This window comes from Nymphaea colorata, chromosome 1 (assembly GCF_008831285.2).
Source record: "Nymphaea colorata isolate Beijing-Zhang1983 chromosome 1, ASM883128v2, whole genome shotgun sequence".
Lineage (NCBI taxonomy): Eukaryota > Viridiplantae > Streptophyta > Magnoliopsida > Nymphaeales > Nymphaeaceae > Nymphaea > Nymphaea colorata.
In genome coordinates this window covers 33133740-33202198 of record NC_045138.2, presented here as the reverse complement: position 1 = coordinate 33202198, position 68459 = coordinate 33133740, and the positions used below count along the sequence as shown (strand labels likewise).

The window sequence follows — 68459 nt, the reverse complement described above, 5'->3', positions numbered from 1 at the left end:
ATCCAAATTGATTTGTGTGAATTTTTACCTAAATCTTGGCTGATTATTAGGTAGGCAAGGACTTGCGCAAAGATAGGCAAGTAGTGTCTTTGTTCATAATTATAGAACAAAGCATGTGACTAGCCCCTTCATCATGTGAGAGGGGATGAAGCCCATGTTTGACCTCTTAAATAATAAATACCTTTTGGTTGCAAGGACAACTGTTCTCAAGACACTTGTCCTTAGGACAAGATTGTCCAGCATTTGTTATAAGAACAAAATTTTCAACTTGCCCTGCCATTTAAGTCACACACACACACACACACACACACACACACACACACATATATATATATATATAGATATATATATATATATATACTTTTCTTCAATAAAAAAATTCACATATGACAAAGGAAACTCGTTAGTTGGAGGGCCATGGCCGTTAGGCACTAGAGGGGAAATCTGAGGGTCTGGGTGGCTCTAATATGATGATAAAAGGCTTTATAGATAGTGAAGAAAGTCGACCAGATATGGAGGATGGAGGGAAACCTGTTGGGTTAGACATAGGCATGGTGGATAAGATGCTTGACTTACCTCTCAGGGAACCCAATGTCATTGTGAAAGGTAAGAAGACAGAGTTCAACAAGGAGGCTTTGCGCCCCCAATCCATAGAGCTGCAGCTTGGAATGAGCATGAAGAGGGCTTTCACCAAAGTCAAAAAATTTGAACCAGTTTTGGGCCTGAGTGGTTGAAGACTTCAATAAAGATGAAGAAGCAGAACACCGAGGAACTTGAAGTGATCTCAATGGGAGATGGGCAACAGATAATGATTGTAGGGAAGTTCCATGTAGCCACACATTGGATGAATTCTCTCGGTAGAAATCTTCCTTGGAGCTCTCAATATGGACACAACTCTCAAGACTCTTCTTTGTTATGGAATCGCAAGATAGATCAATGCACTCATGAGTTTATTAGAGTTTCAATTTCTCAACCACAAATTGCATCTTTCCCTGATACCTGCCTCTAGTTGCTTGAGATTTTAATCCTCAGGCATCCAGTTTTGAACGACAGGTTTTGGACTTTTTTTTTTTTTTTGCTGACATGAAAATAAAATACACCTGATTCTAGCTTCAAAATAAGCGTTTTTTGAAATAGTTTTGATGCTAAAATTAAGGTCTGACTGACTGGAGCATTACATGCTTATGTTTTGAAACTTCACCTTAGTTTCAGGTGTAATTTTCACTTTCAGTATGATCGGAGTCGTAATTCAATAGGATCATATTTTGGTTTAGTTACACTTTTTTGAGTTTTGTCGAGTTGGACAATCGTTTGAGTTTTGTTGAGTTGGGCAATTGTTGGTTAGATTTTATAGTAGTTCATTCTTTTCTTTTCTTTTGTTCTGCTTTAGAGGTTTTCTAACATAGTGCTTGTCGTGTTTGGTTCTCACTTTCATTGTGGCATGGTTTGTTTAGAAGCCTTGTTGAATAGTTGATTGGTTTTCATTTTTCAATGTCTTTACTCGATTTTTTGATAAATAAAATCTGAAAAAGTTTGTGGGTCTGCTGGTTGTGTTGCGTGTTGATGTGGTCATTAGGAGAAATTGTTTTTGATGTGTTCTATTTTTGTTCTACTTTTCTATAGAAACTATGTCGAATTGAAAAAATCCTAAATAAATACCAAATTTTCAAAAAATTCTGATTTTTTTGTTTTTTGAAATCATCTATTTCCATATATCCAGAAAATACTTAGGCAGTGTTTGGCTACCCGCTCGGAAAATAGGTTTCAAGGCAAAACTTTCGAAAGATTGTTTTCAGGATGTTTGACTATGCACTAGTTTCATGAAAACCTGGTTTTTCTCCAGGTTTTGCACTGGCAAGGGTTTTGGCGGGGGAGGGGGGGGGGGCGCTGACTCCTAGGGATATGAATGGGTTAGACTTGGTATTTAAATCAGGCTTTGCCATGTCCAATCTACTTATTTCAGATTCAGTTGAGGACATAGTTCTTAATTTTGGTACTAGATTCTGGATCAACTAGGTTGAAGTTTGAAAGCTTACATGGGGATGAGATCCTTGTTGCCTCATGACAGTACACAACAAACTGGATTCTGAATACAAATCTTGTTGTCTTGGTTCTGTTTCTAAGCTAGCCAGGACTCAGATCAGTGAGTGAAAACAGACCATTGTCATCCCTGTTGGACTGGCTGCAGGTCCGACTTGTTGGTGGTTCTGGCTGTAGTCGATGCAGTTGAAATTCTAGCTGGTCTACGGTTAGATGGAACCTAAAAGTTCGTTCTATTTTTTAAGTTTTCATTGCAGTGTAAAATACTTTGCTGTCTCGTGGTTGCCAATTTATCTGCAAGACAGTATTCTTGTTGTTTCCTTTTAAGGTTTGCTTATTGAACTGTTTGATGAATGTTCTTGTGGATGTCCGGTTTTGGAACAGCCAATTTGAATGGCTGTCCTTTCCTTCCGCACAGTAGTTTGATATAGTTTTCTACTGCAAAATCAAGTTTTTGGTTAGGTGGGATAGAATCGATTAGTCTTCTTGTGTTTGATTTTTTAGTTTGATTGTTTAATTCGGCTTTTAGGTCTGAAGGCACAAGGATTTGTTGAGACATGACACAAGCCTGACAAGTGGGTATGGTGACTTCTCACACTGGGTCTCTTTTGTTGTCCAACTTTTATGAGATGCTTAATGAAGTGAACACTATATATATATATATATATATATACACACACGTGTGTGTGTGTGTGTCACTTGAACGGCAGGGTGTTTGTTTATCCACAAGATAGTATCCTGCATTGGGGAAAAATTATGATATTATTGAATATTTTCTTATTGATGCTATTTTCATTTAAGGCTGACTGTTCGACCTGCTCCTCGTCGATTGAGGCTATTGCTTTTAATCCAGTTCTTCCCCTTCCCATAACCGAGATGTAGAGGCCATAACCGAGATATTATGTTCTTATCGTGAAAGGGTCCTTATTGTATTTCAAAATTTACCTTAAGGACGAATTAATAAAATCCACTCCAAACCCATCGAACCTTGGCGCACGCCAACCCGCTAATCCCTTAATCATCTTATGAAATCTCCGTACTGTAGTTGTATTTTCATCTTGGACAGCTCTTATGCATCTTATGAAATCTCCGTACTGTAGTTGTATTTTCATCTTGGTTGCAAGCATAATGAAGTAGAACTGTTTTATGTTTTTGATCTTATTGCAAGTATAGTTTGATGTGATTTTTACAGATCTTCATGTCAATAGGAAAATCCGTCTTTTAGAACTTCTACTTTGTGTACTTTTTTTTTTTACAGAAACTGTTCTGAATTGTTAAAAAAAATTGTAAATTTTGGTTTCCTGAAATCCTCTATTTTTCTATAGAGCTAACAAGCGCTTAGTTTTGGTATCATATCTTTACAATATAATGTCTTTTTTACCCAGGTTTGTGAACCTATAAGAACTGGAAAAGTCTGCCCTTGTTTTAGAGCAAATCTGTTTTACTTTCGCTTTAGGGATTGAAATCTGGATTTGAGTTTGATTTTTGGTCTGAAGTTTCCCTAGTATCACTAATTCAGGATTCAGCCTTATCTTTAGGTGAGTAAAGTTCCTTCCTCCTGGTGAAATAGCATTTGATGTCAAGAACTTTGATAAAAGAGAAAATCTTCAATTCTGTTTAAAAACGTTTGAAAAGTGTTTTCTCACACAACGATAATGCCTTTGCTTACCTCCCCGAGTAGATGGAGAATTTCAAGTTTCTGTTGTCAATCAATAGAAGAGGAAAACTGAAAAATTTTTGGATATGAGCAGTAAGGAAAAATCCTATGAAACTGAGAAAATTAAGATTAGGAAATGCTATTGACTCTGATGATTAAGCATCTACAAGGATTTAGCATGAAAATATCCTAAGAGAGAAGCCATAATGCTCTGTAAGATCTTGGCAGGTAGCAAAATGAGAGTTGAGAGATGGGCTCGGGGCTTGTGTAGTCGTTCATATGAGTCAGTAATCAAGAGTACCGGGTAGGCATATAGGTGATTTATGTCTATTCCGCGAAGATGATGACTTATGAACCTTTGGCATGTCGAAAACCCGTAAGGTGAAGCGGGTTGGAGATGTGACAAAGCTACACATAACCACCAAAGCGGTGGAGCTTCGTAGTAGCCTTTGGGGTGGTGAGGTATTCCCTTAAAGGTGAAGGTCGGCCTATTCCCTTAAAGGTGAAGGTCGGCCTGAAAAAGAATCAAAGGCAAGAAAAAAAAATCAAAATGCAAAAAGCCAAATGCAAAAGAAAGAAAGAAAAAAAAGAAAAAAAAAGAAAAAAAAAAGCAAAAGGTGCCTGCCAAGAGGTGAAAGACATGAAGGCTGAACTCTTAAGGATTGAATGGGACAATCTTTCGTGGATGTGTGATTTTGGATTCAATATCTGCTCCTTTTTTTATTATCTAAGAGGTCGAGGATGATTCCTTTATCTTCATATTTCGGAAATTGAAAGGCATCCCTTCTAGAGCATCGGCAACATTGATGCGAAATGAAACTTGATACTTGATAGGTACTGTGTGTAAATGAAGGTCATATTATTTGCACAACACAAGCACTCAAGCTTATGAGTTAAATTGATTATTTTTTAAAGTATTTCACAGTAAAAACTTGACATCTCTTATCATGCTTCCAGGCTTCCTAGGGATAGGAGGAGTTAACTAATCCCCCTTTGGTCTTGAAAGATATTTGGTCATTTCATTACCAAACTGCTCGTCCATACATAGAATAGATGAAACCCCTCAAACCTAGTCCGTCATGTTGAATGTGACAAATTCTCCATTATTTCCTTTGTCTCAGGAGAGGTAGACCATGTGGGACAAGATATGAAACTTGACCTATTATTCCATCTTAATGAGTGTCTTCAATCTGCATAACCTAGACTTAGGGTATTTTTTTACCTAGACTTAGGGTAGTTTTTTTCAAAAGCACTGGTCGATTTGAATGTTGACGTTTTTTGCAAAATTGACTAGTCTTGTTTCTCAGTCATTTTGCAAAATTGACTAGTCTTGTTTCTCAGTCAGGTATTTTACATGTCCAGCATAGGTGAGGGTTATTTGTTTGATTTGTTTTCAATAGGATGTTTAGTTACACTTTTTTGAGTTTTGTTGAGTTGGGCAATTGTTGGTTAGATTTTATAGTGGTTCATTCTTTTCTTTCTTTTTTTTTTCTGCTTTAGTGGTTTTGTAACATAGTTCTTGTCGTGTTTAGTTCTCACTTTCATTGTGGCATGGGTTGTTTAGGAGCCTTGTCGAATAGTTGATTGGTTTCCATTTTTCAATGTATTTACTCAATTTTTTGATAAATAAAATCTGAAAAGGTTTGTGGGTCTGCTGGTTGTGTTGCGTGTTGATGTGGTTGTGTGTTGATGTGGTCATTAGGAGAAATTGTTTTTGTGGTGTGTTATTTTTGTTCTACTTTTCTATATAAACTATGTTGAATTGAAAAAATCCTAAATAAATACTAAAATTGTTCAAAAAATGGGGTGTTTGGCTACCCGCTCGAAAAATATGTTTCAAAGGCAAAACAACCTTCAAAACATTTTTCAAGATCTTTGACTGTGCACCAGTTTCATGAAAACCTGGTTTTTCTCCAGGTTTTGGCAAGGGTTTTTTGGAGGGGGGAGGCTGAATCCTGGTATAAGAAAGGGTTATACCTGGTATTTAAATCAGGCTTGGTATTTAAATCAGGTTTTACCATGTCCAATCTACTTATTTCAGATTCAGTTGAGGACATAGTTCTAAATTTTGGTACTAGATTCTGGTTCAACTAGGTTGCAGTTTGAAAATTTACATGGGGATGAGATCCTTGTTGCCTCCTGAACATGTATCCAGTACACAACAAACTTGTGTACAAACTGGATCTGTCTGAATACAAGTCCTGTCATCTTGGTTCTGTTTCTAAGCTAGCCAGTACTCAGATCAGTGAGTGAAAACAGACCATTGTCATCCCTACTGGGCTGGCTGCAGGTCCGACTTGTTGGTGGTCCTGGCTGGAGTCGATGCAGTTGAAAATCTAGCGGTTAGATGGAGCCTAAAAGTTCGTTATTGTTTAATTTTTCGGAGTAGTGTAAAATACTTTGCTGTCTCGTGGTTGCCAATTTATCTCAACTTGTTTTCTTATGAAGGCAAGACGGTATTCTTGTTATTTTCTTTTAAGGTTTGCTTAGGGAACTGTTTGATGAATGTTCTTGCGGCCCTTCCGCACAATAGTTTGATATTGTTTTCTACTGCAAAATCAAGTTTTTATTAGTGTTCGTAACAATGTTCTGGCATCCAAATTGATTTGTGTGAATTTATCTTGGCTGATTATTAGGTAGGCAATGACTTGCTCAAAGATAGGCAAGTAGTCTCTTTGTTTGTTTTTAGCTTCTGTTTATTAGCATTGGTAGGAAGAAACTACACGGAAATCTCCTGACCTGACCTGCAGGAACAAATTCCAATACTGTGGATTCTGTTAGCTCTGAAAATAAAAACACTATATATGCACATTTGAACAGTGGGCCCATAAGGCACAGTTCTATCCTTTTCTAGGCTGCACTAATACACCACTCAGCCATATCCACCTGCGTTGTGATATTTTAGAAATTCCATAAGAATTCAAGCACTAGCTGCACATCAACAAATACATGTTTTTCAGTACTTGTGCACGTGCACATGTGTCTTTCTATTTGGGTAAGACAAAGAGAGAGACACACACACATGTTCATGACATATCTATCTGTGTGTGTGCAAGAGAGACAGAGAGAGACCTGTGCATATGGAAGAGACCCCACTAAGTCTAGGTTATGCAGTGCTCCTCTTTGGCTAAAGTTGCATTTTGTAGGGGTACTGTAGATAGGAAAGAAAAAAACCTAACCCCCCATCATGCCCATGAACCATCCAACAAAAAGCAGATAATTCAAGCATTTCTAATCATCATTCTTGTGGGTTTTTCCATTGCAGAGAATCCTCGACAGACAGCTGGGTCAAGGATAATTTCAACATCTGCAATGGTCACTTGTGAAAGTGACAAAGAAGAAAAGTCTAGTCATGTGACTTTAAAAACATGTGAACAAAATAAAGCAATTGAAAGCATTTATACAATGTCAAACTCAAAGAGCACATATAGAAACAACCATATTTAATGAAGACAATGGCCTGCTATGGTAGATTCTCTTCCTAATATTTCCATATACAATGTTGTGTTTTCATGAATAACGAATAGTAACAGATTAAAATAAAACTAATAAGGCCATTCGTAATTCTCCAGACAATTGAACAACCATGAGCAAGTGGAGAAAGTTTAGAAACCAACAAAAGGTTATACACCCGGTTTCACCACAGAAGGATTTTAGAACTCAAAAACCAAAACTGCTTTATTTCTTGTTTTCAGTAACGATTTTTCCTTTTCATATGCTTTCTTTTGTAGGCATATCTCAATTGTCAGTTCATAGTAGCTACTACTGTTTGCCTTCTCAGATGTGCATTTCACTTCTCTTATTGACACAAAACACACAAAATAATTGGAGATCATAAATCATTCAAATAATAGACATCTCTTTTTCCAAAACCATCCTCGATCAACATCTATGTCTGGTGATCATATGCCCAACATTTATATTTGACGAGAAAACAATATTATCTTTAGGCTTTTATTGCAATTGGTATCTCAAGGCTTGAGTAAATACATATCAAAACCATGTAAATTGCATCTATATAATATAAATTTTACTCATGGCACAATCATACAAAAATTAAGAATTCAAATTTTCAAATAATTGAGAAAAGCATCATATCACTTTCAGAATATCACAACTGATCAAATGTCTTCACCTTAACACTAAAAGACTTTGAAATGGAAGGCAATAAGACGGGTGTAGTCTATATCATGCAGATTTACTTAAAGCAATCACTATATATATTTGATAAGCACTAATTTTTGTGCACGTATATATATATATATATATATATATATATATATATATATAGTGACCTAGGGTAATAATTAACTTGGCGCTGTAAGCAATAGCCCAGAATCGGGTGATCCTGAACCAGTTAGCCCATCCATTACCAAGTCCTCTAGGGTTAAGTTACATTTGGGTCAATACCTCACTCGGGAGAGCTTACATCATAGACCATACCGAATTAACATTCCATTAGTTCAAGTCTGTAGCCTTGTTCTCCAACTTTGATAATCCCAAGGGGAGCTTTCAACGTAGACCATACCGAAGCAATCTATCACCTGATTGCTCATTACGCAGCTTAGTTTCCACCGACTTAGGCTGAAAAAAAATATACAAAATAGGAAAAGCCACAAAATCCTCCAACAAGTTGTGCGCTCAAAAGCTCATGCCCAGTTGTATAAGGTTCGTATAGCACCAAATAAATGTAAGGAACTTGAATGAAAATAAAGTAGTTACATTTTACAATACCCCAACATGACCAAAAAACTTCAGCATCCTAGCATTAGTGGTTGATTTGTAATCGTCATCATCAATAGTTGAATAGATAAATCCTTCGCTTGCCAAAAAATCAATCATTTCACTGCAAAAATGAAAAATACTAGTGATGAACACGAGAAAGAGAGAGACAGAGAGAGAAAGCCTTACAGAACACGCTTCTTGGGCAACCCTGGCCGCCTGACTTCATCCACATGCAATCCTTGTTCTATAGCTCTATGAAACCAAAAACAGTAATTAGATCAAGGTAGCTACAAACTTTTCTAAGAACAAACTCGTTGCATATCAACTCACAGGCTAGCAGCTCCAAAACTGTCCAATGAGAAAACTGCCACACATGTTTCTAGATCGGAATTAACATAGAATGATAGAAACATGGGACAAGCAAGATTTAGCCTTCCTTGTGCCCTTAGATATACTTTGGACAAAATCCTTGCTTATTGAGGAAATCTTAAATGAATCTTTAATGATGAAATCGTTATCCAAAATCTCTATCATTTGACGATACTGCTCCATCGTTAGCAAAACAACATATCTTCAAGAAAAGGGAGAGGAGGACCTAATTGACCTAACTTAACCAAACTTTCTGCATCACTAGGCTACACTACCTATGTCAACCTTATACCTGGTGGTTGTGACAGTTTAATGGTCCTAATAATCGTATTCTATTGATAAAATACTGAACTTGACCATTTAAAAATTCAAAAAGGTATCAATGATGTCAGCATAGCAAAATCTTAACAGATATTGCACAAGTGAAAAACAATAATAAGATAGCAACAATTACCACTATTGAATGGAAGGGATAGCCCATTGGTCTGCAATCAAAAACTAATAGCCATGGGTTTAGATTGTCGACCAAGTCCATTGGATAGACCCAGTTGACACTTACAATGGGGTCGTTAGGTCAACATTTAGGTGATCGAATGTTAATGAAGGGTTTTCCCCGCATGAGAGATTGCTCTAATCGGGGATTAGGAATTGAGTGTGCGGGTTGTTGCTAGGTTTTCTTGTAAGAAGTGAGTAGAGGTAGCTGAAGGCCCAAAAACACAACTCTTATCTGAAAACACCTTTTATTCCTACATGCCACCAAGTTCTCAGGTATTGTTATGAACTATGTCCACAAGACCGAAAAAAGAAAATAGAAGCAAAGGACAAAAATTAGAAGACGATCATGTTCCTGCCCTCTAACAGCTTCTAAGCAGTGCCAAGAAGAAAAAGCTTTTAAAATCCATGGGAGGATTCTAAGAGCCTTTTTCAAGCTTAGGAGTAAAAAAGTTGAGCAGTGAATTCTTGCAATATGTAATATTTAACATAGATACATCTGACGCTCAAGATTCAGACACAAAGACAAAACATACCAACATGCTTATGACACAAATAAACAAAAACATTCTAATGAAATATTATTTTCACAAAAGATGCTTATGTAAACATGGAAAAAATGCATCAGTTCATGTCATCTGATGGCTGTGCTCTAAGGAGTGATAAACGTGAGTTAGAAGTACTCAACCAACACAATTACCTGATGGATATATTCTCAACTGCTTGTATTCTGTACTTGCCGGTTTGTTCATGAACTATATATTAAAACATGACCTACGAAATGATTCTATTGTACAAAAGAAGCACTTACACCTTCATGCAAAAGTTGTTTGGGGGATGCGGCATGTGACATTCACTGTTAAATTCTTGAATATCTGAACAAATAATCTGCAAAAAAATAGTAAAAGTGAGATGAAAACCCTAGTGGAAAGTTTTGATGGTGCAAACTTTTCATTTTTATAATAAGTTGGAGCATATAAAACGAGTAATTAAAGTGTCAAGATAGCAGCCATAAGGAGAAAGAATTAGGTGTGGAAAACAAAACAACATTACCCCTTCTGCTTTTAAAAGTGAGTTTTTTTCGCTAGAGTTGGTGTTGTATGTGTATAATATGACAACTGATGGACTGACCCAATGCTAAAGCAAGCATGATGAACAGTATAATAACATCTTTCACTCAATTCACAGTAAACCATATATCCTTTTTTAAGGTTATGAATTCTGCCTTTAGGCTTTTATTGCATGTTGATTTTGGCATCTCAGGGCTTGAGTAAATACATATCAAACCATGTAAATTGCATCGATATAATACAAATTTTACTCATGGCACAATCATACAAAAATTAATAATTCAAAATTGCAAATAATTGAGAAAAACATCATATCATTTTCAAAATATCACAACAGAATGTAGACTGGTGTAGTCATACATCAAATGTGTTGACCTTAACACCAAAAGACTTTGAAATGGAAGGAAATGAGACTGGTATAGTCTTACATCAAATGTGTTGACCTTAACACCAAAAGACTTTGAAATGGAAGGAAATAAGACTGGTGTAGTCTTACATCAAATGTGTTGACCTTAACACCAAAAAACTTTGAAATGGAAGGAAATAAGATTGATGTAGTCTATATCATGCAGATTTACTTAAAGAAATCACTATTTATATATATATATATATATATATGCACACACACATGCACAAAATTAGTGCTTTTCAAATAAACAACTATTAGTTTATTTCTTAGTGACCTTGGGTAATAATTAACTTGGCGCTGTAAGCAATAGTCCAGGATCAGGTGATCCTAAACCAGTTAGCCGATCCATTACCAAGTCCTCTAGGATTAAGTTACATTTGGGTCAATACTTCACTTGGGAGAGCTTACATCATAGTCATAGACCATACCAAATTAACGTTCCATTAGTTCAAATCTGTAGCCTTGTTCTCCAACCTCGATAATCCCAAAGAGAGCTTTCATCGTAGACCATACCGAAGCAATCTATCATCTGGAGTCATCTCAAGCTATTAAACAGATTCTTTACATTCAAAAATAGATTACTATAGATAAGCCTCTTCTCATCCTCAACATTGTGTATTGTGATAAAAAAAACAGGAACAAGCATGACAGCCTGCATTCAGGTGTTTTAAGCCTCTGCTTCTTCCCTTGTCTTCTAGCAAAACCATGATATCGTAACTATAGATAAGATGCAGTCACCAAAAATAGGTTAGGCACCCTTTTCTTGCTGAACATGTTCATTAGGTGCATACACTCAGTAGCAAAAGGTGCTACATTGGCCGAGGCTGCTGACCAAGTAAAAAGTCTAGAAAAAATCATATAAAAATAGTGAACTGCAGAAATATTGAGATTAAAATGGAAAAATCTCATGATCAGCATCTATTCAGCTCCGCCAGGCAGTGCAACCTAAATGTGATGCCTAGTCAATCAGCCTGGTAACAAGTACTTAGGTGGGCACCTAGCTGCACCTTTGACTACTAAGATTAGGTGGTACTAAGCACTGACAATCCCAACCAACTGGAGAACCTACTTAAGAACATTAAGGGTGATGATACCTGTTCATAGATATCCTGAACTCATTTCTAACCAGGCTCATTAGGTGCCAAGTTTTAAGGCAACTATAACCAACCGCATTCTCATAACACTGCACATATATATAAAACCATGTATCATAAGTATGCATGTGTCTGCTTGTATGTTTGATGCAAGGTCTTGCAGAAATTGAAAAATACATAAAAACCATGGAGAGAATATTAAATTATGAACTTCCAACTAATTTTCTTAGAAAAAACATTAGTAAAGATTCAATTAATGATTAAAATGTTTTGAAAATATTTAAAATTAATTTTGAGAAAAAAGGCCTTGCAATTCTTTGTTGTTTATTCTTTTTTGTGATTCTTCATGATAGTTTGAAAATATTGCCAATATATGTGCTTATGGTTTAGCGCTTGCCTCCTAAGCGTATACAACGAAGGACCGAACATGGTCTAAAGCTATTCCAGATGAATATAAATAAGCTTTTCAGGGTTCTGGGCCTGGCCAAGCCACAACGACATTACTTTTAAGTTTTAATACATAAAATCCAAACTCCAAAGCATGAATGAGGAAATGCAAACCACTACCAAGATACTTTTACCAGCTAGAAACCCTGTCTCCAACCCTTTGCAGCAAAGGCACAAACACTACCACTTCAAAGCATATACCATGTTTTAGTTTATTTGATATTCCAGTGCTTTGACAAAACAGCTAGAAAATTGGCTGCCATTTGCCACAAGTTGCAGTTTCCAGAAATTGTCTTAGCTACATTGAGCAACACAATCACAAAAATGAAGTGGACAAAATAATCAAGGTGCACAATCAAGGCTTAGAGAAGCATGTTATTTAAAGAAAATTTACATAATTTTTTTTTTTTGTGCATACCTTACACAGAAAGAGTTTAAAAGCCTTTTTCCTTGGAACATCTTCAAAGGACCATGAACACAAACATAACAGCCATTCCTGCAAAGGAAATATTGCCTTAATAAATAAGATCGGGAGACCACGTGACAAACTAGAAAATGGCTCCCAAAATTTGCATATGGTAGAGAAAGAGAAATTTTACATAGCAGTCGGTGCTTTTCACGTACGCAACATCTGGACCAAGGCTGCTAGAGTTCAACTTATGACAAACAGCACTTCATGCGGTTTTCTGTGGATTATGAAAGCACTAGTTAAATTAGATAGCCAAGGAAGAAGCTTACTCAACCAAAGAAATTTCATTTGATTCCTACACATCATTTACCCTGAGAAATATGATCGACGCTTACCAAGTTTACTATAAAAAATGTTGAAGGCACAATGTTTCAAATCAGAAGGTAATTACAGGACTAACGTACCGGCAGACATTTGAATAACCTACCATCAGGTAACATCAATTCTTCCCATTCCATCATCTAGGACGAATTGTGAACATCAGTAACCTTTTCAAGTTTGTACAACACCATTCCCACCAATGCCACCTTCCAAGCAATGTAATTTAAGTAAGTAGTGCAACAAATAGATGAGAACCAGAAAGGATACGTCATAAAACTTCAAGACAGATGGGCCTTCCCGCACCCAACCTCATGCAGTAAAAGTAAATTCAGACAGAAAAGCCAGAGCAAGTGGTAGCATTTGATTGACGTTCATAGAATGCCCAACCCCGGGGTGAAAGGTTCATAACTTAATTCAATGAAATATATAGCTGAACATCTGACTAGCTTCTTGCAAGATGAACAGACCCTTGATTGCCGACGATGAATGGTCACGGTGGGTAGTCACTTGACCAAATTTTAGTTATTAACCTTGATTTATGAGCCGGATCAAATCGTAGTTAGGTTTCCTGACCAGATTTAGAAGCATGTGAACCGTAAGCCGGAAATAGATTAACTTCAAAACTACATCTCTTGACCAAATTCCAAAAAGGAAATTTAAAGCACCAAGCGGATAGGGTTTTAGTGAGAACAACAGAGGGCGTAAAAGTTTCAAGTTAATAACTCAGCCAAAAAATGTATAGGTACTATCAACATGCCAACATACTCTGCGACTGCATGCAACAATTAGTATAATAAATAAAATTTTAAAAAAGAAACTGCGATCTACAGATTTTTAGATTCATGAAAGGTGTTTTTCTTTCATAATAAACTATGTTCTTCCAGAATAAGAGAGCGAATGCTATTTCAAATTATGACCTAATAAATGAAAAAAAGACAACCTAGAAAACGAAACAGGGAAAAGAACAACTAAAGCAGAAGTCCCAAGAAAAGTGAATCGATGAAAACGATCTTACAGAAAGAGGAGGAAAATCTGAAGAAACCTCGTACAGTTTCATAGTGAACAGAATGACCTTGCCATTTCCTCGCTTCTGCGATACAACGTGCAAGAAACGATTCAGATCAATTCCCGACTCAAAAGACAGTGATGACCGTGAGATCGGAGGACTGGACCAGTTTTGGGTGACAAGGATTCCACGATCACCTTGAACGTAGACAAGCCGGAATAATATTTTTCGCTCCTCTTCCGCTGCTTTTTCTCTTTCCCGAGCTGTAGAAACCAAACCCTAAGCCTCAAATTGATTGCTATTGGTGGATGCCGTGGTGAACACATTTTATATGAATACGGTGGAACCCAAACTGCCTTTCCTGCTTTGAATTATCATCAGACAGGTTATGCACAGGGTTTATCTGTTTCACCGTCAATGGAATGACCCCGCCGTTTCGTCACTTCTGCGAAAACAACGTGCAAGGAAAAAATTCGGATGACCGTGAGATCCGAGGAAAAAGAAAAAAGAATATGAAGAAAAAATTCGGATGACCGTGAGATTCGAGGCTGGCGGAGAAGAGTGGGTTGCTGTCATACTTGATCGAGTACATCACTCCTACAGAAGACGGACCGCCCAAGATCGAACGAAGCGCAGAAGAATTTTTCTCGCTTCTTTGGCTGTTTTTCTTTTACTCTTTCGCGCGCTGCAGAAACGAAAGGTCCAACGCCCTCGGTTGGGTGGTGAACCCCTTTTATATGCACGTTGGAACCCAACGGATTTTCCCGCCAAATAAGTTAAACGGATTGGATACAGTTCTGATATGGTTCAGATCCACATACGATCTGTTTTCCGACGGGAAGCCGACGGTAAACACGAGTCGCGTTGTGGTAGAGACCAGCGTGTAAGGAAGTTGGATAATTATTTTAGTTTCACATTCGACCTGGATCAGATCAATGCAGGGGAACTGACCATCCATGAGCAGGCAAGTATGACACGGTGTAATCTGTGTATTGATGTTGTGTTCTATACTTTTTTTTTTTCTTAAGCATTTGCGCCTTTATACTATTTTTAGTCTTTCTCTTGTTTTGGTATTTTTAATTTTTTATTTATTTATTGTTTTAAAATTATTTTTTCATCAAATTCGATTCACAAAAGATTCCAATGCCAATTGGATTTACCGAATATCTTAACCATTTGGCTTTAAGATTCGATTCAGAAATAAAATTGCTACAGAGATAATGAATTACTAGGAGTCAGAAACCATTTATTCATAACCTTAAATGCATACTCAAACGTTTACAAAGTAAAATAAACGAAGAGTTCCAACGAAATTGTTGTTACGACTAGCAAACTAGGCACATCCTGTCCATGATCAACCCGTTCGGCTTGATAATTTAGGCATTATTAGACTCATGAAATAAGTAAGCTTGTCCAACTATCAAACAATGTGCCAGTCAGAATAATAAATTTTTCATGCCTGCACGGAGCAACAATGCAATTGCAAAAGAAATTTCAAGAAAACTAAACATCTGTTAAATTTACAGCCATATGAACATCATGGATGTACAGAAACATATAATAGAAGTCACAATTAACGTGCCCATAATGGACTAGTTGTCTTGAACCGGAGAACGATGTCTCCTCCTCGACCTGTCACCAATAGCGAACATTTCAGGTATAATGCAGATGAAGATAGTAGCAGAAGGCAGGTCATAGAGTTGGAGCAACAAATCTACTTCCATGTTTGACAACCAAGCTGGACAATAAATGAACACCATGCAAGCAAATTCTGTGTTTGGGTGAAAATAAAATTTACATTAATATGGATCCTTGGCACATCACAATTTTTTGGAATCATGAGCAAGTCTACCTGCACAAGCTTCATGTTTACAGAGAGAGTACCCTTCTTTTGGCTTTTAAAAAAGAGATACCTTCAACAAAATTGCCAGCCTGAAGACCATTTAGTTCTTTGTATATTCTCTAAAGAAAAAAGGTTGAATAACGTGCTTTATCACAAAAACAAAAACAAAGAGGAGACAAAATTTAGATGTTTAATAGGAGACAATTACAGACACCTCAACAAAAAAATATTAAACCAAAGGACCCAGTTTGGCCAGATCGTCCTGGCTTGGCAGAAAAACGAGGCCTAACAAAACCACTGGTATCTTCAGGTGGACCTGATGCATCTTCCCATTGTTGACCACGTGACCTCATTCCCCTTGATCTTGACCTTCGTTTGTTCCTTTCCTTGAAACTGAACACCGGATCAAACACTTGATGAACAAAGCAAGATGTCTATCGATTGCCTTCATATCCATGATAATCATCAGCAGTCAGCATACTCAATCACGTAATCCCCATTAGGAACTTCCAAATGAATTGTATTCAGATGATCTTTGAAAGTTCTCCCACTCCAACTTTCGGGCAGGATCCACTTCTGATGGGCGAGCAAGAGGATGACAAGAAACCATGCTCCATAGTTCCCACAAATCCCTTGTTGCTTCAGACATCCCATATGCACGGTGAGTCCCTCCGTTTCGACCGTAACTTTTTAAAAGGGCAGTTTATGAAATTTTTTAAACTAAAGTGTGTGTTTTAAATACTACATAATATTTGGGTCTATTTTGAAAGTTTGTTGAGAGGGAAGGTTTATCGTGCCCTACCCGCCCTCTTTCCTTCTTCAGCGCGACATAATTTCTTTTTTTTGCCCTTGCCCGTGGAGAAGGCTCGTCTTCCTCTCACAGAAGATCTCCCGCATGCGGCTGCTCATTCTCGTGCCGCACGTCTGCATCAGCTCCTCTTCCTCATCTCTGTCGAGGTACGGCGCAGGCTTGCCTCTTTCTATCGCATTTTATTTCCAAACTGCCTGTGTTTCCTGCCTGTGTTTCCCCAAATCGCAGGTCTTCTTCGCCCTTTTAACATAGGGACGGTCGTTTTAGATATGCTTTATCTTTGAAAAAGTTGATATTTGTTCTAAGTCCAACTGATTGAGTCATTGAATATCTTACAGTGGCCAAAATTCATTGGATCTTTGTTGCCTTTTCTGTATTTGAGGAACATATGATCACTGTACTCATTAGCTTGCTCGCGCACGACGGTAAGGGTTGTCCTTGAGGTTCAGACAAATGGCCGATTTGCAGAGACAGACCCAGCTATGCATCCGGCTGCCCTCCTCTTTCCAAACCCTCTCCTCTTTTAAGTCTGGCCACTTCCATCTCCTCCGTATAGAAACATGTCATATTATATCATAAAGCTCTTGGCTCCCTTCACTTTGAGCCCCACATAGGATTTGCCAAGTTGGACAAGTTTCATATACTAATAGGTAATTGAATTTACAGAATTGTTAATTTTGTCGGAGAACGTGTGCTGCAAGCTTCACTGGTTGTGACCCTTCATTCAAAAAATTCTTCACCATGCACCTCTTTATTTTGCACCCATGCAAGAGCCAGAGCGGTTTCAATAGTTGAAAATTTTTTGAGGATTAGTCCCTGCTCATCTTCAATGTTTAGCACATGTGTTCGTGTTCATTGAAGCAGGAATTATTTTATTAGAGACCTCATTGAAGCTGGAAGTATGGTTAAACTGATGATAAAAAGATGATTCCTTGTAGTCTTCTTTCTGCTCCTCTTCCCTTTTGTGATTATTAAATCGTCTCTTAAATTCTTAATTTTTAAATACTGAAATGGTTCTCACAGCGTTTCTCGCCTGTGACTCCGTTGTTAGGTACTGGCCATGCTCAGTCACTAGCATTTGCTCCAGTAGCAGATGTGGCTCCGTCACTGATTGCATTCCATTTCAATCAGTATGGATGACTTTTCAGTCTTTGCTCCTGATCTCATTCTAATGCATTTGTTTTGGGTTGTTACGATCTGTTGGATGCTTTTTCGAAAAATTTTGAAATTTTTTATTAGAAAGCCGTTTTCATATTTAAATGTTAACATAAATTCAGTAAAATACTATTGGGTTGTATGATATCAAAGTAAAAAAGACTGCATATTGTTAAAATCAGTGCATTATTGCATATGTGATCATCTCACTATAGGCTAAGATTGGAATGCAACCAAAATTGTTGCTGTCAGCCTGTGGCCTATTGGTCACAGCAACACCTTCCAGCCATTAACTAGCGTGCTTTGGAGAGGGGTCTGCTTACAACATGGATGTCATATGAATATCGGACTTTCATGCGTTGTCGTTTTTCTTTGTTTGTTGCTAAATACTTTTATCTGTTTAGTTATATTTGGGCCTGTCCATTGTACTTCCTAGCATTAATGACATTATTGGTTTTTGTTTTGTGTGGTTTCTTCTCCTATCCTTGCCTAGTTCTAAATATTGCTTAGATCTTTCTTATAATTCTGCTTTTCTTGTATTTGCAGTTATGACTTGTGACCTAATTTTGCTGATGGCGGGTCAAATTTGTCATGAGCAAGGGAAGGCTCAATGAGGCAGCGCATTGTTGTAGACAGGCTTCAACAGTCGTTGTCTGGTATGTTTTTTTTTCCTCTTTTTCTTCCTTTTCTTCTTAATTGGTGGACCGCACTTGTCTAAGACAGTCTTATTGTCAAAAAATGTTTCCTCTTTATGCAGCCCAAATTAATTGTCGTAGAAACATTTGGGAATATGATGAAGGTCCATGGTCCATTACAAGAAGTGAGTTGCTTTGTTGCCCTGTGTGCTTGGGTATTGTATGTTCACTTTGGGTGCAAGCATTTTGTGTTTTCATCTTCTTGCATGTGATTATAGTTTTTTGAATTTTCTGTGATTTTTATTGACCTTTAATAGTTTAATTAGGAAAAATTGTTTTTGAGAACTTTTATTATGTTCTACTTTGTACAGAAATTCAGAAAAAAAAATACAAAAAATACCAAAATTGTTCAAAAAATTCAGAATTTTGGTTTTCTAAAATCCCCTTCTTCTGTAGATAAAAAATCCTTAGTTTTCATATCGTCTCTTTACAATATAATGTCTTTTTAACCCAGATTTGTGAACCAGTCAGAAATCGAAAAGTCTGCCTTTGTTCTATATCCGAACACATTTTTACTTTTGCTTTCTGCAGACAACCTTACATTCAGAGTCTAATAGTGTCCAATCCCATAGTTGTCATCATCATTTCCCTAATGATTTTAAGGAAAGAGAAGAAATTAACCTAAACCTCTTGCAAAACTTTCAATCAGTTGCTGACCTAACATTTATGAGAACTTGTCATCCTTAAGTCAACCTAAAGTTGGTGAAGTTTGTTCTTCTACTCAGCCTACCCATCTTGTTTCGCATTCACCCCTCTCTTTAGAGAACATAGTTCATGCCTCCTGGTGATATACCATTTGATGTCAAGAACGTTTGTAAAAGGAAAAAATTTTAATTTTGTTTAAAAACATTTTTAAAATGTCTTCTCTCACAATGATATGTCTTTGCTTTACTCTTAGTATCTTCCCGAGTAGGAGAAAATTTCAAGTTTTTGTTGTCAATCAATGGAAGAGGAAAGTTGAAAAAATCCTGGATCTGAACATTAAGGAAAAATCCTATGAAGCTGAGAAAGTGAAGATTAGGAAATGATATTGACTCTGGTGTTCAAACATTTTCAAGGATTTGGCATGAAAATATACTGAGAGAGAAGCCACAATGCTTTGTAAGATCTTGGCAGGTTGCAAAATGAGTGTTGAGAGATAGGCTCGGGGCTTGTGTAGTTGTTCTTCTGAGTCAGTAATCAAGAGTACCGGGTAGGCATAAAGTTGATTTATGTCTATTTCGCGAAGATAAAGATTTACGAACCTTTGGCTCGTCGAAAACCCGTAAGGTGAAGCGGGTTGGACGCGTGACAAAGCTACACATAACCACCAAAGCAGTGGAGCTTCGTAGTAGCCTTTGAGGTGGTGAGGTATTCCCTCAAAGGTGAAGGTCGGCCTAAAAAAAAAATCAAAAGAAAAAAAAGTCAAAAGGCAAAAAGCTGAATGCAAAAGAAAAAAAAAAAAGAAAAAAAAACAAAAGGTGTCTGCCAAGAGATGAAAGACATGAAGGCTGAACTCGCAGGAATTAAATGTGACAGTCTTTCGTGGATGTGTGTTTTTGGGGTCAATATCTGCTCCTTTTCTTGATTACCTAAGATGTCGAGGATGATTCCTTTATGTTCACATTTTGGAAATTGAAAGTTATCCCTTCTAGAGATTCAACAACATTGATGTGAAATGGATCCTAATCCTTGTACGGTACTATGGGTAAAAAAATGACATATTTATTTGCACAACACGAGCACTCAAGCTTATGAGTTAAATTGATAATTTTGAACTATTTCAAAGTAAAAACTTGACATGTTTTGTTATGTTTCGAGGTTTTTTAGGCATAAGAGGAATTAACCAATACCCTTTGGTCTTGAAAGGTGTTTGCCATTCATTAACGAACTACTAGTCCGTTAATGGAATTGGTGAAACTCTTCAAACCTAGTTCACTTATGCAATGTGACCATTTGTCCATCTTTTCCTCTGTCTTAGGAGAGGCAGATCATTTGGGAACCTGACCCATTATTCCATCTTAACCGAGTGTCTTCAGCCCGTTGAAATGCCTTCAACCTGTTTTTCAACATAACCTAGACTTAGGGTTGAGGCTGTCATGGAAGATCTCTTATATGTTTTCAAAAGAATTGGTCGATTTTGAACTGTGACATTTTTGAAAAGTTCTATCCTTTGAACTTGCATGAGTTTTGTTCCTGGGTTCATCTAATATATGTATGGTTTTGCAAAATGGGGTGGAGTTATTCTTCATCATCACCAACTAGCAACCCATGCCTTTGCTTCGACAGATGGGTTCCTCATAGTTTTGAACCAGGTTAGTATTCAGTTTCTTCTTGTGTCATGTTAGTTGAATGTTATGGATATTTTGACTAGTATGTGTTTGTTTATCCACAAATCAAGATAGTAGCCTGCATTGGGGGAAAATCATGATATTATTGAGTCTTTTCTCATTGATGCTATTTTCATTTAAGGCTGGCTCTTCGACCTCCTCCTTGTCGATTGAGGCTATTGCTTTTAATCCAGTTCTTCCCCTTCCCATAACAGACATGTGGAAAAGAAGGTGGGCTGAGGTTAGTCCAAAATATATTAGAATGCAAGTTCTTTAGGCATGAAAATAGCTAACACTTATTTCAGAATGTCATGGAAAGCTTGTTTTAAGATCTGTTATTGGTTTTTGATGTTATCCAGATGTTGCTGTTGTAAGTAAGGCCCAGGATGATGAACTAGAAGGTGAACAGTGATATATATATATATTTTCCAAGAACAATATATGCCTTTTCTTTTTATGTTCGTTCTGGTTTAATGCATAATGTTTGTTGTGGTTTAAAGCATATGGAAGATATGACTCAGGTTAGGTTTCTGTCATGAACATGTGTCTCTCTCTCTACTCATACCCAAGTATAAAGACACGTGCACAAGTATTGAAAAACATGTATTTGTTGATGTGAAGCTAGTGCTTCAATTCTTGTGGCACCCAACTGATTGAGTCATTGAATCAACCAATTCACCAAATGAGCACCCTAACCAATTTGTTTTACAATGAGATTTTGATGAAACTGATTAAGACTGTTGTTGGGAGGAAAGGTGGTCATTGGTGATTCTTACCAAAACTGGTTTGGGGAGCACAAGGAGCAAGTCATTGATGCTGTTACACTGACGACAACATCTATGTGTTCCACTTACCTTAGTTTTTAATAAGCTGTGTGGATTGGACGACAAGGCTGTAGATTCAATTTAAGATGATAAGGTGCTAGAAGTTGTAGACCCTAGGTGAGGATGGGAATCCCCTTGTAAGTTTTAAGTACTTTCTTTACAACCATGTAATTTATCTGTAGTTGTTTTTCTGCTAACTAGATGTGCACATGTATAGATCTTGTTCATGCTAGTGGTATTCAAAATTCATGGACTACACAATTGATGACATGCCCATTGATAAGCATTTGTTTTTTTATGAAAATCAGTTTTTTAAGTATTCCCGTCTTGTCACATATGAAAATAACTTGTTCTTCTTAAATTGTATTGAGGGTCTGGCATTGATCGGTTCTGTTTGATATTTCAATGGGTTGGATATGCCTTCATTTGGATCGATATCTAGTATGAAGTTTATGGTTGGACGATACCATCTTTTTTAAGAAAAATAAACACTTATGCTTGAATATGTCATTCACAGACAATACAGTCTCATAGGCACCCATGGCGGCAGCAGACCACCACCAGTAGGCGGAGAGGGGTAAGTAGATTGTCCATCGGCGAGCTGGCAGCTCAGGTACAAGCATCTCTCTCTCTCTTTCATTTCCGTGAAGGTTGACCAAAAGGCCCTCTGTTTTGGGGCCTGTTTTCTCTCTCTCTCTCTTGCTCCTGCCGATTTACAACAACGGGAATTCTACAACAACCTGCGTTGATTTCCTTTTCTGATTTTGATTTTTTTTTTCTAAATATCAATTGGCGACGGATTAAGTAGTCGCAAGAAATTTTTCTCACTAACCACCTTTTGCCTAGGAGACCTTGGTTGACAAGCCAGAGGTTGTGGCCATTGTTTGTGGCGACGACCTTAGTGTCTCTAGTGGCGACGACCTAAGTGTTTCTGGCGGAAGGTATTGCCGTGGTAAAAAAATCAGGACTGGTTGTAGTGATCCTCTTGAACTTGTGGATATTGACACAACTGAAGCCACGCATTGACCATTAAACAAATGAAACCGATAAAATGAAAACTTTTCTACCGGGAGCCCAACGCATTCTATGAAAAGAAAATTTTAGGTCATGCAATTTTTCTGTGCACCCACAATATATATCCGTTATGCAGTATATCCGAGTGTATGGTGCACTACTCACATCCGAGTGGGTGGTTAGTTTTCGATTAGTGTGATCGCCACTATTATTTTCTCGAGTTTGCTGATTGAACTTAAGGAATTAGTGGAACGTTCACTCTACGAACTTGCTAGTGCAAAATTGAAAGTCGATCAGAAAGAATGATAGATTTGGTCAAAAGAGGTACGGAACATCTCTTGGTGTTGAACGGACTAACCGAAGTAATATGTGAGTCTGAATGCTTTAAAATCCGATCCATCGTGAAAATTTTATTCTCTTTGCGTGGAACATGAGTATCATTTGATTGGCCGGTTTGTTGGAATTTTTTTTGTTATATATTGGTACCCTCATTTGCTCTTTCTTGTTCGGCCACAGTTTAGACGTATAGCCGAACAAGGGTGGGTCGCTTATTTGTTTGCTGTTGTCCTAGCTACTAATTCTACGGATTTCAATTCCTTTTCTTTTTCCCTGATTCGACATGTTTTCATTTCATGTCGCCAAATGTGATCCTTTCTCTCCACACTAAATAATTACATTTTTACATTTGGAGGTGATCAAGCCATACTGTCAAGGGGTCGTCAAGAATCTGGATCCTCCACATGAGGTGATCTCTTTTTCTCTATTTTAGATCTCTTTAATGATTTAAAAAAATAATAGAAAACAAGAACTCTCCCTCTCTCTCTTTCTCTCTCTTCAATAACAACTAGAAGAAAAAGCCCAAGAGCCCAACGCACTCAAAAGAAATCAGCCCCCCTTCTCTTTCAACTTTTTTATTTATATTTTCAAATTTAATCTATCAAGCGGTGCTTTCCTTTTGTTTTTGTTTGGATCCGGTCCTTTACATGAAAGTGATCCAACACAACAATTTGTTTACCATCGGCCTTAGACCAGGCTGGTTTATCTATATGTATCTCTCCCTCCGCCGAAGCCCCTCACTACCACTCCACCGCTACCACTCCACCATCATCCTTAATGCTACTCTTGTGTTTCTTTCTTACTCTATTTTGACATGGGCCTCCTCCTCACCAATATTGATGCCAAAGGAAGTGCCACCCTACTGAACTCGGAGGAATTCTGTGAACAAGCCCATCAAGTCGTTGATTTCATAGCCGACTATTATAAGCACATTGAGGACTACCCAGTGCTCAGCCCCTCCCCTCGTCGATGTATATGTACTGTCGTGGTCTATTTGCAGGTACACTTGCAATTACAAATTAAATTAAAAAACTGATTTCTAAATAATAGGATTTCATTAAACAAAATCAAAGTTTAATTTGTTATCATTTACGAGCTTGTCAAAAATCTCTCTGGTCATAACCGATGCTCGTCCTGGGAGGCAGACTATAGCTTATCTCTATCTTATCGGGTTCCATCTGAGCTTATTTTAAGTTCTACACAAGTTATAATCAGAATATCGAAGTCAACAAAAATGATGCAAATAGGTGTAGGGAAAGTTATCTTAGGGTTTATTGTGAACTTAATCCATTACGATATTGTTCACTTCCTTTATCCCAATCGTGCGTAAGGCCGATCGACCATACAAAAGACAGTACCTTCGGGATGACGATGAGCTCACTTTCCTTCCGTATTACTTTGATCTCCTTCTTGGTGACATGCAATACGTTCTGCTTCCTGTGGGCATTTGCCCATACTGACTTGCCATTCTGCCATCAAAGTATTTATTCTAACCCACTCCTTGCTTAAGTTACATCAGTGTCTTCTATCTTTATCAACTGCTCCTAGACTATTGTTATCCCTATCTTATACACCCCCAAAAGTGAAAATTAATGTGTGCAAATGACAATGTCAATCACAAACGAATGCATGACGTGCCATTTTATGTTCTTATCGTGAAAAGGTCTTTGATTGTATTTCAAAGTTGACCTTAAGGACGAATTAACAAGGGCAACAATAAGGAATACCTAAAGTATGGAGCATGACCCAGCTTGGGTCCGACCCGGTTAGGCCCGTTTGATAATAAAAGTATATTTTAATTATAAAATAATTATTTTAATAATATAAAATATATTTTATTATAAAATACATATTATTAAGTTTGAAAAAGAACAAAAATTATTTTTTATAAATTATTAATGGGCTGGACCGACCCGGGCCCAACCCGACCTTGACCCGATCGGGCTAGGTACCGGGTACTCATCAGCAGCCTGGCCCGGTGGGCCCAACCTGATACCCGACCGGGCTAGGTACCGGGTACTCAGCAATAGCCCGGCCCGGTACCCAGGCTTAATATGAAGATCAAGGCATGCTCAGCCTTCATTCTGCCTTCCATGATTTGGTGTTCTTACTGTGCAGATCCTATGCTAATTTAATTAACAGTTCCTTTCAAGATTCTTAATGAATATTAATATTTAAACATTTCTTTTTAAAAAAGCTTCATTACTGTGTTAGACTGGATGACCAAAATCCGCCTACAAATATCTACAAGATCGTATATCGTTCCTGATTTAATTTTGAAACGGTTTAGTTGAATCTGTTAAATCAGGAAAATGATTTTAGAATTTGATATAAAGTTTCATAATTGGATCTCAGACGCGGTAATTCCATTCAAGAAATACAGAATTCGAGTCTAAGTCCGAATCTGATTGCAAAAGCAATTGAAAAAGGCACATAAGCCATTGAAAATGGAATGCACATGGCAGTCAAAACGATAAAAGCGGCTTTAAACGCAAACGAGCTTACCATCGTCGATCTGATAAAAATATTCAATAATAGTTTTTTGTTGCTAGATTTGATAATATATCTAATACAGGTGATGCATATATAAGTGCATAAAAAACTTATGAAAGTTATTTCTGTAACGACAGCACGCAAATTTATAAAAAATAATTTTTTAAAACTGTCTAAATCTATTTTAAGAATTCTTTAACCTCTGCGTGCGCTAGGATTTCACCCGACAATTTTTGTTGACTTTTAATCTTTGATTATTCGCTCTGGGGAGACACAAACTATGCCTACTACATCAAAGGTGTATACATCAACGAGTAATCGGATTTTGATGGTACGAGACTCGGATATTTTTTAAAATTCAGTACTTAAAGATCCAATATCACATCGGAGTCTGGTTAATAATTATGGTTATTGTGTTTTCTTATTGAATTAAACTATCTGAATGTAAGATACAAATCTAGGCGCAGATTTGTATCAGAATTTATGCTAAAAACCACGGCGTGACCTCTCAGCCAAATCTACTGGACCGCCTGGTGATCAACTTGCGTTTCTGCTCACCTAGAGCACATATTTTAGGTAATATTAAATGTTTGAGGCTAAGGCTTCACTTGAAGTGAATTGCCAGTGCCATTAGGTGCATGCAAACCACGTACTCCAGAAGGGAGAATTTTGGTAATCATTTGAAAAGAAATGTTTTTTTTTTCACTTGTCCTTTTTGTTTGTTTTAATTTTTTTTATTAATTGAAGGCATTTTTGTTACACAGGAAAATTTAGTGGCTCCATTTGAATGATTGCTTCGAACAAACAAGAAAGCAATCAAAATAAAGCTAGAGAAGCAAGTAATTAGAAAAAGATTTTTTTTTAATCCTTTATTATCATTCTGTTCTGGCCGTCGGATTTAGCAGGTCAAAGTGAAATGGTCGATTATACATATTTCTTGCACCAATAACAAAACCCTCCTTTGCTCTAGCTTACAGTAAAGAAGCAACATCCATTGCGACGCTCTCCGCAGTTATCCCTGATCCATCTCGTCTTATTCTACTTACTGTAGTTTGACAGCCTCGCCACTATCTTATCTTAATATAAGCACATTGAGGACTATCCAGTGCTCAGCCCTGTCAAGCCAGGTTATCTGCGGCGGCACTTGCAATAACATATCAGACCAGTCACATGTATCATGCTTTAATACTTTTATGATCACTTTCATCAGGGAAGGGAAATTGCGCAGTGGTATTGAATCGTCCTCACCAATTCAGTTCAGTTCGCCCGTCCACGCACAAAAAACAAGAGAAAAAAAGTCCCTCCCACCCTCAACCTCGTGCAATCTCAGGCACACTGACATGCACGTTGGCGCACGCACCCACACGCATACACAAACCATCAAAGCTCTTACATTCACAATATGGAAATGACAGAGATACCCTGTAAGGCCAACGACCAAGGACATCCATACACATATGTTTACGCAAATTAAAACGTCATGATTGTCCTAACGAAGAACACGTCTCACCGTTGACCAAAAAAATTTCGGTAAACAATCGCGCGAAAGTAGATGAGGCCACCGCGACTACAGTCTGGGTCATTGCGCGGGAACCGTTAGCGGGTTGGAAACCGCTATTTCTGCTGCGTCTGAGAAATTCTGCCGATCATGTCCGCTGCGTTGCCGCCTAGTTGGCCATCGGAAGCCGCCGGAGTCCCCACCGGGTACATTCTGGGTGCATAGTATACCGGTTGCGGAACTGCCCCCTCCTGGATCATGCCGGTCGGGTAATCGAAGGTCTCGGCGGCTGGCCTCGTCTCCGGCGCCACACTTCGGTACACTTGGCCCTGCGAGGCCCTATGCAGCAGGACCGTCGGGAGAGGCAGGTTCGCTGGAGGGATTACGCTTGTCGGCACCATCGGCTGACCGTAGGAAAACGGGACAGCTCCAGCCGGAATGTAATAAACCGGCATCGGCGCAACCGGCGGGTTTCCGGCGGGATAGTGAGATTCGGGTAGATATGGCCACACCTGTTCTTGGCGAGAGAAGCTCAGATTCGGGAAACCCTCGGCAGCCGGATTCGGAGGTTCTGCCCTACTTGCTCGAGGGGCGGTCAGCGGATCGCCCTCTGGCTTGATCTTGAGCGGGGGGAGATCGGGAATCGGCGGGACGGACATCGCGGAAGTAGGTGTAGAGATGTGCTGAGGTGTTGCTGGAGGTGCAGGGGATCCAGATTCGGAAGCGGACGCCTGATCCCCGGCAATCGGCCGCAGTTTTGACTTCGGAGCGGCCGGCGGCCTCTGGACGCCGTCATCTCGGTCCATGGCTTCAGGATGATCGAAGCCGAAGAGGTAGTCTGGCACCTCAGATACGACCGACGATGCCTCCGATCGCCGCCGCTCGAGCTCGGGAACGGGGCCGCCCCTAGAGGATCCGCCGCCGTTAAGGGCATCTAAGAACCAATCCCCCCGCTTGGATCCATCAAGGAAGGCACCAAGGCCGTCCGATCGGCTGGTGGACGACGCGGGAAAGAGGAATAGCCTGAGTCTAGCCGCGCGACCTCCGGAAATGGATAGGCGATCGAACTCTTCTATCATGTTCTCGACATCCTCGTCGGTCGTTACAGAAATTAGGGCGTCGAGGTCCTCGTTCGGAAGCTGGTACTTCACGGTCACGTCGTCGCCGGCGATCTTCGATAGCTTCGCCATCAGGCCCGCGAATCCTGTGTTTCGGCCTACGGCAACGATCCTTGTTTCTCCGCCGACGTACCGGAGCTGGTTGTCGTGGGGGCGGGGGAGAATCCGCCCGCCGAAGGAGCACATGAAGCGGACTCGTGCCTGCCCATCCTCGGCCCATCTCTGGTGGTATTCGGCCTCGCTGCCGCGGCTCAACGTGGTGGAGCGCGGGGAGGAGCCGACTGAGTCGGCGTAGCCCACGGAATCCGGCTCGGATTGAGGGTGAGTCGCCGCCGCCATCTGGATCCCTCGAGAATCGTGGATTTCCTTTTTTCCAGCGCCTTCGCTCGGTCAGATTCCGGCCATCGACCTGCTTCCCGTCACGCCTAAAAATTAGAGCCCTCGAAGATTAACAAAACGAAGGATTTCCGAGGAGCTTCGGAAAACAACAAATTTCTCGCCCGCCTCTGAAAGGGACGGCAACAACAGGCCGCTCGTCCATTCCGGATTCCTGAAGGGTAAGTTAGTCATCTTGGTTAGACCCTGACGTGCTACAGGCTCTTCAGGGGTAGGTGTGCGATGCGTTGGAAAGGCAACTGGTTCTTTCGGTCTTGACCAAAACGTCACTTGTGCTTGTGGAAAACGTTGGCTGAAAAGCCTTAAGCGTACTAATCAGTAATTACAAATGTGCCAAAATTTTGACAGAAAATATCTGCCGCAATCATGTTTAAAATATCTAAAATTCATCTTCTTTGTATAAGAATTGAAAACAAAAAAGAAAGGTTTTAGAAAACCTTCGCAAGGCAATTTGAGTAGGAAAAGAGAAAAGGAAGCACTTGCACGTATGGATCTTCCACTCGCTATAAACCAAATATTGTTATTGTCAATAACTATGGGCCTGCATTCAAAGCTGTGGACTGAACCCACTCGTCATTGAGTCCTGGTAGGCCGATCCGAATCTTGATTTTTATTTTTCTAGTCTGTATTCAAAATATATATGTATATATATTTTTACTGATCTTGCTGCTGGTGTAAACAAATGGTCCTATAATTCGAAACAAAAAACGGGTTGAACCAAAATTTCGAAAAGTGACAGGGGTGATTGATTCGCCCTTCTTTTTGCCAGCCTGTGCTCTAGAGGCAAATAATTTTTTTTTTCAGATTGAAAAGAATTCTTCTGCCCTTTTTCTTCTACGGTCAAAATATTTTACTAGTTAATTAAAAGGGAGCAACGGCTACCATGTCTCTGGAACACTAACATAATCAAGATGCTGAGAAAGGTAGTTGATAATGCTCGAAATTTTAGTTGGTTGGTCTGCTGATTGGATTGGGTAATGAATTGTTATTAGGTAGTAGCAAACTAAGATCAAGATGAAGGCGTGGTTTTATGAGAAATTTTGATTTGAATGATGCAAGTTGGTTTTGAAGCCCATGTTCATATTATATTGCCCTTAATATGCAGGTTGGAGGATAACTTTTAGATTCGACCTCAAAGCCGTTAGATCATGGTACCGAAATTCCCCTGCTTTGACTGACTGATGGTAAGGTAAAAAAAATTGATTTTTTTTTTTTCAGATTTGAGCATTATGAAGATCGAAATATCGCCTTGACTGAAGAAGCCAAAGCCTGCAGTAGAGGAAAAGCTCGGGATTCGCACATCAGTAGTTCAAAAATCCTCAAAATCCATAGAGCGGTGCGGTTCGTTAAATTCTTCAAGCAAAATCTTTTGATGGCAATGATCATCTACAACTACAAGCTTGAAAGGTTCTCGTCACAGATTTGAAATTTAGACGACAGAAACAAGGTACGTACTTTGGCCAATAATCTTTTATTCTTATAGCAAGAAATCACAAAAACCTATATGAACATATGAATTAAAAGGCAAAGTAGGCTTGCTCTCGGAGAGGAAATTGTGGGTTTAATCCTTGTCGCTTAAGCAAAGAATTGGAACCAACCCTGTTGAACTGAAATCCGCCACTAAATTGCGAAACAAATAGTTTCATGATACCAGAAATCGCAGAAAATTTCAGGAAATATAAAGCGTCAACAGCCATAGCATAGAAATTGAAGCACCAGATGAGAAAACATAAGTATACAGGACCCATTTGTTTTCGTTTTCATGTCAGTTCAACGAAAAAAGAATTGTATGAGCAGCAAAAGAAAGGGGGGAAAGAAGATAATACATACTTTTCAGTTTGGTGAACTTCTTGAGACGCAATTAGAGCTTGCAGAATGGAGCAGCTGGGTCGTCACAAAAGGGAGAGAGAAACAGAGAGGGAGGGCGCTTAACTTTAGCAGCAGGGTGACGGAGACACAACTAAGAGATGATCGGCTGGTGGGGCCCGGATTTGGTTGTCAAAGACGTGTCCTCTTTTCTCACCCTCTGTCTTTTTTCTCTCCCTTCGTTGCTTCTGTCCCATACTTTGCATGCATTTCTCTATAAAAAATATTTATTTTCCAAAAGACACTTAAATTATAATTGAAATAACGTTTCAAAAAGTTTCGTCCGCTCATTTTGTATTATATAACAAAGTGCACACAATATTCAAACATGATTAGCTTTGTTTGCTCCACAAATAGTCGTGCTTGTTTTCTCATGCCGACCAATTATGTAAAGGCTCAAAAGGGGTTCATTATATACATGTAAAGGCTCAAAAGGGGAAATTTGGGTGAACCAATGGCTTTAAATATTCATTATATACATGTAACATTATTTTGATATTGGTTTTACTCGTATAATCGGTTATATATATATATAATAGGATCATTGTGAAAGTAAGAGAATGAAAGAAAAATAAGAGGTCAGAACTCCTTCTCTTATGCATAGAAAAATGGTTGAATTATAAATGGCTCCCTCAGATTTTTCTTTTCCGTTTCCTTTTGGAATTTGATCACATGGATCTACCTATATTGTTTATCTTAGCTGAATTCACTATTAGATCACCTAAGCGAAATAAAATATATCGTAAGCACATCATAGAATCTGACTTTCCAACATATGGAAGATTAAAAACCACATTTGTTTACGTCTCCTATGTATTAGCTCGTATTAGTTTTTATTGAGTATTTAATGGAGAAAAGAAAGTCATCATCTATTCTAACGAAATATCAGCCGACAGGAAGTCAAATACGTTTGATACAACTGATATGGCCCGAATCGACCCCGCATCAACTACAGTTATCTAGAGGCCAGTCACGAATAAATTTTAGGCTTTAAATTAGTTTATTTATTAAATGCGTCAAAGCTCACACTGTAGTATACATGTGAGGTTGTTAAAATTAAGTTAATATGTGTAAGAGGATTGGAGTCTAGCAAATGTTTGTGGATGATTAAAAAATAAAAATCTGTTATTGAAAACACCATAATCTATTGTTAAAAACATCATAATACAGTTACTACACTATAAACTGTCACTGATACTCTTGTAATAACTAATTTTTAACGACATATTTCAAACTTTTAGCTTTGAGGCAACGTCTAACATCCGGCTGACGTGTGTGTGTGTGTGTGTGTAAGATCTGTGCACGTGCGAGGCAGATGTTTTCGGAAAATACATAAAGTAATTAAATTATGATATTTAGGTGGACTAATCTATGACTTATTTAATAATATTAATTGCCTCAATCAATTGTTAGTTGAAAGATTCGTGTGGTTAATGTATTGTCAACAAAAGAGAGTACTTTTCTTTCATGCTTTTGTCATTTCAGAAATGCTGACTTTATTAATTTCCCTTTTTTGGTTAGGGGCATTACAGCCACATGTTTCTCCTAGGCCAATGATCACGTTTGTTAAAACTGACATTTATTAAAACAGTTTAAATTTTATATACACACACAACATATATATAGTCAATTGTATCTCTTATATGGGTGCTGTTTTTTTAGAATACCAAGTATATGACCGAATGCAAAATATTGAAATTTCTAGAACTAAAAGGAACGTGAAAATTGAATGTGCAACTTAGGGTGGTTTGTTAAGTTAAGGATGAACCGGATGCCCGATCCGCCCTAGGACCTCAGACGACGCTTTTAGAGAAACGTGGATTTCAAATCCAATGTTTCTCTTTACGTGAAATTCACTTTGTTTGAAGAGGCCAATAAATTCGATTTAGATCTGATATTCGACCAACCACATAAAAGAAATTTGGATTAGAAAAAAATTTGATACCGCTTAAGAATTTAGATCAGATTCACGCCTAAGAAATGGCATTTGGCTATTTGAGTGGATTCGGATTCGAATTTAAGTAAACATTGACCAGATTTGGATTTGGATTGGGATTCAGATTGAATATAGTTTTCAACGTATAACCTATACTCAATATCTATAATGTGGTTTGAATTCAGTTTGAAAGGTGGATTCAGATTCAGATTATGAATTCGGATTTCCGATTCTATTCTGATATGGTATAGATTTTTTCTTTGTCCAAATTTGAATCTGAATTCTAGTGGAATAATTAGATATTTAGAGAAGTGGATATACTAAAGTATACATCTAGTTCGAATCCATACATCTAATTCGAATCCGACCCATTAACATCCCTAATCCCACAAAATATGAAATCTCCTTAGATCTCTGATCCATAGGTAAACAAGCATATTATGGATTTTTTTAAAATTTATAGTCTTGTCTTTGTTGCTATATACATCAAATTAACTCATTCATATATTTTACGTTTGCCTAAATGATTAGCTTTACCAAAAATTCTTGAAGCACTTTAACAGTATATTTGAAATGATATATATATATATATATGAGAGAGAGAGAGAGAGAGAGAGAGAGAGAGAGCATTGGATGAGGAGGCCCTTCCATTAACGTCAAAAAAAAGTGCTGATATCTGTGGAGATGGACCACGGTATCTCGATACCTAAAATCAGAGCACCTTTCTCTCTTTCTCTCTCTCAACGCATATAACCATCAAGGTAGCTTGCATTTTCAAGAACGCAAACGACGAAGGAGACCACCAGTTGCGGTCTTTCACTTCAATTAAACAGTCTCAGTTCCGTCTCCTGCTTATCGCACATCAGACATGGTCCTTAATGAACCGAGTAAACGCTATCCGCACGCGCAATTTGTAAAAGTGACCACATTGAAAAGACATCATAAAGTTTGGAACTATCAACTGAAGCCCCTTATTGTTCTTTGTTTGTTTTGGTCCCGGACTCCTTGTTATTCTTTATTTTATTGCAATAAATTGTGGGGAGATCATCTCTCACAGCCAGCCGGCTGGCACCGGATGGGGTAAAATCCCGTCATGACCGACAAGATCAGCAGACCTTATCCTCACTACATCCGGCCTCCCCTTTGGCCTTTCGAGCTTTTAATAGGCAGCACTTTTTAGAGAAACTGTATGAACATTTCTACCACTTAAAGAAGAAAACGTATGAATTTTCGAATCCGAAGGCACTCGAGCCAAATAAATGGCTGTGTCACTTGAAGCTGACCTTATTCGCCGAAAGGGTTGGATCAGATGGCATCTAGCGAATTCATAAGAAACAAATACATTAGGCCAAAAGTAAAGTTCGCCTGTCTGGTCCCATGATTGAGGTTGCACAATTAATCGTTCCGGCGTGCTCGCGCACACCTCCTACACATACATCCTCGTCTGTGAAGGATAAACATTTACAAGAACCGGATCTTGTTGTTAATGAGATGAATTTGATAACTCAAAATCATCAGTAATTTTTTTTAATGTTTATTTAAGAAAGCCATCTTCAATATAAAAACTCTTAGAAAGGTTCTATCTTCTTTCTGGGCTTGGATGGGTCTACTATTCAACATTCAAGTCAGGTGTCATACTTACCACCATTTGCAGCCTACAACAGTAGCACACCGGAAGCATGACAAGGACCATGAGATTCGAACTTCAAACCCCTTAAATGGGAGTGACTTAAATTAAAATGTTAAAAACAACAAGTCAGTTGTACAAAGACACGTGTAGAAACTAAAAAAAAAAAAAATCGAAAGCATTAAATATAGAGAACTATATTGGCATTTCCTAATTATAGTGTATTTAATACGAATAACATTGCTTTCTTTCTTGAAATACATATTTTTGGAACATCATGTTATTGTTTTCGAAAACATGATGGTATTATGCCAACGTGAATTTTTTTGATCTAAGAACAATTCCCATAATTACAGTGTGGGTCCAAACAACAAAATTGTGTCTATGAAATATCTGTATCGTATTATCATGAAATACGTGTTTCGTATTATCAAACACCCTATAAAGATTGCACAAGTTGGCAGTGTCTGATCCTATTTCACTCACAGATTGTCTTTAAAATAGTCACTACTTCACAGCTGTGTTATTATTTTTCACCTTCCTGAAAGAATCCAATGCAACTTAGATGTTAATAATGGAAACTGTTCAGTGCTGTAAGCCCCTGGTGAGTAGGCCTTCATGGGCCTACCAAAAGAAGATTAGAATCACCCACTATTCACAGTGTGTGTTGCTTTTTTTCTTTCTGAATTACAAAAATGCTTCAAAACATTTTTAAACTAATCTTATGAAAAATAAGATAAAGCCTACGTGCCATGCATCGTATCGGCAAGGGGCCGGGTATAATGTCTATCGGCGAATTGAAGCGATATTAGTAAATAATCAGAATTCTCCTGTGATCTCCAATTCGATCCCCTCCGTCCGCTCGCGAGAAATGGGTGCAGAAGATCTAAGAATATGCTTCTCCAATCAGACTTGATGTACTCCGGAGATCCAATACAAGCGGCAAGTTTTTTCCGACGACATGATCTTTGATAGTGACTAGTGAGAATATTAATTTCAAAGTGGACAAAAGGAGGGAACACTCGCTTGATGGTAGATATGACTTCGGATAACTAAGCTAGGTTCCTGCTCATAATGAATCTGAGTGTCGTTAATTAGAATGGTTTTGAGAGCGACTGCGTTGAGGTTGCTGGGTTGTTTCTGATTGTTTTGTTTTTTTTTTTTTTTTCTATTCTTTCTTGCCCAAATTCTTCTGTGGATATATTCTTTGCTTTCTCAATAAAGTATGGGAGATTAGCTTCTGGAAACGGCATTCATTGGGACATTATTGCCCATAAATTGAATTTGGGGCACTGTTAACCTCCATACCTGAAGCTTCCATGGAGCGATTCAAAGTTGAAATCCCTTATCAAATCAACCAAATAGATCATATTGGGGACAAATTTATTCCAAAAGTGGGAAAGAGTTGGAAGACTTACAAGTCTTACATATACAACTTTTATTCATTCAATTAGTTGGGCATGTGAAAACTATGATTTGTGCTTTTGTTGGTCATAGTCAGTTCACATGGTTAAATTCTATAATCTAGTCAGATTAATAAATGTTTTAGCGTTTACATGATCAATATCAGCAGAGTATCAGTTTGCTGATAGAGAAAGCCACATCCATTGACATAGTCATTTAGTTGATAGGCGGCTTTGCTGTCTCTTATTAGACTGACACTCAACATTCTCAACACAAATTACCTTCCTCGATTCTTCAAGCCCTCATAGTTAACAAAGCCAAAGTCTTTGGGCCATATCTGTATGACTTTTCGCAGCCCCCTCTCCTATCCGCACCTCCCTTCCTCCTCCTGGCTAAGGAATCAAACTCTGCAGCAGAAGGGGGAAGAAGAGAAGCAGCAGAACAACAACAGCAGAAGAAAGAAGAAAGAAAAGAAGGAGAGATGCTGAATTCAAATAAATGACAAGCAATTACAGCAGAAGAAAGAAGGAAAAGAAGAAGAGATGCTGAATTCAAATAGATGACGCGTTGAATCCATCATTGACCCAGTGGATGCAGTGGGTGCACTTTTTTTTGTCTTTCGTTCATGTTTTTTTTTCTGGGCAGAGAATCAAATTTCCTTTTTTTTCTCTTTTGCCAGCTAACTTTGTCTAGATACTTGGGTTTTGATTAGGATCAAAGCTAAATTTTGGCAACTTGTACTCAAACTAACCTCAAGTTTGGAACCTGGTATTTTGGTGCCACTTGTTTTAATTTACTGTCAAATGAACGAATTTTTAATAAATGAAGGAGAAATTTTTTGTTTTCTGCGTTTCATTTACTGTGGATCGATCCCATCATCCTGAATACGTCAGCTTGCAACTGCCATCAGACTGGCGCTAGAAAACGCGGAGAAGGTGGGCCGCAGGCGGGATTTAGAAATGCGATGACTGATATTATATTCACATCCACTTACAAGATTAACATAAAAAATCCGGCGATGCTTTGCCTGAGTTTAAGCTTTTCCGCTTTCAGAAATCACCAAACCATGCATCACGAAGAAGACACGGCGATGGTCGCCATTATGGACCCCAACATATTGTGAAGCAAGCTTGAACACCAACATTATATATATACACACACACACTGTAGGCGCTCGCACCACTGCAATGAGATATTCTACTAGCTAGATTTTCTATAAGTAGGACAGGTACTAAAAGCAAGTCGAGTGGAAGTTTGCTGCATTGTGTTGGACATTTCACATTGAAAGAGCTATCCAATGGATGATCAGCTGTGGTCTCTGGGCATTTACTCTTTCTTATCTAACCAAAACAATGAGACTTTCTTGATGATCCAAGAAAGGGTGCCTGGAGGTTTTATGCTGAGAGTGAGAACAGAAAATGGTGTTACTGATCTGTTAGTCCGCGGGTGCTGATACAATCTAATAGCATTATAATAATTCAAAGAAGTTTGCCTTCACCGCTGGATTGAGCCACGTCGGGCAGGGAAGGAATCGATACTTATGTCGGCATTTGCATGATCGGTGAAGCATTAGGGGTAGCAGATGCTTATGTCCAGGGAAGAACGCTTGGTGGTCTATCCTCGATGTGTCCTGAATTCATACAGGTAACAGGTTAACATGACTTTAACATTCTTGCTAAGTTTCAGATTTTTCATAGCTTAGTTCCCCATAAGACGGATTCTTTCGGCTCTGGTGAAGCCGCTTTTGGAGCTCTAATGTTTGCTTTGAGGTTTATCATAAAAGCAGGCTTGGAATCTAAAAATGGTCTTCATAAAGGGGCAAGTAGGTGACATTCTTTCGTATCATCACCGAATTTCAAGATCAATCCCTTTGCTTTGAAGTCCTGATATTTAATCTGATGCAAAACTTGGCGCTTGATCCTCAGGAGACCACTCTACCCTTGTATGATGATCAACGGAAAATGGGAAATTGCCGTAGTGAATAGTATTATTTATTTTAACACAAAAACTCTTTTTAATGAAACTAATTCCATGAATCATTGCATATAATTTCAATATATTAGCATGTTGAAGTTTTTTAGACCACAATCATGGGTTCGCATCATGGTCATTGATATATCTGTAGAAATATCGAACATTGAATCTCTTACGGTCAAATGAGAGGTAAGACGAACTGGTACTTGTTGCAACTTATAATCTGATTGATCTGATTGGGAGGCGTGCTCCTTTGATCAAACTGGTGAACGTATAGAAGATCAAGATATTTCCTGGAAATAGCATGTATTTCACGGTTTTTGTTGATTCCTCCATTTTACTTCACGGCAAAGTGCGGAGACCAGGGTTAGATGATCATGCTTACATCAATCTTGGGGGCTAACCAATGGCTACAAGGTTCGTTCTCTTTTCTCTTGTTTCCTTCATTAAGTTTTAACAGTTTCTGCATTCTCACTCATGATTTGATCAGAAGTGCAGACTTACATAGGTGCAATATTGAAAAACAAAAGCTCAAACCAGTTTTTCTCTGTTTGCTTGTTTCCTCTTTACCACTTCCTTTCTGGACTCTCCATATGTTTCAGGGGTTAGCGAAAAGATGAAACCAATGCCACCAATTTCTTGAAGAATCTCACTATTTTCATGTTTTTTTTTTAATTTGTTCAATTTAAATATATAGATACTTGCTCTCAATCTTCGTTAAAAGAAAAATAGTTTTCAATTGTGAAAATTTTCTTATGGGATAAGACTACTGCCCAATGCCGCATAAGCCAGACAGGGCACTGGTTTCTTGAATAAAACTTTGTTTAGTTGCTTAAGAATTCATTATTCTTCTCTAAGGAAATCATGAATAGGGATCAATCCGTTCCTTGTTTACTGTTTTCTGTTTGTGTAAGTATTGGCAAGGTCATGGTATATTATCTTAATTAAAAGCAAAAAAGTTGAAACTTAATTACAGTCTTCATCGGTTTTAGATGCCACTAAACAAAACTTTGCTAATTATGGTCCTTAGCTAGAAAGTAGATGCATAAAAGCCTGCCTCCCCATTTCTAGAACTGCTCCAATCTGCTTCGAACCCCCTATCTCTGATCCGGCGATGGATCACTATCTCCAGTATTGCTCCTTGATCCTATTAAACAAGAAGATTGTTGCTACTCATTAATAGAAAGACATTTTAGATGTAAATTTGATGGTAGGGTGATATTGTATAGTTTCATGCGAAGATCGATGATGGATATTAAGAGTTTAAATATTGAGATATCTAAGTGTTCACATTAGCACGCATAACCCGCCCAAGCCTTATTCAAATGCTCATTATGTCAGATTCCAACCTAGGCTGATAGCCTCTTGCTCGCAGCCACTTACAGCATAATATGATTCAATTTTGTCATTTAATTGTTAGATTTACGAATCAATGCTGTAAGAATCGACGCAGCAGATGAATCGTGAGGCGTTGGCTGATTCACCTTACTCGAATAATCAATCAGCTGTGAATTTGGTGGAAAATATTTAAAAACATTTTTAAAAAATAAATGTAAAAAATATAAAAAACTAACTAAAATGAATAAAATCTTAAAATATAAAAATTTAGAAAATGTCGTGTGTCTCTCCTTATCTGCCATTGAATTAAATCCGTCCGCCTTCGATTTGAATCAACTCGGCCGATCCAAGCGTAATTACACTGCTTTCTAAAAATCACAAAGGTGTCTTTAGAATATACTATTTTTGAAACGTGCTATAAGAATAAAAACGTTCTGATTATCAAACGCTTTCTAATATTATATAAGTTAACAGTGTCTAATTCAATTGGCTTATTCAGATTTTAGATAGGAATGTTAATGGATCGAATTCGAATTAGATATATATTTTATCATATCCATTCCTTCGGTTATCTATGTATTTCGATTTGAATTATATTCAAATTCAGACCAAAAAAATTAAAACCGTATCCGAACCTGAAATCCAAATTCATAATCTGAATTCTATCCAAACCCAAATTTTAGATTAACATCTAAATCCAAATCCAAATCTGACTTTTAAACTGAATCCCAACCACGTCTTAATCATCTGGTGTTAGGATATTTATTAAAAACTATATTTGATCTACATCTGAATATGAATCCAATCAATTGTCATTTCTTATATCTGAATCAGATCTGAACTCTAATCAGATATCAAATTTTTTCTATGACTAAATTATTTTATGAGGTTCGATCAGATATAGGCCTATTGACATCCCCAATTTTAGACAATTAACTGTACACGACATTTCTCTGAGGACCCGCCTAAGCCTGTCGATCTTTTTTCCTGCAGAGCTCGTGAAGTGGTTAATTCCTAAATAAAATCAGCTGTGAATTGGTGGGAAATATTAAAAAATCATTTAAAAAAAATAAATGAAAAAATGTAAAAATTAAATAAAATAACAAATCTTAAAATATTAAAGTCTGCCTTCATTTTAAATCAAATTGGCCGATCCAAGTCTAATTGCACTCCACTCTCTGAAAAAAAAAATGGTGTGTTGAGAATATATATTTTGAAGGCGTGCCATAAAAATGAAATGTTCTTTATTATGAAATTCCTTTGAATTTTATATAAGTTTAATAGTGTCTAATCCCATTTGCTTGTTAGTTCTCAATGAACTTTAAAATGTTCAATACTTTAAATAGATTTTAGGGATGTGAATGGATCAATAGGACGTGTATTTTACCATATCTGTTTTTTCTGATATCTATATATTCGGATTCAAATTCATATTTGAATCTGGACAAAGAAAATTATGTACCATGTCCAAACTATAAATCCAGATTCATAATCCAAGTCCGATCCAAATCTTGCTTTTATATTAACATCCGGATTTGAATCACAATATAGACACTCGGTACATGACATTTGTTGAAAATACCACCGTTTCGGAATCTGATGTTTATTGAAAACTACCACCAAGCCCCAAATTTGACTTTTGGATTAACATCTGGATTTGAATCCGACATTTTAAACAAATCTGAACCACATTACAGATATTTGGTACATGATATTTATTGAAAACTACCACCGTTCCGGATTCGAACAGGATCATACGTCATTTCGTATATCTGCATTAGGCCAGATTTTTCAATCGGATAACAAATTTTCCACTTATTTTATATAGCTCGGTGGGATGTCGAATCTAAATAAAAATTATTGACATCCCTAATTTCAGACGATAGTTTGACGATATTAAACTAAAAGTCTTTAGTTGCGCATTGGTCGGTAAAACCGCAAGTACAAAAAAGCGCGGGGAACGCGCTGGACATAATTCAAAATTGCGGACGGTTTTTGACCGTTCACCTAATTAAGTGGGCTAGCCGCTAGCCCCTGGCCTGTGCCGACTTTCTTTTGACATGTTATAATCCCCCAAAGATGAAAGCAGAAAAGGGAAATTGAAAATATTCTTGCTGCCTGCTTTAGGCAATAATTTGACGAATCCGAATCTGTCTTCGTCAACGTGAACCGGAGCTTTCCGCTAAAAGCCAAAACTCATGGACCCTTTACGAAAAGGTGAGGCGGAAATATACAAAAAAAAAAAAGGCGATCCCATCTTTAGAGAGGTAAAGTCAGGCTTGACGAGTGAAGAACTCGAGAAATTCAGGCCACATTTTCATTCTTTTCTTAGGTGCACTAATTTTCACATGGCATAATGTGGTAAGAAGTGAGAAGTAGCCTTTAAATAATGTTTCAGGTTCTTGGTAAAACAAATATTAGCTTTTCACGACTATGAGCATTAAAATGCCTTATTGTCTTGTATAAGCGTTCATGGAGCGATTCAAGGTTGAAATTGACGTATCAAACATGCAGATCAAAATTGTAGGGGCAAATATCAACTAAAACTCCTTAAATTATGGATTTGTGATTTTCTTGGATGTGGGCATTTCACACGGTTACATGTTACAATCAAGTCAAATTAATAAATATTTTAGTGTTTGATAATGTCGAGATCACTGCAGTATTCAGTCGACTGAGCGGCGGCTGATATTCAGCCACATCCATTTGACACAAACTTTTAGTTGATAGGCGGCTTTGACGTCCTTTACTGCGGCCAAGTACCCCACAGAAAAGCAGCGGCACTCAACCACAATTTACCGCCATTGATTCTTCGAGCCCTCATAATTAACAAAGCAAAGTCGTGGGCCACATAGAAGACCGACATCTCTATATTACTTGTCAAGGTCCTCCTCTCCTGTTCATACTTTGCGTCCCGCCTCTTCCTTTGACTACCAAACCAAACTCTGCATCACTACAAGAGGAGGGAAAGGAAGAACAGAAGCAGCAGAACAGCAGGGGAAAGAAGGAAGAAGGACACGAAGAAGAAGTAGAGATGCTGGGATGAATTACAGTTCCGGTTGAATCCATCACTGAACTAGTGAGTGCTTATTTGTTTCTCTCCTTCATGTTTGTTTCTGGGCAGAGACTCAAATTCTTCTTTTCTTGAATCCTTGACTGAACTAGTGAGTGCTTCCTTTCAATCTAACAAGTTCGTAACCTAATCTTGGTGTCATCCGAACATGAAATTTGTTTTTCATAATGCTATTATTAAAGGAAAGACGTTTTTCATCAAAGGCAAATCAATTGTTTTTGTTTCCTGTGTTCCAGTTACTGTGGATCAAAGCGATCTGCATGAACATGTCAGATGGCTGCCATCAATTCGTGCTAGAAAACCTGCAAAAGTTAGTTGGTGGCAGTATTTAGAATCCCAATGACTAATATTCTCATTCCCGACAAGATTGTAATAAAAATCCAGCAATAATGCTTTGCCTGACTTTCAGTTTTTCCCTTTGGAGAAGTCACCAAATCATCCATCTTCCGGTTTTGGGGACATCGAGAACTCGACGAAGGAGACTGGGCGGTGGGCGCCATTGTTGCCCCGAACGCAGCCTGGCGGTTCGTTTTTCGTAGAGATACCTTTCTAACACGCATCATCTGAGAATTAAGGTATTAATTTGATATCTTTTAAAATTTTTATTTGACACACCTGCCAGTTGCCATTCCCCGCAGACTCCATCAGTTTATATCAAGGGTATAGACTATAGAGTACTCTTGACTTTCTTTAACTTGAGCCAATCGGTTCTTAAAATCTGTTGCTTGCCTCTAGGAAATCTATCTTGGAGAAAATATGATTGGACGAGTTACTTGAGCTAATCTTCAAATACTTTTAATATTTGATCTGCAAAAAACTTTATCAGTGTGCAGTCCATAGCCATTACTGAAGTTTTTGTCCAAAATACTGTATTCGGCGTGTCGCCTGCCGTGTCACTCACACGAAAGGAAATTTTTCTCTCTTGGTTAGTCAATAATTGTTTCGCTAGTTAATATTATCATATACAGAATGAGACACATACTTTTCTAGGACCTCGTTTTTTACACTACTTAGCCTCCCCTGCTTCGCTGTCATGCAGCTGTAGAATCACAGAGCAGCCATGACTGCCAAGGACGAAAATGCAGCTGCCATTCCTGCTAAGGTCTTGTCACTTCAATGCGTTTGTATTTCTGCTCCTTGCTCAATCTCATTGTGTCTTAAGGAAAAAAGGGTACTGTTGGCACCTTACAGGGCAAATATGCAGCACTTGTTATGTGCTGGATCCTTGGGAATGGGTCTCTGCTCTCATGGAACAGCATGCTCACAATTGAGGATTACTACGGCTACCTATTTCCTGTGAGTTCTTTTAGCTTTATTTTATATAACTTGGATCAGTCATAATGTTCCTTGTGAACTTCGAAAGAGTATATGTCCAATAGATTCTTTTGTGGTATGCAGAGGTACCATCCTTCAAGGGTTCTCACATTGGTATACCAGCCATTTGCTTTGGGGACTATTGCTCTGCTCACATATTATGAAGCTAGGCTGAACACCAGGCGTCGCAACTTGGGTGGCTACACCCTATTCTTCATAAGTTCTCTTCTAGTTATAGTGGTAAGATCTTTTTTCACAAAACTTCTTTGAGAACGGGGCCGAGTAAAAATCTCTTACGTATTTTATTTTCTAGGAGGAGAGTGGGGAAGAGTGAGGAAGGGTTTGAAACTAATATAAACAACCTGATAGCAATATAATAATTCAATGAACTTTGCTTTCTTAGTTAGATCTAGCCACGTCAGGAAAGGGAGGAATCGGTACTTATGTTGGCATTTGTGCGATTAGTGGAGCATTTGGGATAGCAGATGCTCACGTCCAGGGAGGAATGCTTGGTGACCTGTCCTTGATGCGTCCTGAATTTATACAGGTAACAAGTTAGTATGACAGTATGACTTATCATTCTTATTAAGTTCTAGATTTTTTATAGCACTACTGACTTTTAGTTCCCCACGAAAAATGCAGTCTTTCATGGCCGGTCTTGCTGCTTCTGGAGCTCTAACATCTGCTCTGAGGTTTATCACAAAAGCAGCCTTTGAAAATTCTAAAAATGGTCTTCGGAAAGGAGCAAGTGAGTGATATTCTTTCAAATCAATAAAATACTTTGCCTTGAATTCTATTTTATCCGATGCAAAGCTTGGTGTTGGATCCTCCAGTACCATGCTACACCAGTTTGCTGGACAATCTACAATTGGGAAACGCCTGCTTTTTATTGAAATTAATTGTATGTATCACCTTATTATACTTGAAATAGTATCATCATATTGAAAATAACTTGACCACTGTAGATGCGTTTGCATCATGATCGTTCACAAAGACAACTTCCTACCTTTAGCATCAACAACATAACCTTTTAGAATTCCCAAAAGCTTTCATTTTAACATTAAATCTAATGGCTGAAATTTGGCTCTATTGTGTGAGAATGGTTCTACTCGGACTGATGCTTGAACGTAGGACAAGAGGGAAAAACAATTGAACTTCTATTATACTAATGTTTGTTGTCCAGTCTATTACCAACAAGGGCAATGTACCTGTTTTAGAAGATTTGCTTAAGACTTCTAGTTGAGGATGATTGAGTTCAGTATCTGGGCAGCCTATATTGGCATAATTCCACAATAAGTGCAACTTTAATTATGTTTTGGTTATTTTTTTTAGTACATATAATCTCATGCTCCCACTAATGCTGGTTTATTGCATTTGCAGTACTCTTTTTTTCTATTTGTTCAACATTTGAGCTGGCATGCGTTCTGCTTTATGCATTTGTCTTCCCTAAACTAGAAATCGTGAAGTATTATCGTTCAAAGGCAGCTTCTGAAGGATCAAAAACTGTGTCAGCTGATCTTGCTGCAGGAGGTGTACTGCAAGATACTGCAGCGGTTAGTTTATGATTTTTATTTAGAAAACACGTTTCCCTGTTTACTCACTCGAAAATTTGTCATGCCTTTTCAGGACTCCGAGAATCCAAAGGACTTTCAACGCTTCAGCAATAAGCAGCTCCTTATTCAGAATATAGACTATGCCATTGATTTGTATCTGATATATGTGTTGACATTATCCATATTTCCAGGATTTCTGTATGAAGATACAGGGTCACATAGCCTAGGTTCTTGGTATGGGTCTATTCCACTCTCTTCATGTTGAATTGATATGGTCATTTAGCATCATTTGTAGTATTTAGCAGCTTAGATCTCACTACCTATGCGCAAAATATGTGGGTTCCATATTTCTTAAATAAATCTTTGCTGCCTTCTATCATCAATATCTATCAAATTTCATGGCACAGCTGTCTGCCTACTAGTTTCACTTTATAATAATAAAATTAATGAGATGCATCACTCTAAATCAACTTTTTATAGTGAAGAATGGTTTTTCAAAGTCTAATGTTTTGCGAAAATGGAGAGTGACTGGATGTGCATATGCTGATTTTCTGAATTGATTTGTTCAGGTACGGGTTGGTTCTAGTTGCGTCTTACAATGTTTCTGATCTGATTGGGAGATATACTCCTTTGATCAAAATGGTGAAGATAACTTCTAGGTACTTCCTGACAATAGCATGCCTCTCACGGTTTCTGCTGATCCCTGCATTTTACTTTACGGCCAAGTATGGAGACCAAGGATGGATGATAATGCTGACATCAATCTTGGGGTTAACTAATGGTCACCTAACTGTCTGTATCCTTACTGAAGCACCTAAAGGTTACAAGGTTTGTTCTCTTTTCTCTTACTAGCTGTATTAACTTTTCAACAGTTGTTGCATTCCCAGGTACGTGATTTGATTAGAAGTGCATATTCATGTAGATGTGATCTTAAAAGCAAAATTTGTACCATTTCTCTGCATTTGCTTCTTTCCTCTTCACTACCTTTTTGGGTTCTTAATGAGTTTTAGGTGGCTAGCAAGTCGATGAAACCAAATTTAACAACTAAAATTTATTTTGGGGGTCTCATTGTTTTATTGAAGACAGGTCTGACTTTCAAAGAAGGCCACATTTTGAAGATATCATCAATTTGAAAAAAGCTCTTTTTTGTATAATCATTTTATGCACTTGAATTCCATAACATTTTTTTCAACTTGTGAAATTTGATATATAGGTACTTGCTTGCGGTCTTCCTTTTCAATGAAAAAGTTTCCAATAGGGAAAAAATTCTTATAGGATTAGACTACTGTGTCCATATTTTCAAGGCCAAACAAAGGCACTAGTTTCTTGAATGGTGGCTTGCTGCTACAGACATATTGAGTTGCAGAGGAATTTATGGTCAAGTAATGAATTTTCTGTATTGCAGGGACCTGAGCAGAACGCGTTGGGGAACTTGTTATGTTGTTGCCTGTTGGCCGGGATCTTCTCAGGAGTTACACTTGATTGGTTGTGGCTCATAGGAAAGGGATGGTGAATCCAGAGGAAATTCAAATTTGATGTACTCCTTTTTAATATTCTCCAATTTAAATTTTGTATAAAATATGTTTTCCATTTTAACACTGCAAATGCGGATTAAATGTCCTTTGCAGGAAATTGCTGAAAGCATGTGGAAAAGGATAAACATGAATGCAAGAATAACTTATTCCATCTTTCAAAAGTGTACTTGATAGTTTGCTTACAACTCATTTATAAAAGCATCTCCTCATTTGATATATATATATATATATTAGTTGGAATTCACTACAAGAGAATCAACCTTTAGTAGCTCACATTTGTTGTTGCTAAATATTTTTATCAACAGAAACACTGCATGACAACGTCTGTTAGTAAAAGTCGCAATGCTGAATCTGTTAGCAACGAAAATAGCTTTTGTTACTAATGATCAAGTATCACCAATAACCATGTTTCATTATTAATTATCTATAACAAAAAAAAGGATATGTTGCAAATTCTGCTTTGCAAACGTATGGTTTGGGAGCAACTTGGGCTTTAGTGAGGAAATTGGTTGTTGCAAATTGTTGACATTTTGTAACGACAATATGCGTTACTGAATCTAAGTATCAGTAACGAAACAGCGTGTCACTAATCTAGTATTAGTACTAGTATTAATACCAGAGTCACAGAATATATAGAGCTGTTTGGAAGAAGACAAACCTTAGAGATTGCACCATAACAGGAAGGATCTATTAACCATTTAGCAGCAATTTTAGTTAATAGCAAATTTTCAACATTGCATTTTAGATAGGAATGCCTAGCTTTGAGCAGAGAGACCTGTGAGTCAGATTGCTTATGCAAGCTGCAGTAGACTTGCACAGGCCCTCTATATAAAGATTCCATAATCAAAATTTTTGACAAGTGCACCAAAAACAATGATCATCAAACTGAAAGCTAAAAATATCTCATACATATCAAACTAAAAATAGCTACTTAAAAGAAGCAAATCAGGTACCTGATTCAGATTGCCAATTATGCCCTATTCTGTTCACCACGCCAGCCACTTTCTTCAATCCCAAGGCTAAACTCAGATTGTATTTTTTCCAAGCCCTCATTAACTATTTCAGAACTATTAATGCATGGAAGAACTAGCACAGATGTGGCTGTGTCACTGAACCATTCTTCTTTTTGAGTGCAGTTCTTCAAGCCCCGTGCTTAAACATCAAGCCTTCATTCAAAAATAATGAATGTTACCTAAAAAAGAGGATGTTAAAAGGAACTGTATTATCTCTTTCTTGGAGATATTTTAGAGATCAATTTGAAAAATAATTGGTAATAGCAGGTACACGTTTGAAAATAAAAGGAACTACTACCGACCTTTAAAAAACATGTTCAAGAAATGACCTTACTGATAGCACGACCAAACTGCTGCCTCAGATATCAGCACACCAACTGCTGATATCAACACCCAACTGCTGCACCAGATATCAGCACACCTAGTCTAGTTAGTGACCTATTTTAATACTAAAAGTCATGGTCTGCTGATAATACATAATAAAAATCACCAAAGTCCATTAAAGCGGTCTGTCCTTGAAAGGTTCTTGGCGCAATCTGCAGGAAAACAAAACTGAAAAACGAAAAAGAAGCCTCCTTGAAGTTTCATCTGCTAGATAGCTCATGCAAATCGAATGACAATTGTTACGGTGAGAAATGTGGCTGAATCCTCATTTATATTGGGCATTGTTCATTTGAATTCTTGTTCTGAAGGCCACTAAATCATGGATATCTGCAAGTATTTAAATATTTGAATTCGTTTATCAGTACTACATCGACCACCTTTTTAGCTACCAAACGCATGCTACCTATCATTACTGGTAACGTCTCTCTGTTACAGAAGATTAGCTAACGTAGACAAGGCATTGAATGTAAAAGACTAGTCATGATCATGCGTCTTCCTAAGAAATCAATTATGTTGCAAAGCAACCCATGTGCAGCTTTAACATTGAGATTCTTAGGGACTATAAGCTCCGTTCGTGTAAATCTACTGCAAGAATAGGTGGAGGCCTCTCACCGAAAACCCGATCTAGATTTTCATCTACACCAATGACAGGGACTTCAGTTTCTAGAATTAAAAAGTAGAAAGCTATATTCAAAGCTTTTGATAAGAGAAATATTGAGTTCTTAAAATGCATGTTTCAAAAACACCACGATCTTGTTTTTCAAAAAATATATGATTATATATGGCATTAATTGTTAGGTTTAAGAACCAGTATTTTAAAATTGATGGTGCAACTAAATCACTGGTGGGGCGGCTGATTCGTCAAAGCGGACTGTTCACTGATTCGGCTACGAAAAAACAAAAAACCATTTGTTGAAAAGTAAATGTAAAAAATTAATTTACAATAAGAAAAATCTTAAAAATATTAGAAACATATTAAAATAATTGTATTTTTATTATTGTTTTATTTAAATGTACATACATAATTACGTATTTGATTATAATTAATTATATGAACATACTAAATTATATTAAAAATATATATCTTATTTTTAATGTGGCCAGGTTGCTGGCAGTCAACCGGAGCCTCTGTTATAATGACCATCTGCGAGTGCGACCAGGCCCTAGCCCAGTTTTTTTTTTTTTTTATTGGGTCAGGCCGACCCACTGCTTAGCCCTACCTATATTGCATATTTTTTCTTTTCAATTAAAAAATTAAATTATGACTTAATTTAATATATAAAAGAGGAATAATAATAATAATAATAATAAACTCGCAAGGCGTACGAGTCATAAGAGGAAATGGGCAATTGGGCATCGACCGATTTTAGGCGATACCAATATAGTGGAAATCGTCGGGATGCTATTGCTTCCCATCTAAAGAGGGAAAAACTTCCTGTTTGACAAGATAAAATGTGTAGATTGAATATAAGCCGCAAGTCGTTTTTGATGACATGCACTCCAATTCTGAATTCACGAAACCTGAGGTTTGGATCTTTCCCTGGTGGATGATGCCTTTACTTTCTTTCATTTCGCTTTCAGTGCGTGATTGCAGCCTATGAAATTGCTTAGTTTGGGATAGGAGATGCATTATGCAGAACAGGGAGGCATGCTCCCCACCAAGGAAGAAGGGGCCCACAAAATTAAATTTGTCGCATAAAATTTCTAAAAATATTGATTTGAACAATTTGAGAAATTATATAGCGGCCCTTGTTAGCCAAAAAAAAAAATCATCCATCAGCCTCTGGCCGCTGCTCACCCCTGAAAACTTATCCTGCAGACCCTCAACCCAATCGGGTAAAATTCGACTTGCATGAAAAACATTTTTTTTTTTCGACACTTTCAACAAGGAGCTGCTTATTTAGAATATAGAATGCGCCATTGATTTGCATACGTGTTTGACGCTATCTATATTTTCAGAATTCTATAAGAAGATACAAGGTCACATAGCCTAAGTTCTTGATATGGTGCTTTTCCACTGTCTTAATACTGAATTGACGTGCTTATCTTAGATCCGATTCAATTGAATCAGAATCCAGACGCGCAGACCAGAGTTATTGTCGATGCCGGAGTTGCATGAGCTGTTGCTTCCAGAAAATGTCGGCGTAAGATTTGGCCATTGACTCAGGTCTCACGTTTCATGGCAGCAAATCCTCTCTCTCTCTCTCTCTCTCTCCAAATTAACCCAAATTCGGACAGCCAAATTGAGAAAGAGATACGAGTCATTTTGGACCTTGAAGTCTCTCTCCCCCTCTGTTTCTGTCGCCACAAAATTCAGAAGGTGACAGGATAGCAGGTGGTTCAAAACTTTCGTTTGCCATGTGCTTCGGTTGGTAACGGTATTTTAAAATCTCCCCCCCATTGCCTGCTGCTCTTCTTTTCCCCATCTTATTCCTTCCGCATTCTCCAAGCTACAGTTGCTTCATTCTTGACGACATCAATTCCTTGTCAGCATAAACAATCTTCCTCTTCCTCCAAAATTTGCTCACTTCTTCAATGCCCATTGCTTTTAAATCTTAAATTTGAAATCGTTTCGTGAATTGCTATCTTAGTTCTCATGTTCAATTGTCAGTCTCCCTTCCTCTTGTCCTATATAAAGTACTCTTTCAGATCATTGTTTCATCTATTGAAATTAGTGGATCTTGCTTTCTGCTGTAATATCTTCTGAGACCAGTCATGATACATAACTTAGGACGCCGTTTTGCGGATATCAGCCTAATCCAGAGAAAACCGTTGATTCTCACACGATGTGCTCGTTCTGTGTACCTCAGATGGGAAAAACCTTCAGGCAATTTTGTGAAACTCAACTACGACGGAGCTGTCAAGGACAACCCAGCCAAGGCAGGCATCGGTGGCATCATCAGGGATCATGAAGGCAAGGTCTTGCTGTGCTTCGCTGAACCAATTCCATTCACTACCAGCATCATGGCTGAGATGTTGGCCGCGAAGCGAGGAGTCGGATTGGCCTGTGAAAATGATTTGTCTCAGTTATGGATGGAAGGCGATGCCAAGACGATTGTGGATATTATAACAGGTAAGAGAACCAGGAACCTTCAGTTGGAGAAGCATGTCATTGACATGAAATGCCAGTTTGCTCTGCTAGAAAACTGCAAGTGCACTCACATTTACAGGGAGGGAAACAGGATTGCTGATAAACTCGCAAAAATGGGCCTCAGGATGAAGACGGGCCAAGTGTGGCACGGCAATCCACCTAGTCAGATCCATAAGCTTCTTCAGGAGGAAGCTGCTGGTGTCATCTTGAAGAGAAGGGCCAGATAATTCAGCAAATATTATGAGCAACAACTCCTAGATATCCTTTTGCACGTGATCACTAATCATGGCCGATGGTTCCCTTTCGTTGCATTAGTGTAAAAAACTGTAGGCATCCGTTCTAGTTATACGTGTATATAAGATGGTTATTATATATCTGTTTGGAGCTTCTACGAGTTGCTTATAACATTCCGATTACTGAAAATTGGAACTCAATCCAAGCGATGGAATAGGTTGTGAAAAATTCTTCGGGAAAAATATCTTGTCAAATTTTGTAACACTACAGAAGCAATCATATGTTATTACATCAAACATCAAGAAAGCTAGACTGCTTTATGGAAAACAAACGACGGATTTTCATTAGACTACATCATGTCGTCATATTCATTCACTTCCGGCTTATTTATGTAACTCTTCCAAGTCTCATCATCCGTGCTTCTACAATATTATGCTGCTGTAGTATTTTTGAAATTGTCTTGTTTCCTTATTTCCGCTTCACATTATTACCGTCACACAAGTCCCATCCATGATCCTTAGTCTGATAAGCTTTGGATTTTTAGTCCGGGCCTCCTGGCACTTTAGCGAACCCTTGACTTATCAAAATCCTCTAAGCCATTAATCTTTTGCACTTCTTTGAAGAAGTCCTTATTCATCTCTTTGTTACTATGTGCATCAAGGGGTGTAGCATAGCTGATCGACCTTAATGTCACTTTGATCATGCATCCTCAACTTGATTCCCATGAATGCTACTTTTCTGAACTACAAGCAATGGCATACACAACAGTTGACTTGAAATGTGTACTATATATTGGATCACTCAAGCCCCGAAGCAGCCCTGAGAACAAGAAAAAGGCGGGGAGGCTTTGCCTCTAATGAACCACCATCTCTTTCTTACTACGTTGATCATTAACTAGAAGCGAGACTCAAGGAAGGCGTGCTGAGACAGAGCCTAAGTTTGAAGGAGGCAAATTATAACAAAAACATTGGGCAATAACGCTAGCACTTTATCATCTGGCCCAGTAGGCTTGTGATAATAAAAAGCTAAGCAAATTTCATTATCGACGTGCAAGCACAAATGGAGGAGGTGGGAGCAAGTCCATAATACCAGCACTCGGTTTCTATCAAAGCATCATTATAGGTTGAAAGACGTGAAACGAATGACTTGTTGAAGCTTCCGTGCCGCTGTAACGTCAAAAACTGTTAGCGTGTAGTGCTCTAAGAAGAGCAGAGTTTAATTTGGAGGAAGAATATCTTTGAATTGGGGGATCTTCCCGTGGTTCTCTAAATTTGCACGGCAAATTAAGCACAAGGTGGTCAAGAGATGAAGTCGACGCAAAGAGTCTAAATAGGAATGAATTCTTTAAAGGAACATGAGCAGTATATAAACAGCATCTTAGCATAATCCCACGCTTGAACTCCAACATGCACTTCTTTTATTTAGTTCGAATGTCAAACTAATACAGCCGCCGCTGGTAGCTAGGCGTTTGTTGGTATTTAAAAGCCGGATCATCCTTACACATTCCATTTTATTCTCTCTCTCTCTCTCTCTCTCTATATATATATATATATATATATCCATATATATATATAATTCGAAGTTACCCAAGTTTCAACTTACTCATGCGGGCCATCTACTTTGTAATAATGGATGATTGATAGAAAAATGACAAAATTATTTTTGTAAATTACATAAAGAAAGACCTCGCAGCCAGGCAGAAATAGAATGGGAAACGAACACTACCATTGACTATTGTTTTACCATTTTTTCCCGCTTCGACCCCGAAGACCCGTCTCAGAGTTCGTCGTCGAGGGCTTTATGGACCTCTTTCACTTTCTGAACCACATATGGGCGCTGGACTTGGCCTCTGTAATCTAGGATTGACGTCCTCATTATAAATAGATTTGAACATCCAGTCAAATAATAATTCTGATGTCATATGGCGGCAGTGGAAGTTAAGAAAGATGTTGAAGCAAAGAACCTGCATCAAGTTTTCGAGTCCATTCCATAAGATTCCCAACGCAGCTTCTTGTAAGACATGCGAGTTGGACCTTGTTAATACGTCTTTTCTTTGTTGGGCGTTTGATACATAGCTTAAAATGTTTGATAAAGCTTTCATCGCAGCTTCCCCACCAAAAATCTCTTACCTGTGCTTAAATCTTCTTCCAAGAAACGTGAAAGATTGTCAAGGTTCGAATCTTTCTGCAGGTTGTTTTCAGCTAAAGCTTATACCGTCGTAGGAAAACGTGGGAGGAACGAAAGGTATCTTGAATTGAATCTAATTGAAGGAAAAACCAGGACCCGAACCTTTAAGCAGCGTTTTATTACTCCATATTTCAAGTCCATGGATCTGAAGTGGATATATATGATATGCTTTTAGGCAAAAGATTTACGGTAAAATCCATAGTTCACCAAACTAAAGACCTTAGGTCATACCTACCTTTGTGCATTAAAAAAAAATTGGTTTTAAGATTAAAGAGGGAGAACCTGGTCTTAAATCCATAGTTTTTAAATCCTGAAGATTTTAAATCAGGGGCAATCAAACGCACACTTACATAAAAGCAGGGACAATTAAAACCCCTTGAATGCAACATGCCGACTCCAGGAGATACATCTGATCTACGCTGGCACCGTCAAATGATATAGCAAAGGAATACGTCAAAATCTTGCACTTTTAAACAGACGGTAGATAAATTCAATATATTACAGGTACAGAACGTTAAGGACTGGTGTCAAGGCGATGCCAAATCTTTTGTGTAGAATGGTCTAAGCCTCTTTGTAGCATTGCTGGAAGGTAAGCCTTTGGTTGAAAATGTGCACAGGATTTTTTGGGTATAACTATCTTATAATATTCGATGTTGGTTGTGCATAGGATTCTTTTGGTAGAGCTATACATTCGAGCCTCAGTGATTGATGCGTGGGGGGCACAACCTAACCCCAGCTTATCGTTCAGAATAGAAAAATAGGAGATGAAAACTTCGAAGTACTAAACTCTAAGTAGTTGCTCATGTCCAGATCTCTTTCGATCACAAAATTTTATACGCCACAGTTCAATTTGAACTCCTTTAGCAATTCTCAAATCTGTCGCTTCAGTTTCTTATAAAAGTTTTATGATCTGGGCTCACCCTTCTCTTCAATAAAAGAACAGTTTCTCATTGCTATCTCACTAATAACATAAAAATCATACTAACTAACCAGAACCAACAACGCTCTCTTTGTTGCACACCAACCATCAAATCATCCAATGAAGCATCCACATCGATGTCATTAAAAAACTAAAAATACTGGGTGACCTGGTTTCTGGGTGACGTGTGAAAAGCAAATGTGAAGTATACAAAAGAAAATTCCGCAAGCAGTACATGGGAGATGCGTTGGAAGTACCCAAAAACTTACATGGAAACTATACCCGACTAATATAGTACGCGCTACCCAATGCAGTACCAGCATCAAAGGGGTCACAAAAAGGCGAGAGTACAAATGTGCAGCACGAACTACTTAATCAAATTATGCATCCAGGCGACTTATTAAACAAATATAAGAGGAGGTGTTGCGTATTAGGGTTAGGAATGGAGAAAGGACAGCAACTTGACCAACTTAAATGCATATGGAACAACCACATTAACACACGAATTTATGGTGTCCTTCCTCGAGACAGAGAAACGTGTATATAGGATCCATATTTTTACATCTTCTGCAGATGAACAAATAACGTTCCGAATATCTGTCAATTTCATGCTCGTCAGTGGGAATTAACAGAATCGAATTGCCTTCAATTTCGTTTATAGTTCAATGGCGTGATCTAATTTAACTGGAGCTTTAATCTGAATTAGAACAACAGTAAAAGACCTTATGTGACTGTCGTTGTAAAGCTGAAGATTTTAAGAAAAAAAAATTTGGGCATTATACAAAAAAATTGATCTCCTAAATGAGGTTGGATGCTTGACCGATTATTTTATTATGAGAGAGGATCCTCACCAAGAATCGCAAGCAGAGTAGCAGAGTATTGTGCGAAAGAGATGCTGTTGAATACCCACCAAGAATCTCAACAATTAGTACTGTGCACTATGTACTGCCACAAGAATTATGTACTTTTAATGAAGTGGACATGTCCATAAAAACGCCATGAAAGCCACTATGTACTGCCACAAGAATTCTGTACTTCTAATGAAGTGGACATCCATAAGAACGCCATGAAGGCATTCCCCAAAGCAGGAAGGGATTTGGGGGATGAAGGAAAAAAGTGGAACCAAATGCATCATTGAGTGCAGCGTTGATGAAATCCGGCCCTACCAAGGAGGGCCATATACTTTCACCAGCGCTGCACTCGATAATGCATTTGGCTTGTCGCATCAAGAAGGGCCGTCTCATCAGAAGCAGAACAGATGCAGAGAAGCCTGAGGAAGCATCATGGTGCTCACAGAAGAGCGAGAAAGCCAAATCGAACCTTGCTGCATCAAACCAATGCAGGCTTTCAACGTCGGTATAGAACACAGCACCAGCTTTATTTTTCTATTAATGGCTGTCGTACAAAATTATGCATTTGATGACCAATTTGTTCTCAAAAAATCTGATACCCTCTATTCCCCTGCAGGAAAAATCAACGGGTGATGCTCATAGAATTGGTGCAACGATTGAATACTGTACAAGCAAGATCCTTAGAGTCTTTTCTTGCCTTACGACGATGCTACTTGGATGAGTATGCTCTGTTCCTCATTGCCTGTGTAAATCAAGATTTTGCGTTTGGCATTTTCAAAGTTCAGCCAACATAACAAATTTTACATCGGGCTCCTTTCCACCAGCTTCTGTCGATTAATTGCAAACAGCATCCAGAAACTGCTTGCCTGGATTGGAGAATATGATGCACACTACTGTTCTCTGATGGATATGCAGTGCCCAAAATGCACAGCATTATTTTTGGAAGAGAAATGCAATTAAGGGAGGATCAGGGCTTGTAAACGAATACGCCAAGATATGAGTGTTATATCTTCATGGTGAACCTCACCATTCTGCATCTCTTTGATGATTAGTTCAAAGATGATGATCAAGTGGAGGGAAAGTTCCTTTTAGAATCTATTAAGACTCTCAGCAGCAGAACCATTACTGGGAAAGGTAATACGCGTATCTTCAGAATATAAGACAGCTAATTATGCCTTGCTTCTGCGGATGTAAATGTTCTGCCTCTGTTCTTAACAGAACAAGGTCATCGGTCATCGCTCCAGTTGACCACCTAGCATCTGCAGCATGCAGCCCAAATTAAATTGATCGAAAGGTGGCTTAAATAGTTGCAAACAATGGAAAGAAGCCCTAACCATTTTGTTTAGTTCTCAATCATAGATTCCGAAAAGCGTAATAACACAAATGAAAAGCATAATTCAATGCTCGACAAAGGATAACCCTGTAGACAGCTTTTATGCACCTTATGACAGACCTATGAGTGTGTAATTAACTCCATGCATGCTATAGAGAATTTCTCTTTTTGCAGGTGAAATTCTTTAGTTTCTCAGTTTGAATGGTACACCCTTGATAACTTCGGGTACTTATATCGAAATTATTATTCTATGTTTTCATACACCAATATGCTTTTCACTTTTTCTGTATCAAGTGAAGGCCAAAGTCTTTTCCTCTTTCACAACCCAGGGCTGCTTTGTGGAATTTAGCAATGACATTCTTGATTCTTGCTATGTTTCAACTTACTGTTGACACCACAGAAGTTGACCGCTTAACAAGCTCCCTCTCAGCAGTTGCACTAACCCCCTTCAAGATTAGGCAACCAATTCAATCTGTTTAGATTTATTCAATTTTTCTAGCTTCACAATACTGGAAAAGGTTAGAGAAAATATTAACTTGAGATATGGAACGAAAGAAAGAAAAAGCAAAATGGCAATTGTATGCCATTTTCCATACTGCATATAATGGCGAGGAATTTTTTTGGTGCATCATAAACTAAATTGTCATGTTCTCCCAAGAAGGGCCTCTCCAAGTTTCAGAAGACGCCTACATTAGCCTGATGGTCCAGACCCTGTGGTTGCCGACTTCTTTAGAAGATCGCAGTCCAACAGAAAGAAATAGATCTTTAACATTTGTTAATACACAGGACATTGTGACACCACACGCTAGAGAAGAAGCATATATTGAATGATTCCTCTTGGTTATCGGACAATGTCCAAGCCGACCAAGGGCCACCGGGAATGTTTTAGACTTTTTCCCTACCCACATTCACAATTACGTTATGTGGATTTCTAAATTAATTAAAATATCTGGATTTTTATAATTTTGAAATAAAATTGCAATACGAGCCCATTATATATTAATGGGCAAATTGATATGAGCAGCAAACACTAATATTTACAACATTTGTCCTGACTATATATGTTTTGGAAGTCAGACCATCTTTTTCTATTGTAACAACCCGACCTACTTTTGGGCTCGAGCCCCTGGTTTGACGGATCCCAACCCGTCGCCTAGCTATTTTGGCATCAAGCTTAAAAGGGTTAGGAACCAAAACAACCATCTATTCAATAACTCCCTTTATAAGCCCTTAAAGATCTCTCACAATCTTCAATACAACACTAAACATTTGGGACATTACAATCTACCCCTCTTAAGGTACACGCGTCCACATGTGTGGTACTCTAGATCCGATTGTTGAACCGGCTCTTGTAACAACCCGACTCACGTCCAAGTTCGGGCCCCTGGTTCGATGGATCTCAACCCGCCTCCCTAACAGTTTCGGCTTTAACCCGAAAAAATGATAAGAACCAGGACAATCATCTCATTAATAACCTACCCTTATAAGCTCTTGAAGATCTCTCATAATCTTAGTATATATAAGAGAGAGGGGGGGGGGGGGGGGGCAGAACCCTCTTGTAACTCGAATGGTCTTCTTCTAACCATTTTACGATCAATCATGTTGATTACTTTTTATCTTTTGTATTGTGCCTTGCTACATTGTCACTCCAAGTATCTGCTCAGCTATGGTTTTTGGTGGCAACGCTTGGAGAAATCCATGAAGCATGACAATCCAAGATGGTAGATGGCTATAATCGTCTATACGGCTAACTCTATGAAAACAGCAAGTATGTCAGTCAAAGAAAGGTGTCATGTAGTAACCAGTAGTCTTCTATCCAATTGACTATTGTCACATGGGTACTTGTACAGTGCTTGTATAAGTACGAGCGATAAACACATTTGCACACACCAAGCAATGAGATTGGTTTTTAGGTGCTCATGTTTTGCCCCTCTTTTTTGAACCTTTAGTGGTTTTGATGTATTTATAAATTGTTTCTTGTTTTTGTTTCTCAGCAACAAGAATTTTTTTGTTCTGTTTTTAGATTTTTAATTCTCTATAGAAAAAAGTTGTTCAATTATACTTTTTTGGAATGTTTTTCCCCATCTTTTTAGTTTCTATTTCTAATTTTTCTGTAATTTTTAAAACTCTGTATCTTAATCAAATAGATAAAATTTCTGGACCTGCCCACCCTTACAAGTTCTAGAATTTCCATTTACTTAGGGAGATAGGGGCATTTTAGGACATGGTGATTTTGCTTTGATTTCTACATGTTGTTTTTGTGTGTTATTGCTTAGAGTATTATCTCTTAACAAGTTTTGCATGTGCTACCTAGGGTTGTGGTTTGTCGTTTTTCATAACCTTCGAATTGTATTTTAAATAGGAAAACATTAGTTTGAGTCATGTACTTTGGACCTTTTTTTTATGTATATGCTTGGGCGGAGAAATCTCGGGGAACTGCTTGACCCATTTGATCCTAAACCTGAGATTATGATTAAAAGCATCTCAAACCATTCAAACCTAACTTGCCCTAAAAGTAGTGTTTAGGTGTGCAGGAGAGTGAGTTATATAAGTCACTATTTCCCCTTAGTAATCAAGCATCCAACCTCTACAAGGAAACCTTACAACAAGAGAATTTGGAAAATTTTGCTAGTGACAAAGCTCTATTTTTATGATAGAGTTTGAGGATAACTCGTCCCTTGTGAGGTTATGTTTCTGAAAGATCATCATTTCGTAGATTCCTCATGTAACCATGACACAAAACTAATCAAAGTTTGGCAGACAGCATTACACTTAGAGTCTAGTAGAGTTCAATCCCATTGTTGTCGTTATCATCTACCTTATGATTTTACAAAACCCACCGCCTAGGATTGGTTTGTCTTGGGCTTCTTTCAAGGAAAGAGAAGAGTTCAACCCAAAACCATTTGCAAAAATTTTAATTAGTTGAGGACCCAACATTTAGGAGAACTTATCACCCTTAAACGAACCTTTTATGTAGAAGACACTATTTTAGTGGCTTTTGATAGAAAACTTAACCCATACCATTTTACGATCAATCCTGTTGATTACTTTTTATCTGTTGTATTGTGCCTTACTACATTGTCACTCCAAGTATCTGCTCTGCAATGGTTTTTGGTGACAACGCTTGGAGATATCCATGAAGCATGACAATCCAAGGTGGTAGATGGCTATAGTCGTCTAGACGGCTAACTCTCGGAACTTTATTCCACTAGTGCTTAATCTCCAAATTTATTGGCAATCCATTAACATCCATGTATATGTTTTGTGTGTATCATGAATGTTCCCAACACATGGAACACTAGTTGGCTTTTCTAGCTCCGTTTTTAGTCGATTGCTTACTCTTGAAAGCTTAATGTATCTTGTGCTTGATTTCCACAAATCTGAAACAAATAAAAGGTCTCGTGGCTGTATTTTCTCCTAGCTTCTTCATTTTCTCTTTGATATCTTTGCTTCTCTATATGGTTGGTCTTCAATAGTTAACTTGATTCGAGAATATTTCCTTTAGTCTTTTGTTGCGTACTAATATTGTTGAAAAGTCCTTGTCATTATTGTTCATTCTCTTTATAAAAGTACCAATTGCAGACCTTTAGGACAATCATGAACGCTTTGTTAGTTTTGTTTTACTTAGAATTTCAACCATGTAGTTGTAGGACTCTTTAGCACTAGTAATTTCATCTCAGCTACCGTCAATCACGTCATTTTTCAGACTGACTTGAGCAAATTGGTTTACGACTGTACACACTGTAGTGGAAAATAAAAAATCGAAGACCCAACAACCATTTGATTAAGCTATTTTGTTCTGGCTTCAAGGCTTAACGAAGCAGGTTAAGTTGTACCAAAAGAACCAATATTAATGAGCAGTGCTTTAGGTACTGATCTGCGTCCAGAACGAGAATGTGCCTAGAATATGCTCAGCAGCCACCATTATCCAAACAAAAGAAAATTGTGTACAAAATCTATTAGCAAGTGTCTGGAACCTTGCGTCCCTTGTAGTAAGAATGGCGATAGTATCTTATTCCTTACCGTGTAAAGTTTACTGTAAGCATGAAGCGCCAATCTTTGCCTGTAAGGCAGAGAGAACATGGCGATCGATTCACGCATAAAACCAGTATAATCCTTCTGCCACAAAGCCTTTCTCAAATTAGAAAATGAATGAGAATAACTTTTCCAAAAAGAGGAGCGATTCCAACAATTACAAACGCATGCATCAGCATCTGTCATCAGATCCAGACTAATTTACTCAAAAGTTATTCGATATAAACAAGAATAGGCATCTCGATTGATAGCTGCAACGTGGATGTCACGACTGGTTTCAAAACCAGTATAAATATGGATTAAAGGTTCTAGGATATGGCAGGATCAACGAAAATGAGGGCTCACTCTTTCTTTTTCATCCTTCTCTCTGTTTCAATGGTGGTGGTGCTGCCATCTTCGGTCGCCCTCGCCCCATCCTCTATGCTCGGCTCACTGGCTCAGGATCAAGTTGTCCCAAAAAATATTTCATCGGATGGTCCCTTTGCAACAGGTTCTCTCGACTGTTCATCTTTTGCTCGAAGCGTCTTCAACATGTTTTGCTACTGTAAATTTATCGTCGGGAATAGTTGATACTGTTGCGAACATGCGTTTCTTCAACTGCCTGCAGCTTTGTCGTTGATGATTTCTTCTGTCGTCATTTTGGTTGCAGGAGATTGCAATTACAGGTGCAAATGCTGCTACTGCTGGCGATATGGCCGGAAGACTCCAAAGTGCTTGATTTGCTGCGCCAACTGAGCCGACGCTGTTAAGACTGTGGCGGTGCAAAGAGAGAGAAAAGTGGGAGCCGATTGCAGAACATGCATGTCATACAGAAGTAAGAGAACGCCGATGCAAATAAAGACGGTAGTTACCAAATAATCTTCAGGCTGCGAATATCCTGGGAAGAATTTACCCATGGAGGTAAAAAGTAAAAAATCTAATCCACTGCTTTTGCACAGCCCGAGCCCACTCAAGCAAAATCGGAAGAAAGGTTTGCACCGCCGCATCGGATGTTATAATGGTTTGCAAATTAATTTAAAACCTTAAATACTAGCGGAAAAAAGGAAACTAGAAATGTTGCTGTATGCTTCCAAGTTCGGTGTCGTGAAAATGACAAATTGAATCAAATCGGCCGGGCTGCCGATACCGGGAATCGTTCCGATTCAGCGATTTCAAGCGACAAATATTATTACTTAAAATTTTCAAAAGTTCGAAGAAAATATATGGAAAAATTAAAATGAGAAAAAGTTAAAATTCTTTTGAAATACTGCAAAAGAAAGCGTATGACGGGTGGTACTCTAGACAGAGAGTGAATTCTCACGAGTCATGAAGTAATTTCAACCATTTATTCATTTACTCTTTTCACGACAGTAGGTCCGGATGTTGTTGTGGGTCGCTAATAGATGCTAGAATTGAATTAAAACAGTTCTCCACTAGATCCAGATAATCTAAATGCATCGATACCTGGACTGTCACGTTATCATATTAAACCTTGGATTGGTATGAAACAGTTTAAAAAACTCATTGGTCTTGCTCTCGGTTGTCTATATATATATATATATATATATATACCGCAACGCCGCGCCCAAGAGGGTTCAGGTACAAGTTTATTTAAAAGATCACAACGGGTAAGAAGAGACAAAATGCAGATTCCTTAAGCGACAAACGGACTCGTTTTTTCACCCCAAACCTTTAAGAAAAGTTTACCGCAAAAATCAATGCTGTAAGACCAGAGGAATGCATTTGTCTCCTACCACATATTCCCTTGATGAATGAAGTCACAGACAGACAAACAAACATTCAGCATGAGGGCCGGCGGTGAAAACTCCCATTAAGCATGTGAATCCACTAACTGTAAAATTTATTGCTTTTACCTCTTAAGTGGGAAAACAAACGAACGAACAGTTTTTACCAAACGGGCATACGTGCACGCTCACATACGCTAGATTCCTCGCCTACCATCTCGTGAATCCCAAATTCAATGCCTTCCTTTTTATATTGAATGATTCCTCTCGCTTATTGACCAAGAGCAAATGAGAATGTTCATGACTCTTACCCTATCCATATTCACATTATTTGAACCTAGATAATATATTATAACCATCTGATCCGGCCAACTTTTATCCTAGAGTTCAAGACGCTCTTACCTTACCGAAAGAAACATTTAGATATGTGATTATTTGGTAACGTATTACTTAGTGCAATATTATGTAAATATGAGATTCAAAATAGTTGCAAACACTGAGCCAGCCGGTGCAGGACCCACCAAAATGATTGAGAGGTAGGAGGAGAAAGTTAGGCCCATTGCTTTGTCGATCGGGGCTGGGTTCCGGCAGACCCCTTTCAGAAAGGACCATCAATGGCCTGACCAGACTTGGCCCAGTTACCCGAAAGACCGACAGATACCAGAATCCCTGTCCATCCTTTCAACGAGGGAGAAAAAGAAGAAGTACTGATCCAAATTCCAGTCAGAGAGATGCTATATTCATTAAACAGCCCACTATGGAATCACATAGAACCAGAGATATGGATTATAACATATAATCAATGAAGAACCATAGACACAAAAAAGACCACCATCGGCCTAGCCGTAGTATCCAACTCTATGTATGCACAAAACGAGATCCAGATTCAGTATAATCTAAAAGATCCACACGACCCGATCCAAGGCAAGAAACACAAGAGGGAAGAGATGCAAGAGGAGGGCCATCACTGGTTTGGGCGAACTCATGGCGGCGGACGATTCCGGCTTGAGGAATTGGAGCGAGTCGACGGCGAGAGGCATGTTCTCTTGGTCCGGGCTGCACTTCGACTGGTGAGGATGCGTGCTGTACATGACTGCCCGGAGAACGGCGGACACGGTCGGAATGTAGGCCGTCTTGTTTTTGGCCAGAAGCCAAGTCAGGCTCATCAGCTGGCAGTCCCTGCTGAACATCTTGCTCGCCCGGTCATTGCCATCCTTGGTGTAGTTCTCTCCCTCCTTAAGCTGCATCAGGCCAACAACCACGGCGGTAATTAAACTGAGCTGAGTTTGGGAAACCAACATCAGATCCAAATAAGACAAGACAGTGTCACAGTGGGAGTTAAAGTTCAAGTTGGATCAGGTACTTCTTGTGCTTTGCATGCACAAACTTGTCCTAGAAAGCGAAACTTGTTCAGATTCAGAGCAGCATTTGGGACAGAGAAATCTTGCAGACCCCAATCATGGAACTGGGAATTGCTCTCTTAGTTACATTGAAATGAAAAAGGAAGAGCGTATGGGTTCAAGGAGTCTGGGTTTACCTGGAAATTTAGTTTGGTAAACCTTTTGAAAAAACAAAAGAAACTTTTCCTAGCAGAAGAAAGAAACGCCATTTTTCTCACACTCCTTTGCGCAAAAAACCAGTGCCAATTCTCCAGTACCATTGGTAGTTTGGAATGCATTTGTCTTCAAATTGTCCAGAAAACAACTGAGAATCTGAGATATCTCAGAATTTCTGGATAAGTATTGTGCATCAAAAGACTAACCAAGGTGCCAAAAGAAAAGGACAACGAAGGACGGGTTGATTCGACTCAGACCACCAGATTTCCCCAAATAAAGAAGGAAGAAAAATGAAATAAAAAAAATGGAAACAACGATGACAGGATTGAACGGAAGAAGCAGGACTCATGAACGGTGCGGTGGGCCACATACCTTCTGGAGGGCGGTCAGGCAGCGGGTGCAGCCAGAGTAGGAGGCGTTCCGGCAGCTGGACTCGAGAGCGCGGACCGCCGGCGTGGGGACGGCGGACCGCGAGGAGTTGGTGACGTTGAACGCGGCCGGGCAGCTGAGCGAGCCGATCTGGTGGAGCCGGATGCCGCAGAAGCAGAGTACCGTGTCGCAGGTGGCGTTGGGCTGGGCCAGCGAGATGTCTCGGCTCTGCAGAGACGCCTGCAGCGAACTGACACACTTCTGCGAGTCGTCGGGCATCGCGGGCAGCTCCGACGAGACCGGTCCAGCCGGCTGGAGCGCCGAGCGGGCGTGAGCAGCGAAGAGCCAAGCTGCCAGAACAGGGCAGCACCGACTCCTGTCCAGCACCTGCCCGCACGCCTCCTTCACCCCGCCGAACAGCTCGTCCGAAAGGTCCAGCCGGCACAACTGCGCCTCTGACTGGACCGGGAATGCCGGGACGGTTCCCGGCGACTCGCCGGGGTTCATCGGGTCCGACGATGAGCCCTTGTCCTTGGCAGAGTCGCCGAGAACGAGAGACGCCAGAAGGAGAGCCGCAATGAACGGGAGGGGATTCATGGGTGGTTGGATTCTGGCAGGTAGGAAAGAACTCGGAGAAAGAGCGGAATGAAAGGGCTAACTAAATCGGTAGTGTTGAAGAAGTTCAGTTTCTGCTTTGCTCTGTTCTGTCCCGCACGAGAAAGACGTGAGCGAGCGAGTGGAAGAGGACACGTCCTCAGGTTCTGCTTCGTGAAGGAGATCTCTTCTTATTCAATAAGACGGTGGAAGGCGAGGAGAGTGTGACGAGGAAGAGACGTCCTTCGTTTCCTCTCTTCTTTTTCTTCTTCTTCAGGAGGATTTTACCATCTCGTCTGGAAAACGTGAAAAAATCAAGCCTTCGTCTGTGTGCCCTCTGATCAGAACTTGTCGAAGACTCGACGTGACTTGAGCGCCTGCTCTTGGCAATTTCTCTGAAGAAAATATCCGATGTTGCAGAATCTCGAGAAGCAAACTCTGTAAGAGCTAAAATTTCTCTTTCACGGAAGGGCTCCAGAGGGATGGCCAGAGAGGCCACACGACGTCGAGAACGACACAATGCCTGCAAAATTTTCACGGAAAAAATAAGCAAAACTTCAGGAATTACAAGCATGACAACTCTTGGACTAAGTTTGCACGTAAAAACTGGCGCAGAAGGGCACGACAAACGAATGCGCAGCTGGGAAATGTTCCTCTGGTGCAAACTCTTGCCAGGGGACTCTCGAGAAAGAGCAGGACAGAGAAAATGCCGCTCGCTAAGATGAGATGAAATGCAGGACAGTAAGGAACGGCCGGCGAACCTGCCGGAATTCCAAAAGGAATACGAAACATTTGGAGCAGGAGCCCTTACTCAGAGCTCTCGGGTTAACGAGGGAAGCCGCGTCACATTGGTCCACAGCACGAAAATAGGTTCCCAGAAAGGCAGAAAAAAACGCCTTTTTCTCCCCGCTCTGCAAGCGAAAGAGAGAGAGAGGGAGAGCAAAAAGCCCCGGCCCCCGGAGACTTCCGACGACTGGCCGTTGACGTGAAACGGTCACGCGAGAGGGATACCCAATTGAAAAGGAGATCCGCGGCCGGAAGACTGCAGAAGGACGCAGAGAGAAAAAGAACAGAAATTGTTCGTCGCTAGCGAGGGCTGTAGGGGATGGGTGGCGTCGCGGACAGAGCGAAAAGCCGAGAAAATCGCGAACTCGGCCGCTATCTTGCTGGAGTAAGAGTCAGACACTGGACAGAAAACACCATCATCACCATCGTCCCGGCTATTACCTGCCACCAAAAGTTGTAGCAGGAGCCTTCCCTCTTCTCACCTCTCTCTCTGCCTCCTCCTCCTCGTTCTCGTTCTCGTTCTCCTCCTGTGCCGATTCACCCGAGCTAGAAAAAAGAGAGACACGACGAATGACAGCGATAATTCAACAGATTCCTACGCAGAGAGAGAGAGAGAGAAGCCTCCTTTTTTTTTCTCGATAAAAAATGAGGAGGACCGCGGGTCGTGCGAGAAAGGCTGGGCAGGTTTTTGTTGCCTTCTGCCGCCGTCCTTTCTCCTGTTCGCCTCCTCCTAATCTCATTCCCTCGCGACCCGTTTTGGGGCGCAAACGCATGTGATCTCCCTCTGCTACACGTACAAATATACCTTTTCTTTTTATAATCTTAATTTTTTTTTCACTTCTTTATTTTTTGCTAATTTTATAATCATTTATTTATTCGTTTTATTTTATTTTTGACCTCCTCTTCTTCCTTCCTTCTTGTAGTTTGTCCCAACCATTGCGCGTATTCTTTTTTTTTTAATTTTTTATTTTATCGCTTTTCACGTTGGGGTGCAGCGTTCTCATGTGAATTTGGACATAACGGCTCGAGTCTGACCCAAGATCATTGAAAATAAATAAGTAAAATAATAGGATAATTGCAACTTATCTCAGTCAAGATCATTGAAGCTAGTCAGCATCTGAACAATATTGCAGTATGTTACGAATTTGCTATTTGAATGGTTACTTTGGATCGATAAGACTTAATAAGGAGTGAGAACTCGATCGACAGTCCAAAACATCGCGAGATTTTAGGTGATGAAATTCTCCAGTTTAAACATTTCGATTTCCGTCAACTTTTGGAAATTTCAAGCTGCAGTTCGTAACATACTGCAACAGATGCTGACTAGCTTTTTCGTTGTTTATCATAATCATCATAGCAGTACAGACTGAAAATAACGTAAAATTCACGGGTGATATGGACTGTAGAAGGTGGGGGTGGGGCACATGATTTCACGTCATATAAGTCTAAAACGGAACAGGAACTTGCCGTGTCCAAAATTCTTCTGCATTTCACGTAAGCTGTGAAAAAAATCACTGTTCTTGTGTGAAATCCTATATGCTCGTTTTTCAACGAACTGTTATAGCAAAGTCTAGATGGTCATGGACCCATCTTTTAGAAGAAAAAACAATGGCTGTCTTGGTTGAGGACGAATAAAGAATTCCAGAATCCACAGTTTCAAAATCAATGCCAGTGAGAACAGAAGAGGATAAAAAACCAAAATCCCAGAGGAAGACGACGACATTGTCCAGAGAGCGTGGTGGAGACGAAGCCCTCGTGCTTGGCCTTTCAAATTGGCCATGGACTACGTACGTACTGCGCAAAAGCCCACCAAACAATTACCAACGAATTCAACTTGAACTCTACTGTGCTACGCCCAAAAATTCATCGTTTTTCCTGTTCTCTTTTATTACTAAGCGGTGACAAAAAAGGCTATTCGGAAATATCAGTGTGAACTGAAATTCTCGTGTCAGAAGCTATAAAACATTCTGCCATTCTTTTACATAATATTTAATCTGCAATTGGAATGTTCAGTTCAGTCCACTATAAATCAGCAAAAACACTATTGCAGGTAGCAAAAATAATTAAAATATATAGAAAACAAATTAAACACAGATTTATGCATAGAGCCCATGAATCGAATCAATTTGTCACGAGCTCGATGCAAAACTGCAAGGCCGAAAGCGGCGATTCCTTTCTCTGCCGGACGCTCGGCGCCATGAATGGGGCTGCACTAGTGCAGCAGCACCCAGCAGCCGGCAAGATGCTTATCTCGCCCCATCGTCTTGGACGATTCACGGTTCCTGCATCTGCGAGAATCGGAGAAGATTTTGTAAGCTCTGAGAATTTTCGCTTTCCTCTGAAATTTTTTTGCTTATATAACAAAGTGTGCACGTTTAAAGAAATCAAACATGCCTTGTCACATCGATATTCAGGATAATATAACAGTGCATTTTTTTTATTGTAAATTTAGTTTAGGTTTTCAAAAAATCCTGCAACTGCGGTAACAATATAACCGCATTTCGAAAAATCACGGATTGGTTATTGCCATGTTTATTGTATCGTCTTGAGATTGTTTGGATCGAAAAGTATCAGTAGATCCAAAAGTATTAGTTTTCTTTGGGCTGCAGTTGCAGTTGCTGCCGGGGCCGGGTCCACCATGTGAAAATCCGCTTTTGTAGATCCTGTTTGGATGTTGAAGTATTGAAGCAAGCCTCGCTGCTTTTGAGTTATTGGAGTTGTAAAGTGGGTCCGATCCCAGCCTGAACTGACAGTATTTGAATTGGATATACCACTGGGACCCATTCAAATCACGTAAAAGGCAGTCGGCATTATTATTTAAACCTTGGTCTGAATTAACCCCTTCTCTCGCAATCACCACCACTATTATTCCGTTATGTAACATTAGAAACCATGGCCGAGAGAATATTAGGGATGTAAACCTTTCACATTTGGTTTGGGTCCACTTTTTTATGGAAGTTGGATCCAGACTTGGATTTGGATCGCGGAAATGAATTTCAAGTCTACTGTTAAAATGTCGGTCTCTCTTGGGGAATATTGGTTAAATGGTGGCCCTCTAGACGTAAATTTTCTTGCCTTTGTTTCAGGGATCAACCTGAGCGTCTGATGACCAGACTGCCACCAGTCTCTGCAGCCCAGTCCGTAGTGCATTTTATCAGGCCTTTAAATCCAT

General features: G+C 38.8%; 4 protein-coding genes and 2 long non-coding RNA genes across 19 annotated transcripts; 3 read left to right on the top strand and 3 right to left on the bottom strand.

The window, feature by feature from the left end:
• Positions 1-8107: 8107 nt before the first annotated feature.
• LOC116245831 (uncharacterized) lies at positions 8108-14785 on the bottom strand. Its single transcript, XR_004170604.2, has 9 exons — positions 14678-14785; positions 14297-14544; positions 14109-14183; positions 13200-13299; positions 12903-12989; positions 12722-12799; positions 10095-10171; positions 8609-8674; positions 8108-8543 (listed from the first exon to the last, which is right to left on the bottom strand). It is a non-coding gene; the product is annotated as an uncharacterized LOC116245831 (long non-coding RNA).
• A 1993-nt stretch (positions 14786-16778) lies between these two features.
• Positions 16779-30487, top strand: LOC126410290 (uncharacterized). 8 transcript variants are annotated; one of them, XR_007574055.1, is made up of 10 exons: positions 16779-16899; positions 18455-18564; positions 18666-18728; positions 20824-20897; positions 21055-21153; positions 21272-21313; positions 22254-22349; positions 23442-23495; positions 29697-30038; positions 30361-30487. XR_007574055.1 is itself a non-coding variant. In XM_050079037.1 (8 exons), exons 2-7 carry the CDS (start codon positions 18519-18521, stop codon positions 29706-29708), a joined length of 345 nt encoding a protein of 114 aa, XP_049934994.1. In that variant the 5' UTR covers positions 16779-16899; positions 18455-18518; the 3' UTR covers positions 29709-29742; positions 29810-30412. The 8 variants fall into 8 exon arrangements, 4 of the variants coding, with proteins under 4 accessions (XP_049934994.1, XP_049934992.1, XP_049934999.1 ...); XR_007574056.1 differs by lacking the exon at positions 23442-23495 and having other exon boundaries at positions 29697-29742; positions 29810-30412; XR_007574059.1 differs by lacking the exon at positions 23442-23495 and having other exon boundaries at positions 29697-29780; positions 29867-30412.
• Positions 26949-30513, bottom strand: LOC116258953 (uncharacterized). Of its 2 annotated transcripts, none has more exons than XM_031636496.2 (2): positions 30422-30513; positions 26949-28604 (listed from the first exon to the last, which is right to left on the bottom strand). In XM_031636496.2, the coding sequence occupies exon 2, from the start codon at positions 28532-28534 to the stop codon at positions 27194-27196; it is 1341 nt and encodes a 446-aa protein (XP_031492356.1). In that variant the 5' UTR covers positions 28535-28604; positions 30422-30513; the 3' UTR covers positions 26949-27193. The 2 variants fall into 2 exon arrangements, with proteins under 2 accessions (XP_031492356.1, XP_031492338.1); XM_031636478.2 differs by having other exon boundaries at positions 26949-28620; positions 30422-30511.
• An 11115-nt stretch (positions 30514-41628) lies between these two features.
• LOC116251031 (equilibrative nucleotide transporter 3-like) lies at positions 41629-46389 on the top strand. 4 transcript variants are annotated; one of them, XM_050079521.1, is made up of 12 exons: positions 41629-41815; positions 42219-42384; positions 42849-42911; positions 43001-43105; positions 43208-43363; positions 43527-43670; positions 43766-43871; positions 44504-44676; positions 44750-44910; positions 45246-45504; positions 46082-46213; positions 46305-46380. In XM_050079521.1, the coding sequence occupies exons 3-11, from the start codon at positions 42870-42872 to the stop codon at positions 46187-46189; spliced, it is 1254 nt and encodes a 417-aa protein (XP_049935478.1). In that variant the 5' UTR covers positions 41629-41815; positions 42219-42384; positions 42849-42869; the 3' UTR covers positions 46190-46213; positions 46305-46380. The 4 variants fall into 4 exon arrangements, with proteins under 4 accessions (XP_049935478.1, XP_031481129.1, XP_049935510.1 ...); XM_031625269.2 differs by having other exon boundaries at positions 46082-46389; XM_050079553.1 differs by having other exon boundaries at positions 42237-42384; positions 46082-46381.
• Positions 46390-60327: 13938 nt separating this feature from the next.
• Positions 60328-61195, top strand: LOC126409702 (uncharacterized). Its single transcript, XR_007572304.1, has 2 exons — positions 60328-60748; positions 60908-61195. It is a non-coding gene; the product is annotated as an uncharacterized LOC126409702 (long non-coding RNA).
• A 1495-nt stretch (positions 61196-62690) lies between these two features.
• On the bottom strand, positions 62691-65964 carry LOC116246314 (uncharacterized GPI-anchored protein At4g28100-like). 3 transcript variants are annotated; one of them, XM_031618138.2, is made up of 3 exons: positions 65729-65964; positions 63911-65024; positions 62691-63223 (listed from the first exon to the last, which is right to left on the bottom strand). In XM_031618138.2, exons 2-3 carry the CDS (start codon positions 64502-64504, stop codon positions 62879-62881), a joined length of 939 nt encoding a protein of 312 aa, XP_031473998.1. In that variant the 5' UTR covers positions 64505-65024; positions 65729-65964; the 3' UTR covers positions 62691-62878. The 3 variants fall into 3 exon arrangements, with proteins under 3 accessions (XP_031473998.1, XP_031474000.1, XP_031473999.1); XM_031618140.2 differs by lacking the exon at positions 65729-65964 and adding an exon at positions 65513-65722; XM_031618139.2 differs by lacking the exon at positions 65729-65964 and adding an exon at positions 65313-65503.
• Positions 65965-68459: the final 2495 nt, after the last annotated feature.

Coding starts and splice junctions, on each gene's coding strand:
- LOC126410290 (XM_050079037.1), top strand. CDS start 18,519: ATGAGGCAGCGCATTGTTGTAGACAGGCTTCAACAGTCGTTGTCTG. Junction 18,565..18,665: donor GCTTCAACAGTCGTTGTCTG/GTATGTTTTTTT, acceptor CTCTTTATGCAG/CCCAAATTAATTGTCGTAGA. Junction 22,350..23,441: donor TCGGCGAGCTGGCAGCTCAG/GTACAAGCATCT, acceptor TTACATTTGGAG/GTGATCAAGCCATACTGTCA.
- LOC116258953 (XM_031636496.2), bottom strand. CDS start 28,534: ATGGCGGCGGCGACTCACCCTCAATCCGAGCCGGATTCCGTGGGCTAC.
- LOC116251031 (XM_031625269.2), top strand. CDS start 42,870: ATGACTGCCAAGGACGAAAATGCAGCTGCCATTCCTGCTAAG. Junction 42,912..43,000: donor CAGCTGCCATTCCTGCTAAG/GTCTTGTCACTT, acceptor GGCACCTTACAG/GGCAAATATGCAGCACTTGT. Junction 45,505..46,081: donor AAGCACCTAAAGGTTACAAG/GTTTGTTCTCTT, acceptor TCTGTATTGCAG/GGACCTGAGCAGAACGCGTT.
- LOC116246314 (XM_031618138.2), bottom strand. CDS start 64,504: ATGAATCCCCTCCCGTTCATTGCGGCTCTCCTTCTGGCGTCTCTCGTT. Junction 63,224..63,910: donor GCCTGACCGCCCTCCAGAAG/GTATGTGGCCCA, acceptor GGCCTGATGCAG/CTTAAGGAGGGAGAGAACTA.